The sequence below is a fragment of the Miniopterus schreibersii genome (genome assembly GCF_964146895.1).
Source record: "Miniopterus schreibersii genome assembly, chromosome: 10".
NCBI lineage: Eukaryota > Metazoa > Chordata > Mammalia > Chiroptera > Miniopteridae > Miniopterus > Miniopterus schreibersii.
This window is the reverse complement of record NC_138110.1, coordinates 27923787-27995875: the sequence shown is the minus strand read 5'-3', so window position 1 is coordinate 27995875 and position 72089 is coordinate 27923787.

The following is a 72089-nucleotide window of genomic DNA, read 5'->3' as shown; positions in this document are numbered from 1 at the left end:
CTTTATCACTGATTTTATGCAATTTAATTGATATTTTTTGGCCTCACTTTTAAGGTTTGATGATGGAACAAAGGCTACATTTTTTCTAGGTCTTATTTTTCTTCAGTATTGTGTCAAATCCTTTGTCATGATGCCACTATTTTCTCATGCATTATGAAGTTTTCTACCCTGGCTGGTTGTGATAAGAACTATTTCCAGACTTATGAAAGTTCTGAGAATGTTTGCTCAGATACTTTTGAGTATTTCTCTCTTCAGCCTCCATTAGTTCCCTCATATGTATGAAGCATTCAGTACTCAGCTGTAAACATAATAAAGAATACTCTGCAGAACTACAAAATTTTCTCTGTGCACTTTCTCCTCTCTAGTGCACTGTCCTGTAAAATCTACCTGTCTTGGCCTCCCTACACTTCCAGCTTTGTATCATCCACTTGGAAAGATTTCAGAGCTCCAACTTACTTCACTTTTCTATGCCCAAGCCTAGAAAATGCACTCAGGTCATGAACCAGGACAATTGTAGGCTTCACTTCTTTTGTTTCCTGTTTCTCATGGATCACTGTACTTTGACTGATATGCCATATCTAAAATTCATAATTTAATTCCTTTGACTGAATTTTCAGTTGTCAGGTAAGGGTTTAAATCTGTTCACTGTTACTCCATTTTAACCAGAGCTAAATTTTCTATAATTAGATTTTTACATTAAAGATACATTTTGAATGCTATTTCTAAAAAAAAAAAAAAAAACACATAAATTTATTTTTAAAAATTATTTTCTAATTTTAATGTATTCTATTATATAGACTTGGCAAACATTATTTAGTAGTCTTAATTTGAGATTAATTTTTGATATTTTTAACAATAATTTGGTGGAAATTTTTTTCTGTACATAATTGTTAACTTGCCCATTTTTTTCTTTTGGGATTTCTCTGAAAGTGTAACTGCTCGGACAAAATTTAAGGCTTTTAACATATGATACTAAATTACCCAAACTAGTCAAGTTTCAGGTGATTTGTGAAGGATTAAGAAAGTCATTATATTTGTATTTGAGAAAGAAGAAACTCATGGTTGTGTAAAGAGCTGTTGGTGGTTGAGGGGTGGAGAGGCTAGAGACAAGAATTCTGTACAAAACCAACCAGCATGAGAGATGATAAGAATCTGAACTAAAAGTTTGCTATGAGGATCAAGATAGGACGGAGGGATGTTTGAAACATTTCTGAGGTAGAATCCACAGATTCTGAAGTTAATTGAATATTGGAAATTTTTATATAATATGGCCTTAGACAAAAACGGGAAATTCCTAAGGCAAGGAAGTTTTTTACACGGTCAAAATTTTATTCAATTAATTAATTTTTATTGGAGTTAAATTGCATAGGAACTGCGTATGGGACATTTAAGTAGTGATGGCTAATATAACGTCAGTTTAGTTAAGACATATCAGCTTCAGACATTGACTTGAGTATCTACATGATATGAGCAAATACATCATAGTGGAAATCAATCATGATGTGGAATATATAAATATTACTTCCTAAGTAAAAGGGCCAAGGAGAGAATTAAAGTCTTGCACACATTTTGAGTATGAGTAGAATAAAATAATGCATTCATGGAAGGATGATTTGAAATGCAGAAGGAGCAAATGGTATTCAAAATCCAAAAGGGGGGCGATGAGAAAGGGAGAAATTGTCCACGGTGTCAAATACTGCACCACAGCAATAAATACTAAGAAATATTTTGGGATTGAGCAATTATTTTAGCAAAAATAATAGATCATCTAAGAGGTTATCTGGTTATAGGAGTAGATGACCAGAATTGTAAGGTGAAGAATTTATTAGATGATGTGGGAACAGTTCAAAAGAGATGGAGTAGTTTTGTGCCTCTCGGGTCCTAATGTCCATCATGCGTCTCTTGGTCATGAGGAACTATGATAAGCTTGGTCCTGGTCAGACAGGCTGGGAGCATAAGGGTTCATTCTGAGGGTTAGATTTAGGGTAGAATGTTCAACATAAAATTTAATTTGATTGCAACCCACAGTGCTGACATGTTTTTGTTGATTGTAGTTGTGATGGAGTGACAGTGAACATAGATGTAAATGGCTTATCTTAAAACTGCAGAGTCTGGAATACCTACCACTGAATTCAATTCAGATATTATTTCTGATGTTAAATTAAAAAATAAAGATGGGGAAAAAATGTTAGCGATGGGAAGACAGGGAGTGAAGAAAGGAAAAACCTTGTCTCAGTAATTTGGAACTTTTATTTCCTATAATCCATATAATGAAAGTTTTTATGAATACTGAATTCATATGAACATTTCCTTTCCCTTTTTTGGCATAACAGAAATTGCGTATCAAAAAAAGAATGCATGGGCAGGAGGTAAACAAATCTGAGAGGTTTTCATTAATTAGGCTTTCAGGAGGGAGCAGTCAATTGTCTGATTCTTATTATCAGTCCTTCAGATAATTCTAAATTGTATAGTTAATTTTTAGTCACTATTTTAGACATATCACTGTTAAATGTGGACTACAGTGCAATTACATGCCATACCCTAGTCACCTTTTTACTCTGGGAGTTCTTTTGTGATTAATATTATTCCCATGATTGCCAAAGGAATTACTAATAATTAGCTACCTATAGCCAGAAACACAGATAAACCACTGTTTTCCCCTTCACAATTCATTTCTTTCTTTCTTTTTTTTAAAATAATACAATGAAACAATTACTTCCCATTGTGACAAAACAATCACTCCCATAGCAACAGGCATCTTCTTCTATCACTTCAGTATGGGAATAATCAGAGAGCAGATACAAATTTTTGAAGGAGAAAGAACATATTTATATATAAATTCACTAACAACCAGCAATTTCTAGGTGACAGAAATAGAGAGGAATAGAAATATTCTCATAGATAAGGGTTTCTTTTTAAATGTTAATTTTTGTCTGACTGTAAACTTCATCTTTTAAACCCTTTCTCCCATTATTATCATCATGCCTTGAGTGCTTATAGCCGAACACCAGTTCGCTGTGACCTTTCTGAAATCACAAGCCATCCTTTCTCTTTGTCACTGTGATAATGGAATGGATCAGATTCTTCCTGCAGACATTATAATGGAGTTCAACTGTCTATGGCATACACTAATGAAAAATGTTAAACCTTTCTCATATCCTCCGTGTGCCGCCACAGCACACAGCAGATGCCCTGCCTGGAGATGCCCATATGGCAGGCTGGTATCGGTGATATTTCCTCTAATGTCAAGAGAGCCTGCTGTATGGAAAGGATGTTGTGGGTGCCATTTGGAGGCTTAGGTACAAGTGCATTGAGTGAGAGCCACTTTATCTGTCTCTGCCTGTCCCACCTCCACAGTGCCAGCTAGGCACTGGAAGTGTCAGGGACACTGGGCACTCTTTCATTACCTACACACACAATACCTATCCATCCCCTTACAGATGTCTAATGTTCCTTTAACAGTTTATAATTTTTTTTTTCCACTGAAACTGAAAAATTATGTATAAAATGCAAACATTGGAGGCAAGGACACATGCTGACTTAAACCCTCATTATACAGATATCAGTATCAATCTTGGGCATTACTTCTGTATCTCAAAGAAAATTGCAATGTGGGCTACGTGCCATTAAGGTAATGGGGAAGCCAGGGTAGAGTTGGGGGATATAGAAAAAATATTTTAAAATTCATACTTACAACCACTAAGAATTTTGTGGGTTCATTATTACTATTGCTCATGGTCATTATTTAGCTAGGCATTTAAGGCTTGTGAGGTGATGTACCCATTAATGAAGAGGCTAAAAGGAATAAACAGACTCCTCTGGGCATGGCGATTAGTGAGTGGACATTCAAGCCCCATGGATATGAAATAAGTTATACTTTACTTACTTGTGCCAAGGGGAATACATATTTAACAAAAGATAATAAATTATATATAGCAGGGTGATGGTAGTGGTGATGATGATGATTTAGTGAGCACTCTTTTTCTAGTCTCTTCTAATTCCTCATGGAAGACCCCACATTCAGAAATAACGACAATAAGCTGACCCAGGCTTTTGATGCCATAGCTCTATTACTCAGGAATTATAACAGAATGACCCTATATAGATTCTCTAAACTTTTCTGGAGGAGGGATATCTCCTGGATCATTCTGATTCTGGGTTAATTTTATTCTTGCTGTTAGTCTAGTTCCATATTGTTGCTGTTTCATGGCTTTTATAGTAATGGCTCACATTTAGTAAGATGCCATCATAACTATGTGCTGGTGATGAGCATGTAGGCACATGCTGCCTTTCCTTCCAAACTGTGAAAACCCAAGAAGCATTGACCAGGAATGCCTGATCATGGCTGATCAACTACCCTGCAGTTTGGCTTCTTCAGAGACAGACTCCAACTATATGTCTGCTTGCCAAGTCAAAGGCCAAGTCAAAGGCCAATTCAGGGAGCTGTGAGAATAATTCCACCTAAGGTCTCATTATTGGCAAAATATTATGGATAGTTAAAAAGTTTGCATCTGTTTTACTTGTTTATGGAAATACACATAAAATTAAATTACTCAACTGTTTAGTCTCCTTTTCTCTGATCATGTTATTCAATTAATACATAGAGACACTACTGCTTTAAGATTATATCCCCAAAGTGCTCAACCAAATATATAGTACAGTTTATATTTGCAGTTGGCAAAGAGGTTAGAGGCTAACCCTGCATCCTTAACATAGGTTTTACAATAACACAGCATGTGTTCAATCCCTATTTAAGACAAGTTCTGTAACCTGTCTATGCTTCAGTTTCCTAATCTTCTAAAATAAGATAGTAATAGAAAGCCATAGCATTGGGTTTGTTGTGGAGGTTAAGTAATATACATGAAATACCTACAACAGTGGCATGGGGCACAGTAAGTCCTTTGTAAATTTATTAGTCAACTTCAGGTTACAGGGGGAAGTTGAGGCTCTTGAATGCTAAACTTTAAAAGCTTTTGAAGACAAAGACTTTAAAGTTCCCTCTACACACACACACCAGAACAAAGTGGGACTTATGAGAGTTTAATGGTGTCTGTGCTCTGGAATCTCTAATCTGTGCATGATTTATGTATCTCATGGCAGATGGCTGAATCTTTTGTTTGGACAAGCTCCTGTTGAACAACCTTTCTAGGACAATAGGCAGATGAAGTATCACGCTCCTAAAGTTGATAACAACTAAGACATTTTATAACTATATAAAAATTGGCTTTGGTTTCCTGCCAGTGGTTTTTCTGGTACATTGGATGAAGCTTTGATTGCTGGCTAGCAATTGCACTGACTTGATGCATGGTCCCTGAGATTTCAGTCATTTTGATCACATTCTTGTCTCACTGAAAAGTGCAGTTGTTGGCATTCATTTTTTCCCTCATTACTGCCAACTGGCCCTGGCCTGCTGTGTTTCTTTCTTTTATTACTTCCTCACTCTAAGTTTTCATAATACAGCCTAAAAACAGTCCAAGCAGCACCTTGACTATATACCAACCTAGGCCATCAGGAAGATCCTCACTGGACTAATGCATTTCATTGAAGTTTGCAAAGAAAAGAAACTCAATAATTAATTACCTTTGTATATTATTATCATTCATATTGAGTCAACTCTTTACCAATTTTCTGCTGCGGACAAAAAGACAGGATATTTATATTCAGCTGGGCTACCTTGTACCTCTTGATTCATTAATTGAGACATGTGCCCATCCAACAAGTCTTCATTGAATGCTTAATATGTGCCCAGTACAGTCCAAGTTACTGGGAATGAAATAATGAACAAAAGCAAATGCAGCCTTTGATCTCATAGAAAAGTTATTCTAATAAAAGAGACAAACGTCAGTCACACAAATCAGTGTAAAACTGTGACAATGATACTGTTCTAAAGTTGAAGTGCACTGTTCTATAAGTGGTAGGAGTGTTTGACACAGTAAGAGAGCTTAGGCATCTCTTCCTGAGGAAATAACTATTGAGCAATGAGGTTACTGATGACAGGGAAAACCTTTTCATGTTGGAGGCAGAGTAAGTGCCACGGTACAGACATTCAAGGGGAGTTTGATCATGGAGTCTGAAAGGAACAAAGAGAAGACTGGAGTGTGACTGAAACCGGAAGAGTGAGGTAGATAAAGCTGAAGGGGTAGGTAGGGATCATATGATATCAGATCTTGAAGGCCAAGTTAAGAAATATCAAGTAGAGTTTAAGAACAGAGATATGAATGATTTTAAACTGAAAAAAGATATGACTGAAATTTGCATTTTGAAAATAACACTGGCTAGAATATGGAGAAGTGATACTATAAATGGAGAAGAGATAAAGATAGACCAGTAAAGTGGCTAATATAAAGATCCTTGTGGGGGAAAAGAGATGGTAACTGGACAAAAATAGTAGACATGCATAGGAAAAGAAAAAATGGTATAAAAGGGTATTTAGACAGTGATATGAATAAAACTTGGAATCAAACATACATCATTAGTGTCAGGGTAATTCCTAGTTTCCAGATTGTATGCTAGATGTATGGTGGGGCCATTTGCAAAGATAAGAAACATGTAAGATGATTATGCCAAGTTTAGTTTTAACCATATGAACATTAAAGTTTCTTGGGAATATTTAGGAGAAGATGTCAGGTGAGTAGATGGCTAAACACATCTGAAGGTCAGAGATATCTCACCTGAATGTGGCATTTGTGAGTTATCTTCCTATACTTGGAATTCTAAGAGTAGGAATGGATGAACTTGTTGAGGCAAGAAGTATTAGTGATGAGAGATATGTATAGAGGACTCAGCTTTTATAGTTTGAAAGACTTTGTGCACCAAGAGTGCCAAGCTTCCCCATTAAATTGATAATTTGGTATTTAGGATGGCCGACTAGTAGCAGAACCTGGACAACTGGTTAAAAGATATATGAGAATTGGAAGGATTATAATAGATTTATCTAGTAGCTACAATCATGTACTCTTATTATAGATTTGTTTGTATAGGTTGACACTTTATCAATTACCTCATTTTTAATACTTACTTGAAGATGTGTTTATTGATTTTAAAGAGAGGAAGAGAGAGAGAGAAACATTGATTGGTTGCCTCCTATGTGTGCCCCAACTAGGGATCGAACCCCCAACCTAGGTATGTGCCCTGACCTAGAATCTAACCTACAACCTTTTTGGTGTACAGAACAATGCTCCAAACAACTGAGACACTCAGCCAGGGCAAAAATTGCCTCTTGATTTTATGCAAAGATCAAGATAGTCGCTGATCATATATGTTAATTTTTCACCCTCTTTTGCTGTCAATTGAGATAGGAAAGGTATCATTCATAATGTTAGTCAATGTCCGTTTATGAAGACTTGAGGAACAAAATTTTCTCATAGCTTTTATTTGCATGTAACTCAAAATACTTCTGACAAAGTATCTCTCCCTGCTCTCCAGTAATCAGGTCATTTATCCCCTCCAGCTAAACCCCTAGCATCTTTTTAAAATGTAAACGTCTTTTCTTTCTCTTCAAGTCTCCCTTCTGCTTTGCTCCTGTGTGTATTAGTTTCCCTTAGATGTCTACGCTTCCCACCACTACACTGTTTTTGCTGCCTTCAAATTAACTTCATTATGTAGGTCATTATTTTCTCTTTTTCTAACTTCTATAACTTTCTTGCATCCTCTCATATCTTCTCCATTGGGCATTTCTACAACTCAGATCTCTCTATTTTTATTACTTTTTAGAAGGTGGGCTCTTCCTCCAGAATTTGAGAGATACAGCCAACTCTCTGAAGATAGACTCATGAGCCATATGGGAACTAAACTGTGATTAGTCAGTTTAATGCACTGTGGGAATATATAAAAATAGAAAAACAAATATTCCTGCTCTCTGGTTTTCTTATAATTTACTTTGATCATAGGGTATCTTTCAGCCCCTTTCAAAATTTGAAAACTACTAAGGATTTTATGGAAGGTAGTATAATTAAGACATTTAAGGAGAAATAGGAAATGAAATTGCTGTCTGATGGAAGCCCATCCTCTCCTTCGCACCCTGCTTCTACATGCTCTAGTTAATCACTTCTAATCTTCCCGTACCTTTTCTAAAAAGCAAGACTATAATAATGCCAATACACTTTTAACCGATTTTTATGTCAATGGTCATAATGTCAATAGATTCTTACTGTACTAATTGGTTGCTTTGAACATTTGCAAGTATATGAACTCAGCATGTCACTTATGTGGCTCTCCCCTCCCCTTCAAAGATTTTGGTAATGTCTTCTTTGAAATCTCCCTTGACAATCAGCACTAGAGAAAGCTGATATGTAAGTCTTCCAAACCATTCTTAATTAATCATATTTGCGTAAAAATGACCTTTAATATTTCAATATGAGAGAAATACATATATGTCTGTAGTTAGGATATGATGTGGTTTGATGACTATCAATTCAAACAAAATAAAACGTTAAGCCAACACTCATGCATCTCATAATAGAAAGGAAAGGGAGGCATGGATATAGCTAGCTAGCTATAATATAGGCTAGAATAGAGTTTGCCTTGAGGAATTGCTATGAAGTTTCATCGAAGAGAGTGATACCTTTCACTGGAAGACTTGAAAAATTTCCTGAAGGGACTGGAAACATTGTAGAGGTAAGCAAATACATAGGCACAGAAAGTGGAAAGAATGCACTACGTCCAAAATTCTATGAGTAGAAGGAGAGTGGAAATGTGGTGCTGAGTACAGGGAAATGAGGTTGTGAAGCTGAGTTAGGACTCAGCATGGAGAGTATAATGCCACATAAGTAGAGTGACCCTTATCCTGGGATATCTAGAACAGTTAACACTTATTATTATTAATAGCAACCTTTTGGCTCTCAAAAGTATCTTGTTTAAATAGCAGGTTAAATTATTATCCGGTACATAAGGAGCAGTGACAGGGTTATAAAATGATGCTTTCCATAGCGCATCCAACAGAAGTGCAAAACATGTTGATGGAAACCCTGAATAAAAGGATTCTGTAGACTGTTGTGAGAATATTGTATACAACTATGCCCTTCTTAAAGACTTGCAATGCGTGTTTACAAATCCTGTGGTGTGGAAACTTATTTAAATGTTTTAACAGTTTTTTACTATAAAATCCTTTTTATCACAGACACAACATAACATATCAAAAAGTGGGAATGGTTGTCTATTGATTGGAAGAGTATTATAGCATAAGTGCTTTGCTAAAGGGATATTAGTCTTTAGCATGTTAGGTTAATAGGTGTCAAATACTAGAGGTGGCAAGATAAATTATGTTTTTAACATTTTTGCTTCTATCTTAATCCAGTATGACTGACTGAATACAATAACAATGGATACAATGACATCTTACATTGCATGTGCTCCCATCAAGAGGTGGAGCCTAGGAAGAAATAAGCTGCGGTGTTGTGAGAGGGCCTATGGAGGAGTCATGTGGTAAGGCCCTGAGGGTGGCCTCAAGGATCTGAGAGTGGTCCTTGGTTAACAGGTAGCAAGAAAAAATGGAAACTCAGTTCCACAACTTCAAGGAACTAAATTCTGCCAACAACTTGAACAAACTTGAAAGAAGATTGTTAAGTCCAGGTGAGACCATGGACCTGGCTGACATCTTCTTTTTTTCTTTTTGCTGGCTGACATCTTGGTTTTCTATCCTTTGAGACCCTGAGTAGAGAACCAGCTATGCCATGCCTGGACTTCTGACCTACAGAAACTGGGAAATAATAAATGGGTATTGATTTAAGCTGCTTAGTTTGTGGTAAGTTGTTATGCAGCAATAGAAAGTAAAAAATAAAGAAAAAAATTCTGGAGCCGGGCTGGCATGGCTCAGTGGTTAAGCATTGACCTATGAAACAGGAGATCACAGATTGATTCCCCATTAGGGCACATACTCAGGTTGTGGGCTCAATCCCCAGTAGGGGGCATGCAGGAGACAACCGATCAATGAGTCTCTTATCACTGATGTTTCTATCTCTCTCTCTCTCTCCCTCTCCCTTCCTTTCTCTGAAATCAATAATTTAAACCATATTTATTTTTTTTAAAAAAGAAAAGAGGTGGAGCCTTGGCTGGTGTTCCCAGTGGTTAGAGCATTGGCCTGCTCACTGAAGGGTCTCGGGTTTGATTCCAGTCAAGGGCATGTATCTAGGTTTCGGATTTGTTCCCTGCCCCTGGTTGGGGTGCATGTGGGAGGCAACCAATGGATGTGTCTCTCTCACATAGATGTTTTTCTCTCTGTCTCTCCCTTCCTTCCTCCCTTCCACTTTCTCTCTGAAAAACAATGGAAAATATATGCTCATGTGAGGATTAACAACAACAACAAAAAGAGGTGGAGTCTACATCTCTTCCCTTAGAACCTGAGTCAGCTTTTGCGACTGCCTCAATTAATATATGGTATTCAAGTTATGCTATTTGACTTACTAGTTTAGGTTATAAAAGGTGATACAAATTCTATCCAACTCTCTCAAGACAGGTACTTTTTGCCCAGCCAGGCGTGGCTCAGCAGTTGAGCATCGACCTAGGATCCAGGAGATCGGGGTTCAATTCCCAGTCAGGGCAAGTGCCCGGGTTGCAGGCTGCAGCTGATCAATGACTCTCTCATCACTGATGTTTCTATCTCTATCTCTCTCTCTTCCTCTCCCTTCCTGTCTCTGAAATCAATAAAGATATATTAAAAAAAAAAAAGATAGGTAATTTTGGACGTCAGAGCCACGCTTTAAGAGGTCCAGCTCCTCTACATCTGCCATGCTAGAGAGACCACTAGAGATAAAGATGGATGCCTGAGGATCTCCAAATGTTCCTCTGCCAGTCCTCTGTGTCTTCCCAGCTCAGATGCCAAATATATGAGTAAGGAAGACTTGGAGATAACTTCAGCCTCAGCCAGTGTCTGATTATAACTGCATGAGAAACCCTGAGTAAGAACTGCCTGATTCCAGTTAGACATCCCCCACAATTGTTAGAGATAATAATAAGTGACTGTTTTGTTTTTTAAATGCCACAATGTTTGGCATGGTCTGTTGCAAGGCATTAGGTGACTGAAGCAACTGGATTTATAATAACCTTCAAAGAGTCACAAAACATAATTAAATGAAATTTAAAAGTAAAAGAGGAGAGGAGACTATTTAAACAAGAAAGTAAAATAGGAAAGATAAAATGGATCTAAATATGAGGTTAATCCACAATTCATGATGTATTTTTTCTTGAATTGGTTAGAGGTGTTCCCAAATTTGGCTCTAAATGTTTTAACAGCCATATCCACCTTAATCTCTTGCATCATCAGCACTGACCAAGTGGGTGGAGTCTCACTTTAGAGAATTAGCCCTTCAAGGGTAAATGGGTGAAACAGACATTGAGCACAACTCAGGGAAGATCAAAGTCGACAGCAGACAAGAGATACGGAGAGTTTGAAATAGGGGCACAGCGAGGGAATAATTTTGGATATGAACAAAAAACATTATAAAGGAAGACGACTTTTCAATGGCATTGATTTAACTTGACAAAAGAGATGAAAGAATCAAATATGATTCTGAGATTATAAGCTCATGTAACTAAGAGAATGGTGCTTTTGTAGAAGAAAAGGTAGAAAACACAAAGAAAAATGCTTGCAAGAACAATTTTATTTGAAGTTTTATAGATGGTCAGAGATCCTGACAGTAATATTCAACTCAGAAGGCAGATTGAAAGGGAGAATGGATGCAGAAAATTAGTCAAATTGTAGCAAGTTGTACCTAAGATTTGCTAGTTGTCTTCTTGGAGGTGAAAGTGGAAGCTGTGAGAGTCAAAAAGATTGCCTAAGGAATGTGTTTGGGGTGAGGGGAAAAATTAAACACACAACGTCTCAAGAAAGCATGAGTGAGGAAAGGATCTAGGACAATGCTGTACAAGGGAAAACAAAACCAAAGACGGAATTAAAAGTCGCACTGTTAGCTAATAATTCTTCCAGAGTTCCATTCTCTTTATGATGAAGGAGGGAGAGGAAGGGAAGGACAAGAAGGGAGGGGTAAGAAGGGAAAGGGGAAGACGGAGGAGGGAGAGAGGCTGCAGAAGGAGAGCTTTGCCTTAATCAGACGGCAAAACACTGACCTCTCTAAACTCTCCAGCTAGGTCAGAAGTGGAAAAATTTGATTAGGGTTTTGGAGAGTAGGGGTGAGGGGCCCCCCTTCCAATGCTCACTGGAGCCAAGCAAGGGTAGTCCCACTGTGTAGCCCTGGGCTGAGTTAATCAGGCTGGCTCTGTAACCAAGATGCCGACTGTGCCACTCTGGTCCCTTAATGTACAGCACAAACCCATTTACTTGTTTGATTTTGCTCCTTTTTGGTAAATAATTTACATAGTTTTGCATTAGCCCAATTTGCAAAAATTGAGCAAACAGTGCAATTTTCTGTAATTATGCCAGTGCAAGACAGAAGTCAAGTCTGGCTGAGAGAGGCTTTATCTGAACTGAAAAGACATTCGGTGGAAATGGAGCATGAGAAGAAAATGAAGATCTGCTTAAATTGGCTCTGGCCAAAGTGAGAAAGAATAGAACACAATTCAGCTAACACTCTAACCAAACAAAAACTCTTTTTGTTTTCCCTCTTCTCTAAAAGTTGTCAGGTGGGCATATGTACGCTATACATACGGTGTTACGTCTGCCCTCCCAGAGAACAAAGATGCCGCTGGAAGGGCTGCCAGTGTGATTTTCACACTCATAAGCACACGTACTGCTTCCTTGACTGAACTTCACTGTTGTTGGCTCTGACCTTCTATTTTGCACATTTTTCATTCATCTACTATTCCAAAATATCCTGGAGGAATAAAGTCAGGAAATTAAAGATTGAAATTAATTTTGTCAAGTGTAAGGCTTTGCTAGTCAACCCAGTGCATGGCTTTGGCTACATATTTGTGATGAAATTTTCAGAGCCTGAGAGATATGTAATTATTTACAACTCTGGGAATGGGTCATCGGATTATGCACTTCAACATCATTGCCAATCTCTGAATTGTGGAAAATTGGTATGATTAGATCTTTCAGTCTTCTGTAATTGGAATGTGGTCTAGAAGGGGATGGTTTGCTTCTATAAATTAAGGAATGAAGAGGAGACTCCCCATCCCTCTGTTAATTTCATGTATTTAGGCAATGGGTCTGTTTGAATCTAATCCAAAATTAGTCTTTTTGCTTGTTTATTTTAACTTACATAGTCTAATATGGCTGAGTCCTGTTAATATATAGCTATGGCTTTGCCAAAATGACTTATCTTGATGCCACCATTTCTTAATTTTGAAATGAGTGTGCTATATTTTATGATCTCTAAGCTCCCTGGCAACTCAATAATTTTTATCAGAATATCATTATAAGTATTTAAATTAAATATAGATATTACTTTTGTAAACATCTAAAAGAAAACAATCACTTTTTATGTGTCTTAAAGGAAATGATACCTTTGCAAACTAAAATTCAGGGAATGGTCTTCCTTTCTGAAAACTCAGTTACAGGCTTAATCCAATAAATTCCATCCTATGTCTATTTATTTTTGTGGAATCATATAATTATTATTGTATACAGTACATATGCATATTGATTATATAGTATTACTGCAATGAACTTCTTTATTTTAGTCTACTCATCATTAATAACTTCTTTTGCCTAAAACAACCACCCAGTTTGCTTTTGTAATACCATCTTGCCTCAAGTTCACATGATTTTACTGAGACTATCAAATCTCCTATCCCACTTTCTCAACATATGGGTTAGTCTAGGTTTATCAAACACACACAGTATTCTCCTAATCTTAATGGTTGGTAGGGACTAGACATATTAAACTAGTCAGTTACATTAATCAGAATATTCTTTGAAGTTTTATGTATGGATTCTAGAAGAGGAAACAGCATTTTTCCATTTGGGTAATCACACACAAGAATATAATAAGCCTCAAGCTACCAGACACTGAATTTTTAGCCATGTTGGGAAACCTACCTGAGAATTAAATGAGCATGTTGAGAGATCAGGGGTGGAAGGTAGAGTAAAGTCAAGAAAAAAAAATAAAGGCCATGATCTTGTCTGGACTTGGCTATATACACACTCTAATTCACTGCCCTTGCACTGCCCAGATACATAAACTAAGATACCACCTGTTGTAGAAGATTAGTTCATTGTTCAAAAGTACTCCTTACCTTTCTACCACCTCAAGAGGGGTATGTCTCCCCTCTAGTTTGATGAGCTCTTCTCCATGACTTACTTTGCCAATAGGATATTAACAAATGAGATGTAAACAGAGGATTAAAATGTGCTTGTACTATTGGGCTTGTCCTCTGGTGCCTCTTTTATCACCATGAAAAGTGCTACTTGTCTTTTCAGGCTCAGCTTCATAATTTATATACAAAGAACAGACACAAACCTGACACATGGTAAGAAACCAAGACCAGGCTGACCCACGGATTCTTGAAGAAAGTAAATGATTGTCACTTTAAGCCACAGAGTTTTGTAGGTGGTTTGTTACAGAGCAATATTTACGTTTTTTAAAAAATATAACTTATTTCGCCCAATCGGACATGGCTCAGAGGTTGAGCATTGACCTAGGATCCAGGGGATTGTGGTTCAATTCCCAGTCAGGCACACGCCTGGGTTGAGGGCTCGACCCCCAGTCAGGGGCCTGCAGGAAGCAGTCTATCAATGACGACTCTCTCGTCATTGATGTTTCTACCTCTCTCTCTCCCTCTCCCTTCCTCTCTCTGAAATCAATAAAGATATATTTAAATTTATATGTATAACCTAGTTTGAGTCAGGAAGCAGTTGCTTGCTACTGAAAGAATTTTGACTAATATGAAAACTTTTATTTGAAATAAACTTGTGAAATAATAGTTAATATCAGTTTTTATAATTGAGAATATTCTAAGATCTGTTTCACTTTAATATTTTAGATGCACTAGATAGGACAGGGGTAAAAAGAACTGACAAACCAACCATGAGACCTTAAGAAGTGTTTGGAAATGAGGGAGAAGTGGAATGATATCAAAAGGTAGGGAGCACTAGCAATCAGTAACTCTAGCTACTTCAATTTTTAAAAACTCATACCATTAATTTAAATAAGGCTAGTAATGATTTAATTAATTTTCCATCTACTTTATCTATGCAAAGGACAAAAATAAAATGTTAAAACTATTGAAAAAGAAAACAACCATCCCCCCAAAAAGACTATTGAGAAGAAATTCTGGAGTAATATGCAGCTGTTGTCTGTAAAGCCCTTTTGGACAAAATAGAGTGTTTTTGCCTTTATTTTATTTAATGCTTCTTCTCAGTGGTCATAATAGCTAATTGCCACATAACCAAGTCTACTGTAGATTGGCCCATGGAATTCGATTGTTAGTTAAGATCAGTGAAATAGCCACTTGACAACAGAATTGTTTTAACAAGAGAAAGTGACAACCTCATTGATTTTTTTTTTTTTTTTTTCCGGTCAGCCTCTGAATAGTCAATATGATACTCATATAAAGTGACTTGTTTTTATATGTGTAGATGTATGGGTCAAGAGTAGCTATACTCATACTAATATAGAGACTATGAACCTTTAAGAGATACTAGACTTTGAGCTGATCCTAGACTTTAAGACGATCATGCAGAAAAAAAGCTATCAAAGAACATTTAATACTGAGAGAAAGATTGAGAAGTTAACTAATATTAACCCTTTACATATAGTAACAGTAACCTTTCCTTTTTCTTCTTCTCTTCTAAAATACATTTTTAAAAATTTATCTTTATTATTGAAAGTATTACAGATGTCTCCCCTTTTTAAAAATATAGTTTTATTGATTTCAGAGAGAGGAAGGAAGAGGAGGAAAGAGAGAAACATCAATGATGAGGGAGTCATTGATCGGCTGCCCTTTGCACGCCCCCCGAGTGGGGATCGAGCCCACAACCTTGCCAGGTACCCTGACTGGGAATCGAACTGCAATCTCCTGGATCATAGGTCGTTGCTCAACCACTGAGTCATGCCAGCTGGGCACAGATGTTCCCTTTGTAACCTTGAAATACTTTCTTTGTGTGTGTGTGTGGATGAGAAGAGGCGACAGAAGATGAGCTCTTATTAATTTTAGTTATCCCTGTTGCTTTCCCCTTATTACTAGTGTTTCTACTTTCCCTCCTCCTTGGACAGTAGAGAAAGAACACTACAAAAAGCAATCTTTCACACTTAAAATAAAGCCAATGCCCTGTCCTGGGTGTGTTGTCAAGAAAAAAATAAGCTGTGTCTTTCCAATAACTGTGAAATTCCTTTGTCCTGAGAGAGGGCTGCTTTCTGTATCTTGGCCAAGTCATGACTTTTTTTTTTTTTTTTTTTTTTAATAAATGCAGTCAGTGTGATCTCCAAAGAGATAAATGATGAATAAGGTGGAGGCTATTTATAGTCTGGCTAGGAAAAACAATTTCACTTAACAAGAATGTCGGTTAAAATAATTAATGTAGATCAAGTGGACATGTGAATAGAGGAGCCTGTTGGAAAGTGATTAAATAGACAACCTGATCCAGGAAGAAATATACCACTCAGATACTGGAGAATCATTTCTCTCAGTGACCAGGGTGGTTATTGGTTAGATGCTGGCCCAAGGCTCTGAAAGACGAGGGTGAAGCCTTTCTAGATCTCATTAAATGTAACATAAACACATGGGACAAAACAAGTGGATTTGTGTTTAGAACCTCTAAATGGGTCTCCTTGTTTTAGAGCTTTCTTTGGTTTTCATTCTTTGATAACAGATATGTAAGTAAAATGTGTGGCTTTTTTTTGGCAGTAATTTATTGGGTATCTTGTTTGTGTTTACCTTGGTAATAGGTACTCACACCACATATATGTGTTCCTCAAATATATGTTAAAAGAAAAAACACAAAGCATAGAACTAAAACAATGAAATTAAAGATTTATGTAAGTCTAAATAAGATTTTAAAAGTAAGATATACTAGTCTGTGTAGGTGTGATCAGAAAGGAATATATAGACAAATTAGGCCTTGAAGAATCAGCAAGAGTGACAGGCAGAAGGAAAAGGTGCGTATCCCGGGCTTATCGACTAGCCTGAAAAATAGTAAGCATCATTGTGAGCACACTAAGATGTGCCTCAATTCTCCAGTGAAGTGAGGGTGGGAGGTTCTCATCAGATTCCTAAAGTGACTATCCAAACCTAGGTGCAACTTAGTGTGAAGAGTCTGGAACTTACCAAAAGTGCAGTGAGTTTGGGTCTCATATCTCCACCTCAGTTTAAGTGAATGCTAATGAAGTTATAATATCATGGCTACCTGTTTATAGGGCAGTGAAAATCAGAACAAACCTTTTTCCTCCAATTTGATCCTACTCATATCCACATATCCTTGTAGTGAAATGGAAACTCTAGCCTCAGAACAATTTCTTCTTTAGCACTTGTTATTTCTATCTCTAATGAACTTCTATTTTTAGAAAGAAAAAAAAATATATATATCGAAAACCTTTTGCAGAAGGTTTAATCTCAATTTCAGGGAGAATGGTAGTAGCATGCTCTTTATTTCATGTTGGTCGGGTTGCCTGATGAGCAGGAAATCTTGTATTAATAAGGAAGCAATGACTCTAGAATGTGTGCAGATCTTGTAAGGAAGCTGAATTAAATGGCATGGAAATGGCTTTACAACCCCAGACTGGTATGGATCTCTAATGGATGACTGACGCTGTCTAATGAGCATCAACACAAACAAGTGCAGGATTCCTTTTAGATCCCATCTCTTCAGAGGGAGGGAAATTCCAAGAGTTGGCATGGCATACCTGAATAAGGAGGGGGATCCGGCTCACAGGCTGGGATTCAAACACTCTGTCTACTGTTCTGTAGTCCCAGAGACAGATTGCTTAAAATCTCTGCTTCTACTTCACCGTCTACCAATAACGTATATTGTAGAAGAATATGGCGAGGTGAAGTGAAATAGCATAGACAAATAACCTAACAATAGATGTTTCATAACTATTAGCTAGCTTCCTACTTAGCCTGGAAATCTGTCAAAGAAGGAATTGACTGAGTGTCTTAAAAGTCAAGAACATCAAAAACATCAAGTTTCTGAGTGATCATAAACATTTTCATCTGTCTTGGGTATGGCCCCCAATTTCCTGGGTCAAGTATTTTTATCAAATAACCTCTAGTAATTCCAAAATTTGAAGTCTCTAATTCTGGTATAATTTCTTCATTTAAAAGGATTGACTGATTATCCAAAGACACAAGAAATAAGTAAAATTTGGGGGTTAGAAAGGACATCTCTTGACTTTTAATCCAAAACACTTCTTCCAAATATAATAATCACAGGAGAGTTAAAGGCAATTCGATGTCTGAATCTAGTCCTCCATCCCCCCCCTAGGATGCATTCCTCCACTCCACAGGAGGCTGTCAGAAGTGGCTAGTCAATAGCATTGCCCATGTGGCTGGTGTTGAGGACAGGTTTCTACAGTGAGAGGAGAATCAGAGGAGTCAATCAATCCAGCCTCAACAGGTAGAAATCCAAGATTCAAAGCCAAGATCATGGAACCTCAAGTTTAAACTTCCTGGAACAAAATTGCAATGCAGATAGTGCACAAGGGTTTGAAAGTTTGGTGGAGATTAGGTTAGAAATAGAGAAGATTTGGAACAAATAAGGAGGCAGTGAAGAAACTACAATAACAGCCCCAAAGATCATGGTTGGGGTGTTGGACTAGATTCAAGGACCACAGAATAGGCCCACAACCATAATGATTCTCATTTTCATGGAAAGTATTTTATGCAGACTGTTTTCTCTTAAACTAAGGTAGATTGTTTATTAATAAGAAAATGGAGCTTTTAAAATAGGGAAGGTACATGAATAAACAAGTTGCTTAGGGGCATGAGGTGCTGTGGGGGACACGGCAGTGTAGATTATACTGAGAGATGTCATAGTGGAAAACTGATGATGATGAAAAGATTTCATAATTATTATGGGGATGGGGAATAAAAGGGAACAGGAAGGGAGCTAAGGGAGATCTTTGTTCAAAACAGAATCATTTCAAATAATTTCCCAGGTCTTCATACATGTGTCCACATTGAACACTTTATGATCTCTGTTCCTTAGCATTTTACAGATTATTTTCATGGGTTGCAAGATAGTATCCTCTTTTTAAAATCAAAAACTAAAGATATATTGTTTTTAAAAAATTCTGTAAACTGACATGGATAAGTTTTTTTTCAATGACTGATTTAAATTAGAGTCTTCTTGCTAAAGCAAAAAATAAAAATCATGGTATTAAGGGTTTCGATTTCACAACTTGCAACCCACGCTCTGCCTCACCACCCTGGTTTCCTCCAGAGAATTTGTTTGGGACAGATGGTAGGAAGTTAACAAGTCTAGACTGTGGGAGTATATATCTGCATTTGCATCTATATGATCATATAGAAGAATTTTTCACTGAAATGGCATGCATCATTGGGATGAGCTCCAGGACTTCACGACTTCTCTGTACTCAATTGAGAATGGCATGTGTACAATTCACTCTGGCCACTACAAAAACTCCACCACAGCTGGAATGGAGAGCAACAGCTGCTTACCAGCACACAACAACATGGCACAACAGTTTAGAATCATAAATGAAGAAGACAGCCTTTGGTAGACACTGCAGGGGGAATTTAAAGTGAGAGGAAGCAATTAGCTGAACTGGAACAGAGCCAGGAAAGCAAGTCAGGATTCTTCCCAACTTTGGGAAGGGGGATACAGTGTGTGATACATGAACATGTTCCCACTCTAGGATCACAGGTGCTAAGAGAAGTTGAATTAGTCATAAGGTGATCCCATTTGGACTGGGAAAGTGGAATGGCTTCCTGAGTTCAACCCAGAATACCCTAAATTTTCCCTAATAGGCCTCTTATCCAAGTCTGCACCCAGCCCCAACCTTGTTTGGTTTATGAGATCTGACAAGATCGCAGTTTGAGGGAGGAGGTCTGTAACACTCTCTGACAGTGCTTGACTTGGCTTTTAATAGAAATGGGCAGAAATGTAGAGACCTTGTGCATTTGAACACACAAGATTGGCCAGCTTTCATCGCAGGCGCTTCAGAGCCTCTCTGTGGCAGCTGGAGTGGAGACCTATGAGCTGATCTGGAAAATGCGTCCTTTCTTTCTAATGGGAGCCACCACATTGCGTTCCTTTAATTACATCATGTCATGTCATGTTCCCATGTGAAATGACACAGAGGAACACGTGGCGACCTGGGATAACAGTGATGAATAGCGTCCTGAACAGAGGCTGGCTTTGAAAGGCATCTGATGTGGCAAAGCAGGTAGTTTCTATGTCTGTGGGAGTTGTGGATGATTTTCTCATCGCAAATCACAAACATGTAATGGTAGGATTATGTGCGAACCAGCAGAGGCTTTTGCCAAATTTTATTCTTACTAATGAATTGTATTAATCATTTCACACTGAAAATAATAAAAGTTATAATTATTAAGGAAATAGAAGCAGCTACTTTCAAAGGGATTAATTTCCCATAATCGGATTAGATGATGGAACTAACATCAGAAAGGGGCTCATTCTAACAGTTGCTTGTTTCCTGAATTTGAAATTAAAGGAGAGCAGGAGAGAAAGTAAAAATTGTCTAATCAGCCATTAGGTAGAATTATTTACAATAAGTTTTTCTGAAGTTCTAATAAAGACTGAAAATGAACATCTAGATTTGCCCTGTACAATATGGTTGCCACTAGTCACATCAGGCAATTTAAATGTAAATCAACTAATAAAATTAAAGGTTCCATTCCTCAAATGCAGTAGCCCCATTTTAAGTGCTCTATAGTTACATGGGGCAATTGGCTATTGTATTATACAGCATAGATGCAGAACATTTCCATCATACACACGCACATGCATACACACACACACATCTCCACACTTCTGTTTTCCTCATATATGTTGGCATGTAGACTAAATACAAATATATGGGTGGTTAAATGCATTTTTTCCACTTTATTCAGGTCTGTCCATGACACAGAAAATGTTCATCTTGCTCTTGCAGAATTACATGTTTATTTTCTTTTAGCCTGCTATTATTTGTGAATGGTGTGTTTTTCCCACTAATATGTCAAGAATGCAGGCTCCCTGGAATACAAATGAACATTATTATTAGGTAAAATCATGTCTGGGATTTAGTTTCTGATGTTCTCAACAGAATGGATACCTACTTACAGAAAACCCCTTTACGTGTCCCCCACAGAGGGGTGACGTCCTGACTTTTTAGCTAGGAAAGACCTACTTTTATAATTTCTGAGTCATGTCATTCACAAATCTTAACCATCAAAGTAGGTCTTATCAAAAATGTAAAATTGTCTGTCAACTTTTCTTACCCAGACACAGAAATAGGAAAAATGTTTATTTATTTATTTTTTTGTAAAATATCCCTCCATGCAGTAAAAATAACTTGGAAATCATGTCCAAGAGAAAGGAAAATTATTAAATCCTACATTCCTTTGAAAGTATTCATATTTGCTTCCTATAAAACCTTTGTGATATGGTTTAAAAAATATTTTTTCCCATGTCACAGACCTTCCCTGAAGTTAAGATCACAGCAACAATACTATTTGTTTAGTGGTAGATCCAGATATTCTGACATGGAAACCAGGGTTCTTTTTAAGTAGACTGCATTTCTGGCCTTGAATCCCAGCTTTGGGAATCTCAGGAACACAGAACTGTATACAGAAAAAAATGCAGTTTAATGAATTGAGCAGTGAGTAACTGCCAGCTGTTGTCTTCACCAAGCTTCTTCTCTGTGGAAAAGCATTAAATGGTTTAAGCAAGCAAGAGTGCTGCTTCTTTCCTGAAACTCATTATTGTCAATAATGTTATTTTATTATGAAGCTGGGGCTAGCTTCTTAATATACTAAACAAGTATGGGAAACTACTGTGTATGAGTTACTGTGCCTTTAACATTTTATAATTACAAGCTAGAAACTGTTGGAATGTAGTGGGTAAGGGTGAAGCATTGTACTGTAGCTGGAAAAAAATCAATACCTGCTCCTGAGATAGGGTACTTGACCAGAAAGGATATTGCAAGATACAAAAGAGCAGATATGAAATACTATTTCTCTGAAGTTTATTTTTTTTAATCTTATTGCATCAGCAGCACAGAACACAGATCAGGTAGACCTGCAAAGGAACCATAATTCATCGTTGATTTCTTGAGATTATGTTAAATGTATGAATTGGAAATTGTATATTAGTTCCTGAGAAACCTTCTTCTTCCTGGGAATTAGCACTCTTTTTAAAATTGAAATAGGTTGTGAAAGTGAACTGATCAACCCTTACATGGTAGCTTATTTAATATCCCAATCTTAGCCTAGTTAATTTCGACAAGTTATTTAACCTGTTTGGGCTTCAGTTAACTCATCAAGATAAATAATCTGGACATCATACCTTAAGTCCCAGCTCTACAGTTCTGTGAGTTTATGATTTCCTGTAATGACCATCCCTTCTCTGTCCTCTCTTGCTTTTTAGGAAATGTGAGAACTCAATTAGGAATCTTCCATTCAGACTCTTTAGCTTAGACTTAAACCAGCATGTGCCTTACCACACATGTCATCCCACTCCTGCTCCCTGGCAACATCTGCAGCCTGAGTCTGGCCTGTTCTAGAGAGAAAGTCTAATACCAAGCCCTGACCTCTCCCTCACTGCTCTGCAACCCTGATATTTGCTCTCTGCAATCAAAATAAATTCTGGTCTGTGGCCTAATTTGCACGGAATAGACAGTTGTTAAATATAGATGATGACAAAGACTTTCTCCTTGACTAAATTTTTGTCAGGCTCCTTTGAGCTCTATTTTCAACTGGGCTGGGGGGTCTCCCTACCTCCATTTTAGCATGAATCCTCTTAAATCAATTAGCAAGAATCCCCCACCCTTGATGTTTCCTCAGTAATTCTCCATCCACTGACCCCGCCCCCCCCACCACCACCTCTTTATTCTGCTCATTGGCTATATATTCCCACTTGTTTAGCAGTATTGGAAACTAAACCCAGATCTATTCTGAGGTCTCTCTTCTTTTATTGCAGTAGTTCCTGAATCAAATTTAGTTTTACTGCTTTAACTACTGTCCTACTAGGGTTATGTCTGACAAAGATCTTAATTATCTGACACAGTCAAATTATTTTACAGATAAAGAAACAAAAACCACAAAACCTTAGTGATTGTCCATTTTCAAACCAATTAAAGATACATTCAAGATGAAATAGTGTCTCCTGATTACTATCCAACATTTCTTCTCTTAGATTACATATCTTACCCATTCCTTAACTTCTATCCTGGATATATTCTTAATGATCTTTATGTCTCTAATAGGTAAAAATTTCTCAGTACATACTTTCTCAGAATATACTTAATGTCTGGATAATGCATAAGCTCTTTCCATAGAACATAGTGGAGAAAATTGGTGTTTGGGAGCTCTGTCACACTTCTTCTATAATAGTGATAATCCCTGCCAGTCAGGTGCCCTTTATTTCTCTAATTTTATTTATTTATGTATTTATTTATTTATTTATTTGTAATGCTGAGAGCAGTAAGATTATTTATGTAATTCTGTCACACATTTCTCAGTATATATGTAGAGAGACTATTAATCTGTGTATGTCTTAGTAAGAGCTTTGGTCATTGGACCACAATTAATCATGTTACTGTTAAGAATGCCTCTCTATGATATTATTCATGTGTTGAAGCTAAAATGGACTTTGGTGAACATGACTTCAGGCTACCTCATTTTATGTAGGTAAATGCTGTATCTCAAGTAACTCCCTTGATTCTCTATAAAGATTCTTATGTACAGAGCTCTGTTTTCCATGTGAAGGGACTATGCTAAGCAAATGATCTGGAAAGATTGGATGAGTGGATGAATCAGTGAGGCATATGCATTGAATGTTTTATTTTTCCTATAGTAGAAATTTCAATTTATGCTCTCTATTTCTTTAATGAAAAACCAATATATTATGAAGTGTCTGTCTAGTTAGCTTTAGAGAATCAGTCTATGTAGAGTAAGCAGAAGTGATTTTTCAACTCCCCTGGCTGAAATGATTGGGGGGGAAATGGTGTGCTCAGTGTAGAGATAAGAGCAAAGGCATACGAATAGCATGACAGGGATAGTTAACAACTTGGATGTAGTAAGAGGAAGTGAAAGTCAGAAATAAAAATCAAAAATAAAATATTAAAGTAGGACATAATTAAATGAAAGATAAAAAAAGAATTTATCATGATTTAGAATTGGATTATGTTGTAAAGAAAGAGCAGTTTCTTTTCAGTCAAGGTATTCATGTCAATCTTGATTGGTTGTTAGAATGGATTATTGCCCTGAACCAAATTACTTCCAAAGTACCTCCAAATTCATACTTTTAGGTTCAGAACCAGATATTAACCCAGTGCCTGCTAACTGCATTCCCATGGTCTGAAGCTCCTGGGGCTATACTTTCATTACTCCACACCTGGGAATGGAGGACATTTTTCTCATTTCGTAAGCAGTATTGGTCAACAGCTTCTCTGTTTCCCACTGCACTCTGTGCAAATTTCTAAATTTATACTGTATTATATAATTTTCCTATAGGCTCATATACTTCTTTTTTTAAAATCCTCACCCAAAGATATGTTTATTGATTCGAGAGAGAAAAAAAGAGGGAAGGAAAGAGAGGAAAGAGAGAAACAGAAACATCATGTGAGAGAGAAACATAGATCGGTTGCCTCCCATGCACACCCTGACCGAAGGATCAAACCCACAACCTAGGTATGTGCCCTGGCCGGGAATTGACCTGCAACCTTTTTGGTGTATGGGATAAGGCTCCAACCAGCTGAGCCACCTGGCCGGGCACTTATATACTTCTTATATATTATATTACTGTAACTTTACTACATATTTTTCTCTCCTACCACACTATTATATATTCATAGGTAGAGACTAGATTTAGTTGCTTGTTTTTTATCCACATGACCTCAAGGAATAGTTTTTGTTACTTGGCTTTCCATCATCTGTAGAATCTTCACTACATTCTCCACACAGGACCTCCAACAAGCCAAAAGACTATAGAAAGAGAGGATGGGAGAGGGAGAGAGATATAGAAATATTAATGAGAGAGAAACATCAACATCAATCTGCGGACTCTTGTATGCCCCTTACTGGGGATGGAGCCCACAACCCAGCATGTGCCCTGACTGGGAATCAAACCCCAGGTGGCCTCTTGGTGCATTGGTCAACGCTCAACCACAGAGCTACAATGGCTGGGCAAGCCAATAAATCTTAATGGTGGCTCACCTGAAAGAGATCATAAGCCAGAGAGAGGATAGTCATATTGAAATAATAAAACGTACAAGTTCAAGTCCAGTGAAATAGATCTGATAAAGAAAATAGAAAAGTATCAGTTATATATATTAAAAAAATAAAACTACAGAATAGATATATTGAAGTTCCTCCGGGTGGAAAATGCCTAGGGGCTGGATGAATAATAAAAAACATCCTTTTGGATTTATTAATTATATTAAGAGACAATTAATGAAATCCCTTAGGTTGAAATAAAGAGTTTTGCTATTGTACCGAAACCAGAGTGGTAAGTGATCAGGGAGGCTGGAATATTATTGGGACAAATGTTGATTCCTGATACCTGGAAATTCGGGGATAAATAATACTTTGAGAAAAGTAAATTAGATCTTATGTCCATATAAAGTGGGAAAGTGGACCCTGAGATACACCCCCTACATGCCATAAATCCAGAAATTTGAAGGAGCTACACTTTCAGTTATATTATAAGCTAGAAAGAAATCTACCTGTTAGGAAAACATGTCAAAAATAAAGTTTACCACTGATACCATTATAATTAGCTAGTAATTAATAATAGGAAAGGAGCAAAGGGGGAAGCTAGACATTATAGGCATTTATGGTAAAAGATTTATAAATCATGTACTTCAGAAAAAAAGAAAAATGACATAAAAGAAATTTTATGGTGCAAGAACAAATGGTAACCAACAATCTTGGTTATAGATGGAAATTTTTTTTTAATGTTGATAATACAAAACAATAAAAGTAATGTGTAATATTAGGGTTAAAAGCAATAATGTATTACTCTATTTTACCACATTAAGAAAAGAAAAAAATAACGAAACTCTCTCAACAGACATTTTTTTTTTAAACACTTGACAATACATCTTACCCAGTTGTGATTCACCTAGAAAGGAGCTTTTTTAACCTGATAAATAATGTATACTAGAAATTTACCACCAATATCATACTTTCTAGTGAGTCACTGGAAGAATTATCTTTAAATTCCAGAAATGGATACTGTTACCACTACATCTATTCAATGTTGTATTGGTGATGCCAACTTAGAGAGAGAGAAAGGAGCGGGAGGAAGAGGAGGGGGAGGAAGGGGTGCAAGAGAGAAAATAATTATCAGCCAGAGAGTATTACTGTCTACATAAAAACTAAAATAAAATATAAAACTTTAATAAAGGTAATAAGAACATTTAGGAAATGACTGGGTATAACATTTTAAAGAATTCACACATTTGAAAAATAGCATTTAGAAACACCCCAGAATGGTCTATATATAAATTAAACAAAAGATGTTCAAAAGGTTTATGGAGAAATTTAAAAATGTTATTAAAAGACATCAAAGAAGATCTAAACCTATAGTTTGTAATAGATACAGTGCCACCCCCTGGGACACTTAGGATTTTTGTGAGGGTGTTATTGATTGACACAATGATTGGGGGCACTACTGAATTTGAGGGTCAGGGTTAGGAGAAGACAGTTATTTTGTAATAAGAGTATTTCTCCCACATTTTTTATGGCAGAATATCAGAAAATCATGACTAAATGTTATAAGCCACAAGAGTTCTGTGTATGCTATTTGTAAAAGTATAGTTTTGTAGTTGAAAATTGAAACAAAACAGAAAGATCAAAAAACCTACATATAATGAGACAGAACAAAACTTAGAAAATGTGTCATTTGAGAATGGATCTACCTTTCTTTGAACAATAGAAAGCTGAATAGGAAGCTTAAACCAGAAAAGGTTTCTATTACCCGTGGAACAAGACATGGAGCCTTAGCCAGTCTAGGGCTTGTGCAGGCACTCAAGTGTCTCGCCAAGGAAACTTCCTCCTCTATTTCTCTGTTCCACCACCGTTAGTGAGGCCTTATATCTACACTCACAAGATACCCATTTCCCCTCTAATTATTGTTGCGACATTCTGAGAATTCAAAAAGAATGATAAAAATCCCTCTCTTTCCCTAGGCTTTATTTTTATTCAAATTTCTTACAAAGGTTTTCTCATTCTTAGTCACTAAAGAGTAGATTCAAAATATTACATTTTCTAACTCCTATAATGGGGAAAAGTAAAAAAGAATGCCTTTAGAATTGTTGGATGATTCAAATAAAACTTTCAGATAGACAGATAGATACCAAAGATAGATTGAAAACTAAAACTCAAATGCTGTAATAAAAAAAGGAAAGAAATTTGTTTGTTTCAGCTCTGATATGCAAAGAGCTCAGAAGTTGTCAGTCTTCTCCATACAGCAGGAAGATGGTGTACAAAGTGAAAGCAATTACTTTTGCTTGGATCCATCGGAAAACAGAAATTACACGTAAATTGGCACCATAAAATCTAGAGAGACAGGCAAATCTATAGAGGTACAGCCAAAGTCTCCTTACCTGAAGAAAATGCTTAACCTGCTGGGGTTTTATCAGAGCCCAACGGAGCTGGGGAATGGGAAGTGCCCTACTTAAGCCAGGTCTAGCCATCCTGTCTCATCTAAGAGGGGAGAAAAAATCTGAGAAGCACTTGTGAAGTTCACAGTCCTGAGAAATAGATTCACTAAAAAACTGAGTCTAATCATAGGACTTCTATATCTCACCACCACATTACTAAATATCTGTTTACAGTAGTCCATTTTACCTGGAATATCATGTCTGGCTATCAATAAAACTGTACAAAACACACCGAAAACCAAACATCAGAATCAGACATGGCACGGATATTGGAATTATCAGGCCAGCAATTTGAAACTACTATAATCATTATGCTAAAGGCTCTACTGGATAGAGAGACAATATGCAAGGACACATGAACAATGTAAGCTGAGAGATGGAAATCCTAAGAAACAACCAAACATAAATGCTATAGATAGTGATGAAGAATTTCACTGATGGGCTTGGTAGTAGATGGGACACAGCTGACAAAGGAATCCGTAACCTAGAGGATATATTAATAGAATCCCAAAAAACTGAAAAGCAGAGAAAAAAGATAGTAAAAGAACATTACATCCAAGGACTATGGGGCAAATACAAAAGGTGTAACATACATGTAATGGGAATACCAGGATAATAAAGAGAAAGCAACAGAAGGAATATTTGAAACAATAATGACTGAGGGCCTGGCCATTGTGGCTCAGTGGTTGAGCGTCAACCCAGGAACCAAGAAGTCACCGGTTCAAATACTGGTCAGGGCACATGCCCAGGTTGTGGCTCAGTCCCCAGTAGAGGGGTCCAAAAAGCACTGTCCTGATTGGTCAGAATAGAACCATTCTGATTAGCTGGAGCTGTGCAGCTCCAATTAGATGGGGAAAGCCTCAGTCCTATTGGTTGAAATAGGATTCCAGGAGCTCCTTTTCAAAGGCTGGCTCCTGTGGCAGAAACAGAGTGCAGACAGGCAGGTCAGTGCAGGTTTCTCTGCCTGTGCCCTTTGTGTGAGAGGCCCCTGTGCAAAAATGGCTGCTAGGTTCTGTTTTTGTTTTGTTTTTTTAAATCAAGCTCAGTTAGCCATCAGGAGCCTTTCCTAGTGTGCACCTCCTGCCCAAACCTCAGGGCTCACAACCTTTAAATTTAAATAGCCACGTGTGGCTAGTAATTACAGTATCAGACAGAGCAGTGCTAGTAGATGATTTTAGTCCACACACAACTTAATTGTCTCATCTTGGAGGTTCACAGTATCTATCCCCAAAAATTAAAACTAATATTAAATTTAATGCTGAAAAGCTAAAATAATCTTATCCTTAATTTCAAAAGCAAAAAGAATGTTCACTATCACTACTTCAGTTCAGTGTTGTACTGAAGGCTTGGCTTTTGCAGTCATATAAGAAAAATAAGTAGAGCCAAAAAGGATCAGAAAGGTAAGTAGAAAGGTATCATTATTGCTGTTTATACAGAAAGTGCAAGACAATCAATAAACATGCTCTTAGAATTAATGAGAGTTCATCAAGACTGCTTGTTTCTGACTCAGTATATAAAAATCAATTTCACTCATATAATTTTATTATAATATTAAAATTACACCTTTTAAAGTGAAAAAAATAAATATCTAAATTAACTATGATTAATCTTATCTGAAAATATGCCAGAACTTTATTGAGAAAATTATAAAGCTTTATTGAAGGAAGCATATACTGTAAGATTGAATTTCTCCCACAATTGTGTATTGATGGGCTTCCAAAAAAAATTCAAATGGTCTGTAAATTTATAATAAAATTAATATGGTAAGACTCAGGTCCTTGAATACACAGGACAATTTTGAATAAGGGTAATAGTAGATATCAACATTTAAAATAACATACTCTATTTCATCAAATATAAGACATATAATTTTATATTTGACAATTAAACTATATACTTAAGCATTTTCTAATCTCAAACATGCACACAAACTTACATTTTTTTTAATGGAAATCTGTGTATATGTATATCTGTGCATATTTATAAAGAAAAATATAAGTTAAATAAACTGGCTAAGATATTACTGAAATGTTTTTTCACTCAGAGCTGAATTTTCTGAATTACTTTTCCATTTAGAGTCATCATTGTCCATGTTTTTCTTACAAGATTGTTCTCTTTGCCATCAAGTGTGCTTGTCTTTCTCATTTGTTTAAAAGTGCTTCACTCTTATCTCTGGAATTTTCATCCAAGCTGCAGACACCTGCTCTGTAAGGTTTAATGCTGGCACTCTGTTGGCCTTACCAAATGGTATCAATGGAAAATTTTCAGAAAAACTACTGGGAACCATCGTCTTTCCTTAAAGGGTCCTACTGATTTGTTGACTGCAAAGTTGAGGAATTGTGATTATCTTGTCATGTCACCAGGAATAACAACAAAATTAATGCAAAAGTAGGCACATAGTGTGTTTTCCACCATGCCCTCTTGGCTTAGAGAAATTGTAAGATGCCATCAATTTTAAGATGTGCCCCAATTGCAGAGATGTTAAAATATGAAAAATATACACATGATAATTACTTAAATATGGCAATTTAGACAAAGTTTTATTCTCATTATTAATCAGCAAAGAATGGATACGGACTATTCAATAAATGAGGAAATGTGTTCATGTGTGGTTATTGCACAATGATTTGTAATAATAAAAATTAAATTTAAAAAATCTAGAAACAACAAAAGTACCATCATCTGTATGATGAATAAGTAAATTGTTGGGCATTTCTAAATGGAGTAATTTATAGGGGTGGAAATAAATGAATGCTGGTTATGTTTCTCAACATAGATGAATCAGGGAAACAGAAGCAGAACAGATAAATAAATTATGTAAATTAAAACAACAGAATCCAGAGTTAAAATGAATTGAATAGAGCTATATAGAAAGCATGGGTAAATCTCGTAAACATAACACTGAGAGAAAAAGTATGTAAAATATTTGATTAAATTATGGTATCATAATTATAAAAGTTTTAAAAAGACAATACCATAAATTGCACAAAATAATATAAATAATGGTATAGAAAATTAGAGCCATAATTGGAAAAGAAAGGAGAAAAGTAGACATGGGGCAAAGGGAATAGAGAGAGAGGCAACTTGTATTAGGAAAAGAACGTGTGGTGATCCTTCGAAGGATATAGATTGATTTTATATAAGTAGGGAGATAAGAAGAAATATTGTCCAAACTCATGTAACTAAATATTTCAACTTTTAACACCAGTGTTTTGCATGATGTCCTTTCCGGAGGGCGTACTGATTCTGAGGAACGTATGACCAATATTTGGATAGAAAACACCATGTCAGTGCATCTGTTATGCCATTTTATTTTCTCATAAAAGTTGAATCATTTTATTTCAAGCCCCACATTGAAGACATAATTGTTCTGGGTGTTGTGATTTAATCGTGGTGTAACAGAATCTTGTTCAGCCATTTATCTCAATAACACCCCAAATTCGGCCTTGTCTTAAGTTGAGTAGTCCCTTTCATCCTCATTATTGTGTTTATATGCCCATCTAACAAAGAAGTAGATCCTAAAGATTTTGGTCATTCATCCTTGAAGGTCGAATTAATATTGGTTCCTTTAAAGAACAGAGAGCAGGGAGAATCTCAGCAATAGCAGCCTGTTCGGCTCTTCACAGACTTTCTTCAGTGGGAGTGGAACTTCCAAGGACTAAGTGAAACACCTGCCTTAAAGCAAAATAGTATGCTTCTCCCTTTCGCTTTTCCCTCACTTACAAAATACATGTGAAGCACATATGACTTAATTAAATTCTAAGGCAGAAGCATATTAGAAGCAATTTTCCCTTCACACCATAGTAGATACTAAAATTTGTAAACTGCTTTATAGTTTATAATACACTTTTGGTTATACTGGTCTGTTGGCCCCACACAACAATCCAGTGGCAGGAGTGAGACTGATAGTATGTTTCTGGTGCTAAATATATGGTAAGTGAGCTCTTGAAGATTGCTCTTTTTGAGTTAGCAGGAGGGAGTATTTCCACAAATTATATAAAACTGGGAGATCTTGCAAATACGTGAGCATATTAGAGAAAACAGTTTGTTTTACATTTTGTTTTGTCTCTGTTTTTGTACACCACGCTATTCAGGGTTCCGCATGCAATCTAGTGGCTAAATCCAAGGAAATATCAAACAGCATTACCTGTTGGTTTGCAAACTGGTGCCTGAGCACAGAAGGCAAGGAGGGGCTGAAGAAAGAGGCAGGCTACTCCAGATGTTTACTGAACACACATTTTGAGCAAGGCATTATACTAAGTACATCTTCTAACAGTTTCTAAGTTAATAAGGAAATAGGCCAGTCAGGAAATCCTTTGAAATTTCATTTAGTGTTTACATTTATAATTCTGTTTTACATCCATAATAATTAAAATGAAATTAAAACATAAAGACAATTCTTAAATAACACTTAAAATTTCATAGATATTCACATCTGAATATAATTTATTTAACTATTAAGGCCCAAGATAAAGATGCCTTCATAAGTTGCCAGTAAGTCACATTTTGCTCTATTTAATACAGTGTTTCTGTGTTTTAGGTTTTTACAAGAGCTTACGTGAGACATGAGTCTGACCACCAAGGGGCATAGAATTGTGTTGAGCAAGACATGCATTAATATTATTATAATCACCAAGTAACTTGTTCAAACAATAAATATCAAAAGTATTCAAGAAAGAGAGCTTTTATTGACTGGTATTATCAAAGAAGGCTTCATTGAAAGGGGAGGAATGGGGACGGATCTAAAAGAATTTGAACCTGGAGAGAAATTATGTATTTCTGGAGAGCATTGATTAGACATTGCGGAGGGATTGTCAGGACACTATATGGTTTGTAGAGGAAATTATGGAAAATCGGACTGGAAATATACAGTGGATCCATAGTGTGGAAGAGATTTTTCATACTCCTAGGGAAATTCAATTTATCATTGTAGCTGACTTCAGTAGCTTGACAATACGTGACTATCTATTAAGGGCTTTCTATGTTTTCTGCAATTTCTCCCTCGTTTATTGGTTTTCCCATTCTTATCCCTAGATAGTACCTTTGCTACAAAGGGTTATATAGCTTCAACAAGCACTCAGAGTTTATGAGTTTATTTGTGCATTGTGTGTTGTGTTTATTTGTGCACTGGCATCATTCCCTCTGTTTTACAAGCAGAACTTGTGGGGAAACATTTGGCAGCCATGAGTTCAGTGCCTGTGTCTCCAAATCACATTTAGATCGCCTTGCCCTGAAACATCTCTTACCCTTAGCTTGGCTGAGTGCAAGTTCCCTTGGCCTTTGATTTCACTTTTCTTTATGTGAGACTCGTGGCTGTGGATTTGGCTGACTGTTTAGCACTTTGCCCTTATCTATTAATCTTGCCCTGGAAAGCAAGGCTTGCTCTCCGACCTCAGATACAAGTCTTTCAGGGTGAGCTCGACTCTTCTCTACACAGGGGATATCTTTTTGTTTGACATGCTCATAAAGAAATCAATGTGACCTGCAGGACTGCTGAGGCTGGGAGATGGAAAGTGTCTTCATTAGGCCAATCCAGTCTTTAATCAGATCTTTTCCAGTTTGCAGGAGGTGACGTGGAATTATTACTGGTCTGCTGATCCAGGAGGCTGAAGGAACCCTGGGGAAAATGAATGCTTCTCTCTCTCCTTCTATTACCAGGACAAGCCTCCGACCTAGTGCCAAGCCCTCTGCTCTCTGTTCAGCTCGGCCACCTTCTCCTGAAAGTGCCATTCCTCCTGGGAAAACCTTGCTTTGAAATCCTCCAAAACTGTTTGGTTCTTTGTAAAAGTCCTTTTAAAATTTCTTTAGGAACCTATCCTTCAAGAAATGAGAATATTACAAGCAAGCTTTAAATTGTTCTTTAATGTGTGGTTATATAGAAGTAAAGCGATTCCTTTCATGATTGTGTACCTGCAAAGGGCATATGAAATCCAGTGCCTGCAGAATGCTCTTTTGAATATCCTACAGCATCCTGAGGATGACATTCACTTCCAGAAACATCAAGGAGTTATATACGGTCAAGCCTGTATACATGCAGTCTTAAAAGATGTAAATTAACTCAAATCTATGACAAACAGGGAAGTTCCTGGTAGGAATATGCTTGTTTGTGGCAACCAGTCAGGACAACTGAAATGCCAGATTCTTTCATTGTCACCAATGTACAGTGTCCCAGATGCAGTCATTGTTTATCCTGACAAATTTAATAGTTCACCTTTTGTTTTAAGGACAAGCTTTGAGAACCTTTACTTTTGGTTTTCAGCAACACACATGATACAGACTATGGAAGTTTATCCTTCAAGCATTACAAAAGGCCAATGAAATAAGAAGTCTTATATTAAAAAAAAAAAAATTATATGGTGTAAAACAATTTAAGGCAGCTCATGCAGAGTGCCTGAGAGTGTTAAAACAGTATGAAGTATAAGTAAATGAAAGAAGACCCCAGCCTGGGGTAGAATTCCATAAAGGAAGCCAGTGGAATTTGGAAAAGGGAGACTTCTAGGTAAAGAAACAGAATGATTAAAGTGTTTAGGATTTTGTTTTGGGGAGTGTGATGAGACTAGTGTAACTGGTACGAAGAATATGGTTTAGAAGATAAGTTCAGATTCCCTGTGAAACAGTATGCAAATATGACAAGGTCATACATGGGGGCAACGATGGCATTCAAAAAAGCTAAGCTGTCAAACCATTTCTCTGTCCTTGCAAAAGAGCATGTCTGTCAGGGAGTTGTAAATGAGTTGAATTTGTGTTAAGTCTGGGCAGACAGGAGACTTGGAAACAATCCAGCGCATGCGATTGAAGCTCGCCATTTGCAGCTTCCCTGATGCCCTTCCTTTCTCAAGAATACTTTCCAACCTCTGCTCTGATTATTTCCATCCTCTCTGCTCACACTTGAAGGCCCATCTTCTCAGCATCACCTTCCATGATCTCTCTATTTTCTGAATGTCACTAGTTCTGATGTTGATTAGAAAAGATTTAAGATTAATTTAGCAGTGTGGCATTGCGTGAAGTGAAGAGGGCGATGCAGAGTGACAGAGAGGCCATTTAGAAGGTCACTTTTATATCCACATTTGAGGTAATGAAAAGATGAATGTGGACAGAGAGACTGGAAATGGGAACAAAATATGTTCAAGAATCAACACGATTTAGCTGTTGGATAAGGAGAGGACAAGAAAGGTAGAAATCCAAAATTTGTTGTATATGTTTTCAGGTTGGAGAATTACATTGTCACTATTGAGAGATTCCACAGGAATGGGTCTGAAGGAGTTGGAGGCAAAGACCTGGAATACTAAAAGCAGATGCCCTAGGGGAGAAGTGTTGAAGCTGTGGGGGTAAGTGGAGGTGAGCAGCTGGGACTGTGGTCCTATGGTGCTCATAGAGATAAGGGCTAGACTTTAAGATGTGAATGTCATCAGACCATCAACCAGTCGCTTAGTTCATACATATTAATCGATTGATAACTGTGGCTAATACTTTGCCTAATACTTCTTCCAGTGTAAGGGGAAGCTTTGAGTCCTGATGGTGACATTTTTAAATGTTGCAAAACTAAAATTACATGGCAAAAACTGCAACTGCAAAATTCACAATGAGACATTTTGGGCAACAGCATTTTATTTTTCTTCCTTTCATTTCAGTCTTTATTGGGGTTTTGATTCTAGACAACTTTTGTCCCCAACTCAGAAAGTTCAATACCTAATTTAATGTTTTTGAGAATTGAACCTATGCTCTTAAACAAACAACTTCTCTTCTCTGTTATTTTCCCCTGATATGAGGGCTTAGGGTTTAGGCCAAACAGGGAAGCTTGGACTGAAGATGTTGTTATCAGTTTTTTGTTCTGTTTTGTTTTTTTAAAGCCATTCCTTTCTATCTATGTACTTGCCTATCTTCTGCTCTAAAAATTAATATACTTTTCATGCACACAAAATACCTACATACAGATAATAAATAAGAAGTCCCAAACTCAAAGCTTTTTGGGATTTCAATTTGATTATTTTAAAAATAAAACCGCTGTCAGCTTTGTTTGTGGAGAGGGTTTAGCAGCTCTGTTTACTCTAAAAGTAATCACTTCTTGATTCAAACTGCTTCACCAGTAAATAGAATATCTTAGGACATTAATTATATGGGAGAGAAGTCAGCAAGAAGTAGCTGTTACAATTCATTACTGTACAAGAAATAGCAAGAGATGGGAGAAAATGTAAAGACAGAGATAATTGTTATTGCTTGGCTGAGAATAGGATTGGGGTAGATGGATTGGAATTGGTTTATCTTTCTCCTTCATAATAAACTGGAACCATAGACCAGGGAAAGGAGTGAAGTAAAAGGCAGCCAGTCACTCACAGGTTTAATGCTCTGAAACTGTAGACAAAAGAGGCACCTGGCAGCAGCTTTAGCAGGGAGGAGGGGATGTATCCATTAATATTTTTATATAAAACAATTTATTGCAGTCCATGTAGTTGGGCAAGACCCCATGAACTATTTTGCCTTATGTTTACAAATATATTTTTTTAGTAGCATTTCTTCTCAAAGAAGAACTTACTTGGGACCAGAATATGTAAAACCCACTCTGGGTGACACTGCAGTGCAACTTGGTCTTCAGCCATGTACCTGCGCCCTATCTCCCTCCCTTCACTCACCCCAGGCCCCCCGAGGCCCCCAAGCTCCCCTGCCTGGGGAACTCTGGCACTCTGCATAGCACAGTATAAAGCCCATTACCTAGCTATCTTTGTCCTTTCTTTTACAGATGCTAAAACCAAGATCTAGAAATAGGAAGGTGTTTTTTTTTAAGTTTATTTAATATTTTTATTGATTTTTTTAGGGAGAGGAGGGGAGAGGGAGAAAGAGTGAGAAACACCAATGTTAGAGTGAAACAGGGATCAGGGTCTCCTGCACACCCCCCACTGGGGATGTAGCCCACAACCCGGGCATATGCCCTGACCCAGAACTGAACAGGCAACGTTTTTTGGTGCACAGGACAACACCCAACCAAATGAGCAGACTCTGACCAGGGCAAAGCAGTTTTTTGCTGTAACTTATTTCATTAAATTGTAAGGAAGCTGACTAAAGAAGTCTCCTGGTTCAGGTGTTCTGTTCTTGACCATATACCTCCTACTTCTCTGAGGACAGAGGAGTATCTTTTAACCCCATCTTTAAGTTATATCACCTTCATATGGGCCCAGGTTTATATGATACTTCACCCAATGAGATATAGATGTTGAAATAATTAGCTTAGAGCAGGTAACCTTTCAGAGAGAGACACATGATCATTTAACTTGGGATCCTGGGAGCATCAGGTTGAAAATGATTTCAACATAAGACATGATATAGACAGTACACGTGTGGGTTATTTTACTTGTTTTTCTTGGTGCCCTGACCACATGGAGACAGCCATATTTGCTGGTGGATAATTCCAGTGGAAGTGCAACTATATTGGTGTATGAAGGTGAAAAATGATCATTGTAAGATGTTGCATGACCAACTGGAGGGAAAGCTGCTAAGTGCAGTGTAGGCAAGATAGGGTGGCTTCGTAACTGAGGGAAGGGAGCTCTAGATGGTTTGGTAATGAGACAAAAGCTTTCTTATTATAGGAAAGTACAGAGTTATACAGAGGAAGGAAAGGGAAAAAAATAAAACACAGAGGGGGGAGATTGCTGCTGAGGCCGTATGCTTGTAAGAGAGAAGATTAGGGACAGTAAAAACAAAAAGAGAAAAGAGTCAAAGACTAGTGACATTGAAGAGAAGACAGTCTTGCCCTGGCCAATCATTTGGGCAACATGGAATCCTACCAGGTATGACGCAAAGGACTCAGGAGGCTGGCTTTGGGATGTGAAGGTGGACAACTGGGTTCTGAAAGTTTTGTATTTTAATCACGGCCTCTGCCTGTTGCCTTAGTAAATGAGTACATGGTGAAGATGTGGCTCCTGAACCTGCATCTTGGAATTCAAGACCTCCTACTTAGCTTTTAGTGATTTGACAGATTGCCTTACCTTAAACCCAAAACCTGAAAGCATTTTACATAGACCTCCTTTGATTTCCTCAATGGGGGTTACATTCTCACCACCCTTTCTTTTTATTGCCCTCTCCCTAGATATGCCACAGATCTCATAGAAGAGAATTAGACTGCTCAGGGAACACCAATTAATACCTCATTTTTCACTGTAATTGATGCTAGCTGCAGAGAGAAGCATGCTGTGTGTGTGCTCCACACGTGCTGAGTGCCATGGTATCCCGTGATTGTTCTTTCCTGATGGCTGCACGTGCCAGTCATATGGCCGTGTCTCCAGGAGAGGGTATTGTGCACAGTGCTATCTTCCCTCTCACAGCCACGCTCTCACCATAAACACTCTGCCACCTCTGTTAAAGGTAGACACTCTCAGCAAGTTATCTCAATGTCAACTATAGGAGTTCTTGCCCTACCTCTGACATTAATTCACTGGATGAATTTCATAAATCACTAAATGTATCTGGACTTTAGGTCACTCATTTGGATGGATGTAATAATTCATAATCTACTAATCCAGTGGAGTTATTTGTGGGCTGAATTAAATTAATATGTAAATGATTCTTGAAGAAAGGAATAAAAATATACTAGTATAGGTATTATTATTAGTATTATCAGATTAAGAATCTTTATATATCAGTATTTCCTTCGATCTATTGTAGAATAGACATATTATATAATATTACAAATTACTAGAGTACAATTTAACTTGCAAATGTTAGGTAAAAAACTTTATAAAACACAAGGTTTTATAGCGGTGGATAGCAGCAATCCATATAGTTCTACCCAATTCCTTTATAGAGAAATATCATAATCATTGCATACATTCATTTATTTAACAATTGGACAGTCACTGATTTACATTTATCAAATTCAAAACTCCTAGAACCAGCCACTTTGTAAGTTCCTTATAATCAAGGAGTATCTAGTCTGTGAAATAAAGTGGAAACGTATTACAATTAAATCTAATAATTTTACGTAAATGTATACATAAAACAATGAAAGCAGAGTGAAAGGAAGAGACTTATTTCTATTGTCACCACAACTTAAAATGAAGAGACAGCCCTGGCCGGTGTGATTCAGTTGGTTGAGCATCTTCCAGTGCACCAAAAGGTTGCTGGTTTGCTTCCCTGTCAGGGCGCATGCCAGGGCTGCAAGCTCGAGCCTCAGTAGGGGGTGTTCAAGTGGCAGCAGTTGATGTTTCACTCTCTCACATGGTTGTTTCTCTCTCTCTCCCTCTCCTTTCCTCTCTACATAGAAATCAATAAAAAATCTTTAAAAAAAAAAAGAAGAGACTAATTTAGAAGCATTCAAGGTTAATCTTCAAATCTAAGCCTAGGCAGGCTTTGGATGCTATAATGTTTTGCTTATCTCTTATTTTTTAAGTTGTGGTAAAATATATATAACAAAATGTTTATTTTACCTATTTTAAGAGTATAATTCAGTGTCATTGATTATATCAAGAATGTTATGTAGCATTACCAATACCTATTTCCATAACTTTTATATCACCCTAAACAAAGACTCTACCCACTAAGCAATACTTCCCTCCCATCCCCTGGTAACCTCTAATCTAATTTCTGTATCTGTGAATATGCCTATTCCAGATATTTCATATATGTGTAATCATATATTATTTGTCCTTTGTGTTGGGTTTCTTTCACAGAGCAAAATAATATTTCCAAGGTTCATCTATTTTGCAGCATGTACCAAAACTTTATTTCTTTTTATGGCTGAATAATATTTAACTGTATTTATATACCACATTCTGTTTGTCTACTCATCTGTTTATGGACTCTCATCTCTTTCTACCTTTTGGCTATTATGAATATTGCTGAAATGAACATCGGTGTACAAGTATCTGTTTGGGTCTCTGTTAACAATTTTTCAGGGTATATACCTAGAGTGAAATTGTTGGATCATATGAAAATTCTATGACTCCCTTTTTCAGGAACTACCGAACTTTTATACAGTGGTGACACTATTTTACATTTTGCAGTGCACAAGAGTTTCAATATCTCCATATCCTTGCCAACACTTATTTTCCTTTTTTTATTATAACCATCCTAGTAAGTGTAAAGTAATACCTCATTGTACTTTTAATATGTATTTTCCTGGGGATTACTGGGCATGTGTGTCTATAAGCAATTTGTATATCTTATATGGATAAATATTTGTTCAATTCATTTGCCTATTTTTGAATTGGGTTGTTAGTTTTTTGTTGTGGTTGTCACATTATAAGAGTTCTTTATATATTATGAACATTAAGTCCTTATCAGATATGTGATTTGCAACTATATTATCTCATTATGTAAGTTGCCTTTTCCTTTTCTTGATAATATCCTTTGATGAACAAAAGTTTTTGACTTTGATGAAGTTCAATTGATGAAGTCCAATTTATCTATTTTCCTTTTGTTGCTAATGCTTTTGGTGTCACATCTGACAATCCATTGCCAGAATTAAGGTCATGAAGATTATTGCTTTAAAACACCAAGTCATAGAATACAAAAGAGCAGGTAGTAATGTGATGGGCAAGAAGCACAGAGATGTGCTAGAGGTATATTGTACTCCGGAAGATGTTGTCTCTATAGATAGTTTAGCGGGATAAAAACAGAGAGATTCCTGGTGACAGATTATTCTAAGTACCATAATATCTCATGTACTCTATCAGTCCTAAAAGACAGAGAGCCAGGTAATAGAAGAATGGAGATCATTGCAATTTAGTGCCATAAAACCACATTACATATATGCCTGCTAGACAGTTAGGAATTGGGTAAATTCTCCAAAAGATACGAGAAGGGGATTTTACCAGCACACAAATGGAAAGACTATAACTAAGGCAAATTAATACAGCACATCAGTTGATAACCATTGAATGTGTTTATACTTTATTTTGTTCAAAAGTGACTTAGAGCCCTAGCCAGTTTTCTCAGTGGTTAGAGCATTAGCCCTTGGACTGAAAGGTCCCCGGTTCAATTCCTGACAAGGGCAAGTAACTCGGTTGCAGGCTGGATCCCTGGACCCGGTAGGGGCATTTGGAGAAGGCAACCACTCGATGTCTCTCTCTCCCTTCCACTCTCTCTGAAAAGCAATGTAAAAATATCCTCGGGTGAAGGTTGAAAAAAATAAAAGTGACTTAGAAAATGGGGGGTGGGTAATCAAAGATAGACTTTACTATAAGGAAAGGGGAACCACATACAAACATTTAAAAAACAGACCCTTGGTAGATTGTATTATTGACCCTAATTTTTCACCTCTATTTGTATACATGCCCATTGCAGTATGACTTTAGAATTCCTTCCCGAAAAACAGAATATATTTTCCCATGTTTTGATTTTGGCCTAGGACAAAGTTTATTTCCCTATCCCTTGATTTAGACAGTAGAATGAGATAAACTTGGCAGTGTGCCATTTCTGAGCTGAGCCTAAGAGGGCTGAATGCTTTGGCTTACTCCCTGGCATATCTATTATAACCCTTAGAAAAGCGTCAGAGCTTGCCAATTGGTCAGATATAAGATAAAGGATAAGTAGAGCTGAACCTCCCTGTTCAGCCTACTCCAGTTGAACCCGGTCTAGACCCGCCAATGTCCCCAGATGCCTGAATGATGATGAACAATTTTCGTTTGGTTCATTCAGGTGTGGGTTATTTTGAATATACAGTTGTTAACTAAAGCAGACCCCTACAATGATCTATTACAGGAATCAGAGAAAAAAAAGAGAACATTCTGAAAATTTCAAAAGTTGTAAGATTATTTGAGCTCCATGAAATATAGGCAAAATGTATAAGGAAATAACTTTTGGGATGAACAATATAGGATAAAATAAAATAAGATAAAGAGGTGATTTAAGAATGTATTTTAAGTAAACTAGTCATACATGAAAAAATAAAAATATTAACAGAGGAAAAAGATTTAATTCATGGATAAGATGAACTTGAATACCTCAGAATGTACAATAAATTAAAGAAGTAAATTGTCCAGCCCATGTGGCTCAGTGGCTGAGTGTCGACCCATGAACCTGGAAGCCACGGTTACACTGGTTGGTTGGATTGGTTCGATTTCCGGTCAGGGCACATGCCCAGGTTGTAGGCTCGATCCCCAGAAGGGGTCGTGCAGGAGGCAGGCAGTCAGTGATTCTCATCATTGATGTTTCTCTCTCTCTCCCTCTCCCTTCTTCTCTCTGAAATCAATTTTTAAAAAAACATATTTAGAAAAGAAGTAAACAGATATAGATAGAAAGAAGAAAGATACTTTTTAAAAGGAACATTTGAGAAACTATATAAAGAGGGGAAAAAACTAGTGTGTTGTGTTTTTTTTAATGAAAGAAAATTTTCTTAATCAAAGGGTGGAGGTTGGGTATGTAGATCCTGATCAAAGAGTTCTAACCATAGTCCCAAGAAATCAGTTTCAAAACATTACTCCTTCATAGATTCTGACAATGGTTTTAGTTGCAAAAATATAAAACCATTTGTACCAAAAGCCATACAGAAGAAAAGAAAGAATATCCCCAAAATTGTTTTCCCCCAGGCTTCTCCTCTCCAACTCTAAATTTTGGAAGACAAGAGAATAAAGGTTACAGTTCATCAATTCATGACAAGTGTGCATTTCAAAATTATAAGATAATAGCAAAGGCTAAGAACAGAAAGGGTTTTAAAACTTTATGCAATAATTACTAAGCTGACAGAAAAATCAAACAAGATTAAGGGCTCACAATCAGAGTTGTCCAAGTATAAAATTCTATACTTCTATTTGTAATTTCTGTGATTCTCAATTTAAAAATTTACTTTTAGTTATACTGTAGATTATAAGGTGGTTTCTATAGCTCCAGGGAGAAGCTTAGAACTTCAGGTTCATCTTCTTTTTGATACTGTCCCAGAATCAGAAATGTGGTTATTTGAGCTGGAAAATTTCAAAGAAACAAAAAATACTTTTTTCTCCCCAAAATGATTATGATGATTATTCAGCTAATAATCATAGATATTACCTCTCATCTGAATTCCTCTTTATAAGTTGCTCATATATTATCAAATGAAATATGCAGTGTACTCTCAAATGTAAACAATAAAGCACAACATTTTTTTAATGCAATGTGCACATTTTTTAGCATTTGTTACTTCTGAGTTTTTTCTTTCTGAATTTGCAAATTTTCCCAGGTTAAGAAGAAACATGGAATATTTTTTATAATGGAAAATCTTTATTGAAAAAGAGGAATGTGACATCTGTATACTTCCACCTTGGAAGTTTTTTGCATGATCTAGCGTTGACGGTAGTATTTGTATTTTAGTGGTAAAGTTTACATAACAATCTTGGAGAAATGATGTGAGAAGAAACAGGTGTTTCTTAAATTCTGCTGCAAGTTCTATATTTCAATATACAAGTGACAGCTGTGCCACTGATTTTAAATCACATAATGTTTAGTATTTATTGTCTAAGATAAGACATACAAATCAACAATATGATGAAATTGTATCATATAGTAATAATGTCCCATTGTATTATGATTATTTGTAATTGCTCATCATGTTTCTATTAGTTTTCCATGAATAACATACAGATTTAGATAGATAGATATAGATAGATGATATAGATGATATATAGATATAGATATATAGATGATATAGATATAGATATAGATATATAGATAGATAATGATATAGATAGAGCTAGAGCTAGAGATAGAGAGATAATGATGATATAGATATAGATATAGATGATATAGATATAGATGGTATAGGTAGATATAGATTATTATATAGATGATATATAAATGATAGATGTAGACATAGATGATATAGATATAGATGATATAGATAGATGATACAGATATAGATATATAGATGATATAGATATAGATATATAGATGATATAGATAGATGATATAGATATAGATATAGATGATATAGATATAGATATAGATGATATAGATAGATATAGATAGATGATATATACATGCATGTGTGTATATATACGCATATATATGTATATATAAATATATAGCTACTATTCCCAGTGTCATTATAATATAATTTCTAAAGCCTTTTATCCCATTGTCTAGAAATGAAAAGTTAACAGAATTTGAACCTCCAGAAATAATTATGAATTATTTAGAAACTACAGAGCAGCATCTGACTTACAGTTATTGACTTGGATGAAACTCACGTGCACATTCATTCCCTATCTGTGATATTCATGAGCCTGTGGGTGAAAGACACTGCCTGTGTCAATTACTTTTAAATAATTTGATACATCAAGTGTAGTCTAAGATTAAGCTTCTGGAACACTTGAGAATTCAACTCCAGTCTTTACCTTTTTGTTAATTTCCAAGCAGGTTGTTAGAATAATGCTATGCTAATGGTGGCTATAAAGTTGGGAAATTATTGGTGGTATATTTGAATTGTGGTCACCTTGGAGAGCAACTTCAGGAATAATACCTAAAAACACTTGAAAATAATTTTAAAATAAAACAAAACACTGTTTTCAACTTTCTCACACACTTCTAATGAGATTAGAAATCTTATTTTCATGTAATATTAAACATTAGGATGACACTTCTATGTGTGTGTTTTTTCCTCACTGATTCAGTTTTCTAGTTGTTTGTGTCTCCCTACTAAATGTGTTATAGGATTTTAATGGGATTCTATAACTGAATCTGAACACTAGTGTTCTGGAAAGTTTATGGTCTAAAGTGGCAAGGAGTGGTCAGTTAGAGTGGGGCTAAAACAGCTATTTAAAACTGCAGCAACTTTTTAGTTCCTCTATATAAAGGCTTAGGGTCATCTATGAATTTGCTATTCTACTGTTTAGGAAGATGATAGATGACAAGCAACTTAAATGAGTCTTTTATTTATACAAGAAAGAAGAAATGTCTCTTTCTAGAAGAGAAATAATTCTAACAATGTAAGTATTTGCTTTTCCTGTGAGAGACTGAGACTGGGATTGAGAGAAAAATAGGAGAATGTGTATTTTTTCCTTTTAACTGATGCCAAAGAAGCGGGACAGGGGAGCTCATACTCTGAGTATGGGAGCATAGTCAGAGGCACACACATTAGGAGAAAGCGAACCCCCTGACCAGACATGGAAAAACTAGGCAAAACAGAGGGGTGACTTGGAAGGGACATCTTTAGAAGGAATATGGCTGTGATTCTGTAATACTGTATCTAGGTTTGATTTCCTGCCTTCTAATTCCCTTCAGTTATCCTCAGATCTTAGTGAAACTGTCTTGAAGTTTCTTGCCTTTGACAACCTGATCTTAATTCTGCTTTGGGATAGTCACAGAGTCCAGGGTCAGATTGAGAAGTGAGACATAAACAGAATAGAAAAATCAAGTAAGAGAGGATTATAAATATAATCATTAGGGAGTAGAACAGTGACATGCAGGAAAATACCCATCCGTCTTGATCCATCTGACAGGCAGATCAGATTTGTAGGATGTGTAGGTGCTCCTTAGTGATCCCCAGAAATACCTGGGGAATAGTGCTTGGGGAAATCTAATAAAGATTAAATTTCCTACAAACTTGTGAGATGTGGGTCACAGGATTTTTATGTTAACACTGAAGACACAGGACTGAAAATTAAAGAAATTAGAGTCTGAGCAACAGATATGACTGTAAGAAAAATTTTAGCAAAATCTATTTAAGGTGCTAACTATAAGAAATGATTTTGATATTTTTTCCTTTTTCATGTTTCATAGCTGAATCTACATACGTTTGCATATTTTTAGAATTGTGTGTGTGTGTGTGTGTACAAGTAAAGAGAGAATCTTCTCAGCCACTTAATTGTACACATTTACTTAAACTTGAAAGCAATTGTTTTCTAGCCATATTTTCTTTTCCTGTGTCATCAGAAATGGAAAGTTGTATAACCTTTGAACACCTACCCTACATATGTCACTCATCTTTGTCATATAATACAGAAAGTAAGGTCCACAGTTTCTAATACCTTTGGGGATAGATCTACAAATATTTTTGCTATTAAATTAGTGATTATGTTTGTGGCAGATGGAAAGCTGCATGAGAATTAATTCTTAAGAGGACAGCCCAGGAATGAAAAATTTTCTGCTTGCAGGAGTAACCATAATCTTCCCTTTCTGTTCCCAAAGCCCACTTTGGTCCTGCCCACCCATTCATTAAATGTCTGTTGGAGCACAATGGTTTCCCAGAGAGTGTGGCAGACAACAAGATTCCAAAAAGAATGAGGTGTTCTCCTTGTCCTTAAAGAACTCAGAATCTGAGAGAAAATAATAATATAAAGTGAGATTTATTGCTGATCTAGTATTGCCTGGCTTTGTTCTAAATGATAGCCCAAAGGCAGAGAAGGGCTACCTCTCCCTGGAGGGTGAAGAAGAGATAAAATTTGAAGTGAGCCTTTAAAGACAAGTAGGGCAAGGGAAGGCGCACATTCCAGATGGGAGGATCAGTATGTAAAAACTCATGCACGTATGAACAAGAAGTTGTGTGATAGCAACAGGGAAATTCAATAAAGCTGAATAGATGTTGTGATGAGGTGTTATAGTGCCAAACAGTGTAGGTTGATGCAGATGATAAATAAGAGAAAGTAAACAGATAGGGAGTTAAGAACTGAACTCTTTCTGTGGCAGTTACAGTGGTAGAAGTACTACTTTCTATTATTTAAAAAGATCTTTAAAATAATAACACAAGGCATCTGTTATTATCACTATGTCATACACAAAATGAATAATAATAAATACTACTATTACTACTACTAATAATAATAGATACAAAGCATTAAATATCTTATACAAGTTCACACAGCTAGTCAGAGTCAGGGATTCCAAGAAGTTTCTCTTCTTGTTGGTGTGTTACACATGAAGGACATTGTGGGACATTTTAAGGAGTTCAGCTCAACTGACAGGTAGTGGTAGACTCATTACTTAGAACCAAAATTTTCATTTTTAAAATTCATTCATTCATACAAGACTGATTGCATTCCACTTATGTACCAGGCCTTGCTCTTGGTGTTTGTGCAGTTCCTTAGAGGAGGGTAGGTATGTAAAACTATGCATTCAATATAAACTCTGGGGCTGTGATAGAAGCATTTTAATTAATGCATTATTGGTGACCAAAAGAGGAAGTGACAAAGCCTGCCATGGAGGCAAAAGAGAAATGTGCTAGGAAATCTCAAAAAAAAAAAAAAAAAAAATGCTTGTGCAAATTCTCTTTTAAAAAATGTAATAAGTTAGTAGATGTTATGAGAATCCAACAGACAAAGAAAAGAAAATATATACATGTAATTCAGTATGACCAAGAGTATAAATAGGTGAGAGTATTAGCAATATGGATGAAAGGTAGTCAGAGGCCAAATCATGAATAGTCTTGTATTCCAAGAGGAGATCTTTGCAAACCACAGATGGTGGCCCAAATTCAGATAACAGATGTACTTTAAAAAAAAAAAAATCTTGCTCACACAGTATTTTTTAAACTAAAATTAGTTAGAAAGAAAAAAACAGTGAGAAGATCCAAATTTCTGCCTCTCTTGAAATATCAGAAGTGCCGATAGTGTGTGTGGATTGATGGATGGCAGCAATTGATTGAAGATGAAGAACAGTTCCCTTCTCTCTCTTTTTTTTTTTTTTAATCCTCACCATAAGATATTTTTTCCACTGCTTTTCAGAGAGAGTGGAAGGGAGAGAGAGAAACATGGGTTGATTGCCTCCTGCACGATCCCTGACCTGGGCCGGGGATCGAGCCTAAAACCGAGGTACCCATGGCCTGGACCAGAGTCAAACCTAAGACCCTTCAGTCCTTGGGACGATGCTCTAACCACTGAGCAAAACTGGCTGGGGCCAGTTCCCTTCTTAAGTTGGACCTGGTCACTCCCAAAACTGCTTTTTTCTTATATGGTAACTGACTGGTCTCTGTTGGCTTTATATTTTCAAAACTTGATGAGGCCCTGGGTTCTTTCAAAATCGTTCATCCCACCCCCAGTCCCAATTTGGCTCCAAAACCCTCCTACACCTACTTAGAACTCATTGACTTTTTTTTAAAACTTTATTTTTATTGTTGACACTATTACAGATGTCCCCATCCAATCCCCACCCTTGCCCACTTCCACCTAGCCCCCACCCCACTTTCCCTCTGACTATCTCCACACTATTGTCTGTGTCTATGGGTTATGAATATATGTTCTTTGGATTACCCTTCACCTTCTTTCATCCATTCTCCCATTCTCCCCTCCCTTCTGACAGCTGTCAGTCTATTCCAAGTATCCATGCTTCTGTTTCTCTTTTGTTCCTTAGTTTATTTTGTTCATTAGATTCTACATATTAGTGAGATCATACCATATTTTTCTTTCTCTGACTGGTTTATTCCACTTATCATAATAATATCCAGGTCCATCCATGCTGTCACATAAAGTAAGATTTCCTTGCCTTTTGCTTTTTCCAAGCAAAGTGTTTACTCAACACTTGAAGTGTCTAATCCAGTGATAAACTTTATCTTCTGGCTTCCCTTCCTCCAGAGATTTCCTAGACTGACCCCTCCTTTCGTTTCCTTTCCTTAGTGCACTTACCTAAGGTCTCTAACCCTTTGCACCTTGAATCTATTTCAAAATCCCAGGTTGCTTGAGGACTGAGACTCTTTCTTCACCTTGAAGGCTATGCAGACATCATATAAATAACAGGTTGTCAGTAAAATGTGGGCTTATTATTGATCTTTCACTTCCCTATTGTGACACTTTAGCATTGTATGCTATTTGCTTTTCTATCATAGCTTTGATGGTCTCTTGTGTGGAATGAAAGAGCAAAGCTAGAAGCTTATACTGCTCTGCAGGGCTGTGTTTGGAGTATGGAGGAAGTTATGACAAAGCAGAGGAAGCACCAAGATGGCTGGTTGAACCACACCACATGGATGTACTATGTTCAGATGTGTTATATATGTCTTCCACCTCACTGATGGGGGTTACTTTTCTTTGGGTAAAAACTGCTCTAATGTTGAGAGAGCCTGACACTACCTCTAAGAACACAATAATGGCATGGATCTCATCACCTGTTGGATTTTATCTGGGCTGAAGCTCCTCCCTACTTGAGCAAGGTTGGCAAGGCCCAGTATGGTCTAGACACTGTGCCAGAAGCTTTTGATTGTTATGTAATTTAAGCCTCACAACAGCTTCATGGGTTATTTATAACAAATTATCTATGTTTTATGGGTAATAAAACAAGTTTATTTAGAAGTAACCTAGTCAAAGCCAGCCAAAAAACATTAAAACTGACACTCAAACTCAGGTGTATGTGACTTGCAACCTTGTGTTTATTTCATTTATTTTGAATTGTGTCTCCCCAGATACAGCATGATGGGGTCCCTTTAATTGTACTCATTTAGAACTAATGGTCCATATTCTTAGCCACTGCATTTGGTTTTTCTAAACCTGGCTTAGCCTGTGGCCTCCTCGATTTTCTTTGATAAATAGATTGGTTCATCAAAGGAACAAAGCAGCCCATGTATACGGAGAACATTTTTAAACAAAGACCCAAACACTCAGGAAGGCTGGTTCCATGAAATTTCATTATAATTCACCAAAGTACTTATTTTTGTCTGTAATACTTAGAAGTCTTCTAACTTTTTAACTTATGCTTTGAGCAAAAATGTTCTCATTTTGTTCTCTTTAGACATACTAAAATGCAATAGAATTAAGTTGAAAGGCAGTGTATTCTGTGAGGCAAACTAAATTACAAGTAAGTCTTACAGATAGATGCTAGGTAAATGTATAAAATGTCCTTTCTCTGATTTGTTGATAAAATTCTAACGTTATACATGTTAGAACTGTTAAACACATCCTCCAAGCATGGGGTTTTTATTGGTGTTATGGTTTCTCCTGTCATCATTTGTTTTCTTAGGATTTTCACATTATGTTAGAAATTGGACAGATTGTGGTGATGCTAACTAGGACCAAGGGAACCTCACTGCATTATTTTTACTTGCTGCTCTGAGCATTAGGTCAGAGTATGGGAAATTTCCGACTGTTCTAGGTATACTTTAAAAATGATGAACAAAACTCAGGAACTATTACAACTTGGATTTGATATCAAGGCATAATGTTTCTGTGAATCTGGAGGCTTAACAAAAAAAAAAAAAAAAAAAAGAATTGCAGAAGAGGCTGCTTCAGCAGATGGGCTAAACTTATATTAAAATCTAAGTGGTGGTCAAGTGAGGCCCTACAGTCAATAGTAACATCTATGGTTCACGACTGAGCAGAAAATGCATGACAGGGTTAAAGGTAGGTCCTAAAGTAAAGCAACATTCACCAAGCATGTTGTTCAGAGCTGTTAGTCGTCTATTTAGGTTTATTTCCTGCTGTTCTTTTAAGCAGGTGGAACGCCAGGTTATTCACGCTTGTTGCACCACACTCTGAACTCAAATGTAGGCTTGCTGGCATCTGGGCCTTTGATGCTCCCATTTCACAGGTCAGAAATGCTCTGCTCTCTACTTTCCAGCTTCTCTTTATCTAAATCCTGGTCACTTTGACCATCTAGATTAATATCTACCACAGTCAGCCAATGTGTATCAAATGAGCATCTCTCTCATTTGCTGGGCACTGCTATGGGGACATATTAAAAAGCTAAGAAGAATGCTAGAGGTTAAAGAAACCAACTGAGGGTCCCTGTTATTAAAGGAGGCCTCCAGGACAGGTGATTAGAATTGCAGGGGATATGGGTTGGTGTGAGATTTTCCAAATTTAAGCTGCCATTTACACGACAATTTATTTTCTATTAAAAAACAAAACAAAACACCAATATCATTAACTTAAATTATTTTGATCAGGAAACTTCACATCCTTAAAACACATTGAATATATATATTTCCCCTTGAATTTAAGCTGTTAAAATAACAAGAACAAAGATAAAGACAACAAAAGTGAAACACTATTTCAAAACTGTAGCCCTTACCTATTCCTGCCTAAGGCGCTGAATCTAAAGTTTACTCTAATTTTGTTAAAAAGAGATATTAGCTCAGGTATAGTGACCTCCTAACCCCCAAATGAGACTTTTGTCTTCACATAATCAGCAGTATTGAAAGAGAATTGAAACGGGAATAAATCTCTCATTATGTGATTCAATGACATTTAAAGCTTTATGCACATACCGCTGGAATGACTAAGAATCTAGCACTGGAAGTTATATTGTGCAGTGTTAGTGTTACACATTCTATTCTTGAAAAAAGTGAATTATTGGAAAGTTGAAAAAAGAAAGTAAAATTTTAAAAAAAGGTATAAGTAAGGATAGTGGGGGTTCACAACTAAGGTGTATCTGGAAGACCAATAAGCCCTTCTAAGCAGGATTTTGTTTTCCTCCTTAAGCCTCCATTGCACAATAGTTTGTTTAATTTATATATGATTCATTACCCTCGAGACAATTTATCTCATTTTGTGCAGAAACAATGTCCAACACTTCTTTGTTACCCCTTCAGCAACTGGAAGGAAACACATGATAGAACATAGGAATATCACTTACTTGAAGCATATGTTGAGTAAGTAGCTGCACTCAAACATAGAAAAACTTTGGAAGTACAGTGGTACCTCGGGTTTCAAACGTTTCTGTTGACAAACACTTCAGTTTACAACGCAGTAAATCTGGAAGCAAATGCTTTGTTTTTCGAAAATGCCTCGGAAGTCGAACATGCCACAAGGCTTCTGCTGAGGGCAAGATCCTGAGGCCCAGCTGTTGGCTGTGTATCCCTCCGTTTTGAACGTTTCAGAACTCGGATGGTCTCTGGAATGGAATACATTCGAAAACCGAGGTACCATTGTAATCATTTAATCATCACTCCATTGATGAGTGTCTGAATAAAGTACACATGGGTAAGACTGAAACCACAAATGCAGTCGCTTCCCAGTCCCAGACATGAAAGGCCTTCATCTTTACTAGGAAAGAGCGTTAGCACAAGGACTAATCTGAGTCCAGTTCACAGGACTCCTCAACCTAATGTACTTGGAATAAGTTGTGTCTTTTCAACTGTCTTTTCTGCCATTGAATAAATAGTAATATTATTCAGAATTTCTAAAATACTATGAAATTCATTGACATGGAATCTTATGGAAAATAACTAGAGTAATTCAACATTTGTCATGTACTAAATAAACCAAGGATACTTGTGTACTTTCAAATGAGATTAGAACTACCTTGGGAGGTGTCAACATAAGAATGTTGAAACCTGTGGAGAATTCTTGTAAGAGTTTATTTGAGCCAGACTGAGGATATATGCTGGGGAGCAAGATCTTCAAATTAACAGTATTGCAGCTTCTTTTATTCTCTTGAAATTAAGGAGAGAAAGTAAGGAAGATTACATGGAGGTGGGAAAAGGCAAGGTAGGGGTTGGTTTATAGGATAGTTAAAATTATGTGCTCTCTTGAGAGTGGGTTTGCACATTTCAAAGACGGGGTAACCAAGATTCACAGAAAACAAAAGGGAAGGATTGCTTAAATCAAAGATAAACCTTTCACTAAAAAGTTACATGCCTGGGGTGTAACTACCCACCATGACCTGCCCAGTTAGGAATTTATGATCAGATCACCCTGTGAGGTTACCTTCCACAGTGGTTATTTCCATAGGGAATCAACCTCACTGGTAAGGAATCTCATATAGAGAGAGAGTTAAATATATAAATGTATATTTAACTATATATATAATTTTTCAAATGGAAATAATTATGTTTCAAAAGACAACATAGGGGCAATAAACCATGGAATGAAAATGAAAATAACAGCCTAAAACCAGCCAAACTCAGACTGCTGTTCTCTGCCTTCTGTACACTCTTGTGTGGGACACTGTATGCACATCTGGTTTGCATGACTTTGCAGAAAATATAATACCAAATGCTCCTAAATATGAGAGAATAAGCTCACAAACGTGCACAAGAGTGCACACACACACACATACACACACACGCACACACACCCCTCACATGAATGCTTTGGCATGAAAAAGCTTTCATGGAGAACCTAACAATGAAAAACCTTAGGCAGTTTTTGCCCCACCCTGCCCCCGCAGTCTCCACAGCCCATCCCTAATGCTTTCTAATGGAAAAGGGAGGGCAGCCTGCTCCCATTGTTCCTCTGTTTAAGCGAGATAAGATCCTCACTTTGGTACATATTTTCCCTTTATCTCCACAGTCCTTATGACTCAGCTTATTCTTTGAGTTTAATGCCTTTATTTCATGCTTTGTTTTGCTTCTTCATATATCTTTGGGCTTTGAGATCTTTACTGATTTCAGGAGTTGGTACTTTTTTTCTTCTTTGATTCCTTTCTTTGTTCATTGTTAACTTTAACTTGTTGGCTTAAAAACATGTCCAAAGCATATGGAAATTTTATTTTTCCTCCTTTGTCAGTTCAACTTTCCTTTAGAAACTAACAATTGAAATTTACTCTCAAGATGGTTTTGGTCATTTAGTGATATACTTAACATCCATTTCCCTTCACACCAAAACAAAGGTTTTTTCAACAAAGACCTAAATTGACAGGTGTCTTTTGTGTAAGATAATTTTTAATTAATGTAGCAGCATATGATGTGCCTGTAAAGTATCTGACATCTTATTTCTTCACTCATAAGATATGCATCCCTTATCCTTGTCTATATATTGTGTTACTATTTCATATAAAGAAATGATTTTTTTTGGAATAAAGCTGACTCATCTGTTTCAGAATGAGCACAGTTTTTTTTTTTTTTCATATCATAACTTGGTGTCAGTGAATTAGCTACATCTCTAAGTCCAGTCCTAACAATATCACTGTCAACACAATACAGAGGATAACAATAAAAGGACCTAAGTACAAGAACGGCTTATAATTCCAAGGTTAGAAGATAACCTAAGGGGGAGGTTGCCATTGCATAAATTATTAAAATCTAAGGCCTTGCCTGGATAAGAACTTAAATGAAGAATCAACACTTACGCATGAGGATATTAAACTGAATCTAAATGCAAAAACATAGACAATATATACTATATGCACAGAGATGTGGTAAATGGTTTAAGGGATGAAACATAATCAACATTTATTATCCTTGGCCCTATCCTTGATCTAGCTGGAGAACCAAGATTTAAAAACATGAAGCAAGAAAATAATTAATCTAATAGGAAAGTAATTAAGTGGGAAAAGAGCCATTCAGGTTATTTATGTTTTGGGAGTCAGGAAGGACAGAGGTCATCACTTGCAGCAGCACTCATTGGTATGGGACTAAAGGGGTCCATTTGCCTGGATGCATCACAGCCCAATCAAATGAGAACAGAGTTTGCAGCCAAGAAAGTAAGAGTTTATTTGTTGAGGAAATGGTGCCAAGCCTGGCATCACAGGTAATCTAGTGCTCAAAGACCTGGCTCCCCAATGGCTTCCAGAGTGGGTCATATAGGGGGAAAGATCATTAATCATGGTGACTAAAGAGGATGGGGTCTTGTGCTCTACTGATTGGTTGGGGCCGGGGTAGGGAGTCGTTGATCATTGTATCAAGTCCTGATGTCAGCCATGGCAGGGTTTTGTCTGGTTTCCTGAGGGTGTGGTCTGTAGGGTTCTGCTTTCACTGCCTGGGACTGAAATACAACTAAAGTAAAGATGTTATCTTTAGCTTGACCAAAACTCTGTTTCTATGGTCAACAGACCTGAGGCTTTGTTCTCAAAACAGTTTGATACTGACCAGAATCAGCTATCTTAAGGGCTTAATGATTAAGGAAGGGAGTGGATGGATAGAAAGGGGGGAGGGTTGTGTTAAAGAAATGGAGTTTCTGTGTGAGTTACACCTTCAGAAAAGGCATTGTGGAAAAAGTGAAGGAGGTATGTAGAACATGGTCACAGGGACAGGGTACTCTATTGATACCTCTAACCCTGAAAGTTCTTTTCACACATAATTGGAGAGGAACAATAATAATTACCACTAAGATATAACACTGATTTAAATCTCCCTGTAGGCCAAGATCAAGAAATTTAACCCTCATAAACGATCTTATAACTAAACACATTAAAATGACAATTAAGGTGGCTGTTTTTGAAAAGGCTAAGTGAATATAATCAAACAAATATAAGTCATATTTCATCTGTGCTGATATAAATACAATCTATTTCTACCTAATACAGGTCACTTGTCCCAGAGGAAGAGATGCAGTCAGTTTTGTAGGCACATGGAGTGTATATTATCTATGTATGACAAAGGCTTCATATGCACTCTGTTTTGCTGGAATGTGATGTTTTAAATATGTATATTTCTAATATTCCCCCACTCTAACAAAGTAATTTAATAATCTCAGTTTAAAAATAATACAAATAAATAGGTTTAGTACATAATGCTGGATCAAGTGTTCTATACATTTGTCTATGTGAATTCGGATGATAAAGTAAAGGTTTTTATTTTTTAACTAACGCTAGAAAGCATGGTCATGCCATGGAGAAAGTACTTCTATATCAAGGATGATAAAAGAATGTAATAATGTCAAGAAAGCTTTGAACAAATGTGAATTGTGAGTGAGCCCCTGCGCTGGAGTTTTGTGACTCTCTGTTCTCCGTGTTCAATCATTCTGTTGATAATTGGCAGTACTCTTTATGCTCAAGTGACCCGAGCCTGGCAGGGATATTGACCATCACAGTAGCCTAGAATGATAAATGAAAAGTGAGAAGGTGAAATTTGCTAAGAGTAAGGGTAAAAGCATTAGCAGGTTCTTAACAGACCTAAAATAGATAACTCAAAATAATCACCAAGTTTCAAAAAATCTACAATGTCAGAAATTAACATCAGCAGTTTTGTTAATTGATGATCTCCGCAATTCTGTGATAAGGATGATACCTAAGGAATTTTGTGCTAAGAATCTAGAATTTGGTGGGAAATCATCCTTTCTGGGTTATCAGACTACCCAATCCTGGGGCTGAAAGAGTTGGAAGACTTTGATTATGCAAACTGGGATTAAGAAAAAACAAAACAAAAACTTAATAAGGCAGTTACTTCTCTGAACTTCCAATGCCCTTCCCCTAGCCTATTTCCAGGGATGTGCTTTACTGATGTTGTGGCTGGGAACTTCAGTAGTAAATTTCTTATTTATCACCAGGTTTGCACAAAAATAACCACATCCAAACCACCTACCCAACCAATATTAGCAATGTCCTTTGACTTCCTGATTAAAGTGCAAAGTGCTTTAAACATTCAGCGTAAACACATCTGTTTATTTCTTTCTTAATTTGAGAGGCCACTCTGCTGGCAGAGACCAGAATAGAGGAATCCAAGATGTATTGATTTCTTTCTTCATGACTATTTAATCGGTTAAAGTGTGCGCCACTTGCAAGTGCCAAGATGCTGGTTACATTTTAATAAATGTCCTCTTTGGTCGATCAATACTTCTCAGACCCCAAATAAATAAATAAATAAAAGTGCTGTTCTCTCATAAGTTAATGGGAAGAAAAATCTTTTTACTATCGTCAGTCATCATGACAAACAAGAATATGAAAAGTGTTAATGAAATGACCAACTGTCTATAAAATAAAAGACTTGCAAGACAGTCTCCTTTCTTCCCTTAATTTGATGAAACAAAATGGAAAATTACACTAGTGCCCATCCAGCGTGAAATGATGTTAACAAGCAGAAAACAAATGCTATAATGAAGGACTTCTAGGATGTACTATGTATAGTCTTACTTATAAAGAGGGAATTACTGGGCAGAGCTCTAGCCCTGAGCAACATCCCACCCCCTACTGAGAATCACAGCTATCATCATGTCCCTGGGGAAGCAGCGCCATTCAGCACAATAGTACAAATTGATGTTCACAGCATAATAATTATCCATGTGCTGCAAACAATAGGCCACACAATTACCAACCAGGGCAATGCCCTACACAGGCAGAGTGAAGTTGCAAAATGAAGCAATTGTACAGATAATTGAGGCAATAGCCCCACAAAAAAAGGGATGTGCACAACTTGTTATTTATTGAGCATTGTTTGGGAAGGAAGAGTTACAAATAAAATGAATTTTCCAGAACACGAAACTTACCATTTAAGCACAAAATGCTTCATTTTTAAAATGGGTTCATTGTGAATGGCTATCTTAAAATATATTACTAATTTATTTTCCATTTTAAACAGGCTATATAAATGTGATTATATTTTGATAGTTCTCTTGATTAAACAAACAAACAAACAAGCAGACAAATCTTTTGCTAAGCAAAGGTGACCCAGAAACTACTAACTGGGCTCCCAGTCGCATTCAGGAAGTGTAGAACACTGCCCTGTCTTCTGCCTAAGGACCACGCTGGGCACAGATACGCTGTAAGCCATCAACTGAAGGAGTTAACAGGTTCCTACACAAACTCCTCAGTTGCAAAGCAACATAAATCAAAAGGCATTCCTAAAATTAAATGGGATACAGTTGTAGATGGTTTAAATAGTTTGATGTCGGTTTTTATAAACTTCTGTTTTTTTCTTCCTAGAGAGTGGAATATAGTGGGAAGATTGTAGGATTGAAGAAGCAGCCTAACGTCTTTGTCATGTCTTTGTCATGAAGCTCAAGTTGCCTGAGCTCAAACTTCACCCAGCATTAAATAGCCATGTGTTGTCAGAAATCTTATTCAAATCTTTCTAAATGCCTGGATTTTGTTAAAAAATTAGGAATAATTAAGATCCCTATACTGTTGTGATTTTTATACAAGGTCATCCATGCAAAAATACTTAGCCCTTTCACTGGCACTTATTAAGGGTTCTATAAATATTAGCAATTTAAGTAAGAAAAAGAAGGAGGAAGAAAATTGATTAAATAAAAATGCAGATGCACATGTAAATGATAAACATGAAAAAGACTATAAAAGGACAATGAACAACTTCAAAGACTACAGGAATAAAGAAAGGAATAAAGAAAGAGAATTGAGGGTGCACCATGCTCTCAACCATTCATGGAAAAACTACTATTTCAGTATTAATAAAGATTTATTGATCACCATCACAGACTAGGCATAATACCAGATACTATCAAATTACAAAAGATAGCTTATTTTGCGCCAACATCTTTGAGATGGACTTTGTCATTGTCGTTGAGTAGATGAGAAAACCAAAACTTAGAATAATGAAATACTGTAGGTAATATGGTAAAATTAAAAGATATTGTTTAAATATATTATTTTTGGGCTCTAAATCCAATGTGCTTCTCGCCCTATCACAGAGCCCACATATAAATGTTTTTTTTCTTCTTCTTTATGTCTCCTCTTTCTGGTTCACTTTCCTCTTTTCCTCCTATGTTTTTTTAGAGCACTCCCTATGTGTGAAGCACTGAACTGAGAGGAAAATTAAAATTACGTCTTCGCCCTTAGGAATTTTACAGTCTACTGAAGGACAGAAGCACATGAAACATGCACAGAATATAACAGGTGACCCCTCCCACACGCATATGAATGAAATGCTCTTGTTTCTTACATCTACTGCTCTGCCTGGGATGCTTTCTCTTCCTCTTCACCCTCTTCAGGCTCCCAGATTCTGACCTGCATCTTTCAAACCTCAGGTAGATTCCCCCTCCTCTTTCATAACTCTACACACACGGTGATCTTCCTCTTATTTAAATCTTTCTATGATTTACCATCTACACTTGAAGAGCCTGTTAAGATACACAGTACTAGGACCCAGGCATAGAGTATGAGTTAGTATCTGGAATGCGCCTCAGGAATTTGCACTTTACATGTTCCTAGGGGATCCTGACACTGCCATTCCAGAGACGGTTCTCTAGACACCACCAGCTACCCTGCAGCCCTCCTTCAGGACTTGGCAAACATTTCCCCCTGCTGATAGCTAACGCTTCCATTGCATATGCCCAGTTTCCTAGTCATTTTGTCCCTTTAAAGGAAGAGCTTTTTTTTTTTGTAATTTGTTGTATCCCCCTACAGCTAGTAGCATAGTAGGGCTGTCCATAGTAGGTGTCTAGGGAAATGTTTTTTACTTGACTGGCTGGTTGGTGCAGCTATTGTGTGTGAGCTCAGATTACTGTGTGGAAATGGAGGTGAGCATATGTAAATATTTATATCATCACATCTGTCAAACATGATCTCTCAAATAATGTTACTTAAAAACTTTTTTCTCACCCTTATTTGCAGGGTAATACATAGACAGTTGCCTTGGAAACACTCGCTCTGAATATTCTAAATTTTCTATAATAAAAAATCTTGCCTTTGCCTTATCATTTACACAGTCTCCTTCATTTTTGTGTTTTGTTGAGAATACATCATGAGATCTGAATGTTGATAAATGTCATTTTTGAGGACATAATTTTTGCATTGCTGTATTACTTTTATTATAAACCCATTTTTGTCAGTCAAACTTCCGAAGAGCAATTATCTAATAAAAATAAATGTTTAACTAATGTTATTTAAAAATGCGTTTTAACTAATCTCTTTATAGTGTCCATTTCTTTTGTATTAGTGCATTTAAAAATCATATTTTATTATCCTTTCCCTCTATAAATTGGAATTAAAGTTGACATCTCCAAGTTTGATTTTGAGAAACAGAAGAATCAGGCAACTTTTTCAGGATATGTCATTGACTATAGTCTAGCCTTAACAATTCTGAATATATGATTCCAAAACCCCAGTTTCTGGGCAAAGCCATTACAAGTTGCACTTCCTACTAGACTCAGCATACTCTTCATTACTTATTGTTACTGTTTACTCAGTTTTGAGCTAGACTCTCCCTGAGTACCAATTATGCCCGGAGAGTTAGTCCATAGACCACAAGGTGAAGAACAAGTTTGACAATTACCCTATTAATTTGATCTATATTTACATGTAGATGGTCAAACCAGAAAATTCAGTACAAATAACTCACCCAAAGGACTTATTATTTGGATTGGTTATCTCCATAGATCAAATTAGACTCTAATAACTCCCAAATCTCCACTTTACTTTATGTCCTGTAAACATAACCGAAGGCGATTCTACCTGTTACAGCCCATGCATGCCAACCTAGACATTTGTAGAAAAGTAGATTCAACTCTCAAAGTTATTGCATATTTACCGAAAAGTTCTTAAAGTCTGGATGTGTCAAGAGTAGTTACTAATAGGTATTATTATATTTATTTTCCCTACATCAACCAGAAGAACATTTCATGTGTATTACCATAATCTCTCTTTTGCATAGCATGAACTCTAAGATTGGTTTAAATACCCATGTCAGTCAGGGGCCATCTGACCAGTTATATACAGATGCTTCTACCTGTCAATGAAAAGTTTTACACTCAGTCTTGTCTTAGCTATGGGAATCTGTTGGCAAGAATGTTAAATCAGCCTAAGCATATACTGTTAAAAGTCATTATTCTGGCATCCCTTCTATTAGAACACATAATTCCTAGTTATTACACTCTTCAGAGATAAAAAAGATAATATTTACATGTATGTCACCAAAGCCTTTCTGAAACATGGTAGATATTTGATAAATGACTGAACAAACATGAAAATTACAGATATGAACCATGAATATTGTAGGAAAAAAAGAAAATAACAATAAGGAAGAAGAAATATAATAAGTAAGGTCACTAATTTCACCACACGAGATAACAACTATTGATATTTTGGTGCATTCTTCTAGAAAGTGTTCTATGCATACTTAATGTATTTTTAATGTTGCATCCTATTATGGAAACTGCTTTGTAAACCTTTTCACTAACCAACCACATAAATAAGTATAATTTTGTGACTGTTAGGATCCTGGTTTGCATTATCATTAATATATCTTTTTGCCACTGCCATGCTCCTCACCTCCATGTACATGCCCACCTCATCCCATTAAAGCTCTGGCGCCTTATGTGAAGCTACTTCCACAGCTCATTTTGCTTGGACTTTAACACCTCTGTCAAACTGTTTCACCTTGACTCTTGCTTGGATTCGCATGCTGTGGACTTTCTCATACCACGCTTGGGCTCTGACACTTATTCTGGGATATTCCTCTGTGCAGATGCCCTTCTCATCCTGAAACCAGGTCACCACCACATGCAGACACCCTCCTCTCTTCACTGGGGTGCTGACTCCCCACACAGGGCTTCCCTTCTTCCTGGTTATACAACCCACCCTATCTGAGTCCTGATATCCCCTCTAGCCCTCAAAGGGTCTTCTCCACTCTTGCATGAATTCCTTCCTCCTTCTGTCCCACCTAATGACTTTAGAACTAGGTTGTTTGGGAAGAATAGAGAAGGGGAGGGGAAAAGAAGAGAAAAGGAAGGAAAGGGGTGAGAAAAGAGAAAATATACTTCTTATTTGAAAAAAAATTAGTTATTTACTAAGTATCCAGCGTTGTGCTGTTTGCCATGTTCTCTCTTTCACATCGAGAAATGCTCCTCTAGAACACGTACCACAATTACTGCTGCATTATCAATTAAGTAATTGATTCTGTGATCTTAGAGTCATTGCAAGGAACTGTCTGATTATCGGAGTGTAAGTCATGAAGGTAGAATTAGTACACTAACTTTTCTAATATCAAACCATGTTGTTAACTATAAGCTATCATACCTCTCTGCCTATAGTTTTTAACCCTTATTTTTATATTACTAGTATAAAAGGAAAATAATATCAGTTTTTCAATTTTAAATGTATGATTTTGACAAATTAATACAAGTTAAAAATTCTGCTTTATTTTTTATTGTGTGATGAAAATTTCATTTTAATTGTTTTGCTTTTTGTTTTTATTGTCTCTCCTTGCCTCTTAATGCATCTTGTTTATTTTTAATTTATATTTTGCTACTTAATTATATTTATTTTATACCCCTTTTTCTATCTCACTATTTTATATTTTTATTATGCTTCCTAAACCACTGTTACCTGTTCTTTATACATTTTTGCCATATTTCTATAAATGGAAAACAAAACAAACACAAGTGCAAGAGTGACAATGAGAGTATACTAGGTATACTAGGAACTAAACAAGAACATCTCTTGACCAATTCTTTCTGCTGTCAGCCCCTTTCTCTCCATATGTAAGATTAAAAATTCAATATGAAAAGAAAGCAGACCATATATCATTAAATCTATCTACAAAATTAAGTCAGTTGTTTTTTTTTAGCATAGGAGCTCACTTTCAAAGCAAATCCTATGTAGAGACTGAGCGTGTAGTATAGACAACCACCTAAGGTCATTAGGTCAAGTTGTAACTACGGGGGTGGATGGAAAGTCTGGAGACCTACCACTGTAAACCTCTGTCCTTTTCTGCCTCCCTAGTAGACTCTGAGGCAGTTCTTTTTAAATCCTAAAATCTTTTATCTATACTATTAGAAACACATATTAGAATCCAGTGGTTCTGAAATGAGTATAACATAAATCAGAACAAGTTGGATGGCTTGTTAAAACACAAATTTATGGACCTCACCTCCAGATATTCAGTTGAAGTAGATCTGGGATGGAGCCAGAACTGTATGCTTTTAAAAAGCTCCCAGATGCTTCTGATACTGTGGTCCGAGGACCACTCTTTGAGCAACACTGAATTAGATGATTATTTGCAACACTCAGAGCCACAAAATGCTGTCATGTGTCTCCAGTTTCTCTCTCCTCTCTAAATTCAGTCACAAAAAATTTTCAACTTGTCTTCCATGTCCTGGTCTTTAAAGTATTTCTGCCTGGATTTTTTTTGTTATGCAGCTGGAAGAATAAAACCGCCTAATTTCCATACCAAGAGATTAAAGGGAAAATGGTACCTTGGTTCAAAATTTGATTTGACTGTCATTTCACAAATATGTTCTAAACCTTGTATAACTAAGAGAGGAGTCAAAATGCACATGAGCCACTAAGAGTTCTATTTCTTACTCCTGATGGGCCCACCAAGGTAACACTTGAAAATGTATGCAATTTATGGTATTAAAAAAAATAATGGATTGTATATATGTATTCCATATTCTCTCTCCGTATAGTTATAAAATAGCCTCTTTAATACAAAGATAATCAAAGATACACACCGCTATAGCTTCATCTGAACCCCTGAAGCACCTGCTGTACAATGCCCAGTATTCCACTGGAAAGAAGTACACTAAGAAATTCTTGTCCATTTCCAAATCTTGGGTATGTTTGTCCATCAGTGGACATTTTCAAATAATCTTTATCACATATTTTAATTTCCTTTAGTTACAATGTCCCTATGCTTCATTAAAGACGGCAACACCTATACAACTTTGTGTGGTGTCTATAAAGAAAGATGGAGGGGGAATATCACATAGGGAAATGAGGCTTGCCTCCCTTCTCTGCCATATCAGGGGACCGCCTGTATATCAGGAACAGCGGAGAGAGAAACTGAAACCAGACTTCCCGAGTTCCAGTCCATAGCCAGCAACTACCTCATGGGTGATTAGAGTTACTCAGCCTATGCTCCCTGACAAAGGGGTTAATACTTTCACCAAAAGGAGTGAATGACTAATGGTCGGACTTCAGGTGGATATATAAATTGGTGCTGGAGATGCTTTGGAGCAAGGGCCCTCAATCAGCAGGAAAATGATTGAGGATATGAAGGCAAAGCCAACTGCTAAGAATTTGATCTTGTTTGGCTCACATGTCAGCATACTTAACTGAAGAACCTGAGGGATTATGGGAGCCCAGTGTCACACTGGTGGATTCCAATCCCCACTGAATAGGAGCTGTTATGAACACCTGCTTTGATTTCACACCTACCTGCTAAAAGATGTTATCACCCTGCCAGCTCTCTGAAGGAGATAGGCCTTTCTGGGAGAAGGAGAGCAGGCTGACAGCCTCAAAATGTGCCCTGGGTTTTGCAGCTGGAAAAGACATAGATTAGAGTAGTGATTCAAGAAAATCCTGTCCCACATGAATTCTGATAAATATGCAAGCACTAAAACATTAAGCTACCTTTGTCAGCAATCTCAGATCCTATTTTTCCCCCCTTTCCTGCTAAGTTATCTTATTAGCCACAATGATAATGATGCTAATAATAATCTACTTATTCCAGCTCCTGGAATGATTCTTAATAATTTATGATATCCATTTTTGTCAAAAATTCAGCACAATTCAACCTAAAAAAATGAAGTTACACACAGAAAATGAATTATGCACCAAATTGTAAATATTCCATTTCTTTTGCTGATCTAAAACTCCCCAAAGAAATATGAACACTTGATTTAAAATTCAGCTGCAATGACATTTCCTAGCTGGAAAGAATACTTGCACAAATTCACAAGTATTTGCAAAAAGATAACTTTTTTTTGGTGGATACTAGTACATTCTAATGTGTTTTTAAAAACTATCCTGTGCTTATATTCCCCAAAATGAATAAAACATTTTTTTAGGGAAAGCTTGTTCTGTGAATAGATTTTTGCAACATTTCAGCCAGAAGGGACTTTGCTTTTCTAGGGATAACTCCATGATAGGTAAGAGGCATGTGGCAGCAACTTCTTGCCTGAAGAGCGGCAGAAGTCATAGATGCCCATTATTGCACTGCAGACTTAACTATTAGTTATATTGGTCAACTGATATGTAACAACTGAAAACTACGAGCCCACTAAAGTCTAAAAAGAGACAGAAAGCCTGCCTGTTGTATTTTCACTACGGTTTTACAAAATAAAGCGTCAAATCAATTAAGCTCAGAGAAATGTATTTTCTTCTATTGACTTTTTGTTTCTTTATTTTTGTTTTTTTAATTTTTGTTTATTTCTTTAAAATGTGCTCAACTGTGACAGGATTAGCTTCCATTCTTGGCTTGATATTTTAAATGATTTTTGATGAGTCAAATATACCAACTGTCTAAGTTCTTAAGGCATGTGGGAGAATAAGTGGAAACTGTAATTTAGCCAACATCTTTTTTTTAAATGTTGATTATTTTCAGAACATACAGACACATAAAACACATTATTTCACCCCAAATATCTTAACTCTGCAGTGAATAGTTGATATAAACAAATAGCAATAACAGGTACATCAGTAGTAATAGCTTCCGTTGATATTAATTTACTTAACATTCACTCAACACATATGCGCTGACTATATATTTCAAAGCTTTTTCATGCAATTTAACCACACAACCCTGGAAAACATCATGGCAGGGATAGTTTACCCTGCTTTTCTATGGATAATTTGAGGATTATAAAATTCATAAATTAGAATTCTAAATCTCTGTCTCCTACCATTAATCATAATTAACTGTCACACAAGAAAAGGTCTACAGATTTTTGGTGTCAGAATCACCAAGGGCTTCTTAAAAACACATGGTCTAAATCAGAAAGAATATATGTGCACCTATGTTCATAGCAGCACTATTTACAGTAACTAAGATCTGGAAACAGTCCAAATGCCCATCAGTGGATGAGTGGTTTTCTTACCCTTCGTGACAGCATGGGTGGACCTGGAGAATATTATGCTGAGTGAAATAAGCCAGTCAGAGAAAGATAAATATCACATGATCTCAGGAACATAATAAACTGACAAACAAAATAGGCCCAGAGGCATGGATGCATAGAACAGACCTACATATCTCAAAGGCAGGGCAGAGAGAGAAGGGAAGAGATTAACCAAAGAACTTATATGCATATATGCATAACTCAGGGACACAGACAATAGCGAGGTGAAGATGTGGGTTGGGGCAGGGATTGGGAGGAGAGGGGCTAAAGCGGGGGGGGGGGGGAGGAATAGGGTGACATCTGTAATACTGTCAAAAATAAAATAAAAAAAAAAGAAACATATTTGCAGTATAAAAAAATTATGCTGTAAAGCTCTAACACAGGAATGCACCACAGAATCAGAATATGTGGGGTCAAGACCTAACAATTACATTTAACAAGTACCTCAAATATCCTGCTTCCGGGAACTTTTTCTCTAAATATCTCTGGGATTTATTGGGTTGTTTGTGTCATCAGTATTACCTGATACATCCATAAATATTCTTTTAATCTGGAATAGTGGCAACAGAGCAGAGACCTGGTCAGACATCCCCGATTAAAGGAAAAGATGATGCTAGGCAGTGGGCTTCACTTCACAGGAAGGCCTCTGTTTGAAAGAAATAAAAACTCAGAAAGAAAGTAAAGACTACAATGGAGAATCCATTGCAAGGGAGACCAGATGTGCACAGTCCACGAAGCCTCATTCTTCTCTAACCTTCATAAAACGCTAGTACCTCATCAAAGAATTTCAAATTGGGCAAAAGCTAGCAGACTGGAATTAGGTAGATTTTATTTAATTTTTGGTAACTGGACCCCACAAGGCAGGTAGGTACATATTAAAATGTGAGTGATAAAATGTTTTTGATATTTTTTCACATCTCCTTCAAAACCCTTCTTCTTTCCACACCTGTATATTCCAGTCATACGTACTTTACTAGCCCTCTGACAGCCCTTAGGACCCAATGATAGTCCCTCTAATGGTGTAGTGTGAACTCGGTGATTGCCTTGAGGGATTACGGGCCACTTTCAGATGGAGGTATCGCTCACTCCCTCCCACACTGCCCAATACAGATGTTGCCTCCACATCTACTGGAAAGGCACATCCAGATCCTTAGATTTGTGGCCAAAACACTCCAGCTCATATTCCAGTTTACTCCAACTCAGATAGCCCTGGGGTTCGCTACAGCTCATCTCTAAGACCAGGCTGGACAGGATTGGAAAAATCTCATCTCTGGTCTTTTCTTGCTGTACATTGAGTTGTGCACCTCGGGAGCAAGTCAAAAGTTTTAGTTTTTAGTTTCACCCACAGTGAGACAAGTTGCATGGAACCTAAAGAAATAATCAATTCTGGCAGGAGAAAATATAATCAATCACATCTTTTTTTTTGCTTTTGTGATTGTTTATTAAAAAACAACACACACTAACAATTGACCTTTTACATTTTTTCTATAATTTTGTTGTTCTTAAAGGAATGACATCACTGAAAAGCAAGAAATAAAATTCACGTGCAGGTTCGTATTCTCTCTTCCTACCAATATTTTACATAATACATCTTTGCTAACGAACACAGCGCTTATCACATGCTAAAATGACATGCAGCACACATGCGCACAATTTCCAATGAAATGCTGGCATTATCGCAATTGACAAAATAACCAAATACTCTCTCTCTTCCTTTCACTTTCTTCCTCTCTCTCTCCCTCTTCTTCACCAGTCATCCTCCCTTCCTGGTCTTTCAGCTTATCAATATATCAAAGAGCAAATATGATGACTTCTCTATATATCTGCTTTTCAGATTTTATTCACCTCTGACCTGTAATGTTCCAATTTAGCTCAAGTACTTTTATTTATGCTATTCCGTAGACCTATACATTTTGATCAAAGAAACGACACTCACTGTTCAGTGCCTTCAGAGAGCACTTTGCCGGTACCATCCGTTCAGAAAAAGCAGTCACCCAATACATGAGATTGTGACAAGGTATAATGTAATGGTAGTTATGCGAACCTCCAATAAACCAGTGCTACTTCACAGATTACTTGGAGAGAAAGTCTCTTAGCGTGCTTGAAGAAGTATGAAATGAATTTCATTTCCTTCTCATTTGCCTTGCTTCTGAAAGGTTTCATGCAAGATATGTGACCAACTATTATAGTAATAATCCATCCATGACAGAGCTCAATTTTCTCTGAGAATTTACTTCTGAATGGGCTTCCGAAATACTTGAAAGCTCAAAATTAAAGTACACTGAACAGAGCAGCCACTGAGCTGTGGACAACTGTCAGTCAAGAAAACCAGTCGGAACAAAACGTAAATTAGATTTTATTTTATTTTATTTTATTTTTAAAGTGATCTATAATGATGAGGTGGTAAAGTTTTATAGCCCATTTCCAAACAAGAACAATAAGGAGGGAAATGGCAAGAACTGTTGTTGTGAGCTTTTCTCATTACTGCAGATGGAAATGGGAGCTCGTGTTATGGAAACCAGGAGCCATGTGCAAACACGGTGGCTTGCTGCCTGCACTTTTTGTTCTGGTGGGTGAGAAAGTGGGATGAGGGGAATTGTCTGCCAGTCACTTGAGATAATGTCTATAAAATAAATGACATCGCATGTTGCATTCCAGTTCTCAGTGAGGAGTGGTGGTTGGGGATGTCACTGCCGATGTCACCCATGTCAAGGACAGTTTTGATCCGTTGAAAGGCAAGATTTTAAAAATCCAACCATGCAACACCCAAAATTTAGAAAGCTAGGGATCCACTGGATTAACACGGAAAACATGATTGGCAGAATTTCCAATTATTCTAGTTCACGGAGGTAACATTCCTGAGGTATTGGGACCGAAAACTCGCATTTGGTGCCTAGCATGTACCCAGGCCTGCTCTCTGGGCAGTGGACACAGAAGAACAAATGAAGCCTGTTTATTGGGCTGAACACCTAATCTTTCTAATAACAGCATAGAGGGGAGGATAAGTGGAGGAAGAGCGACGTTTCCAGAAAGTTTCCAATTAACAATGTAAGCAACAAATTCAGTGTCAGATAGTTGCTTAAGATGGAATGTAATTTTTTGCTTAAATAACAGAGATTCAATGAACAGACCCATTTAATCAACAAAAAATAAATGCATGCTATTCAAGTTGAATTAAATACTTTCAGGATATTTTTATTTCTTACTGAGAGGAGTGGATACAACATTTTAAGGGCCACTCACAAATAGTGGGCAATCATTCATGTGAGTGCCTGACAATGCCTTACGTGAGATATCACTCTCCATTCTTAAAAGAAGAGGTAATTCATAGGGGAGTTGCATCAATAAGATACAAATAGAGTATACCGGGGTGTGCTGATGCTAAACAGGGGGATGATATGAGGGTAGGATGTAAAATATGAAGGTAAGGACAGCCAACAAATCTCATTCTGTTTATTCTGCCAGGACTCCAGACTTCCTATTTTCTGTTTTCTGTTTTGTTTTCAGTATGTATTTTTTTGTTTGTTTGGTTGGTTGGTTTTTTCTTTTATAAATGGAGGAGTTTAGTTTTCCCAGGCAGGAAGTCAACTTTAAAACTCTAATCAAATTAAATCAACCAGATAAAGGATAGAAAATGACTCTACAGCTTTCCACCAAACTCCAGTTACCTTTATCTTCCAGGGTGTGTGTAATAGATGAACATTTATAACAGGTTAGTACACTTCAAAGCCCTTTTTTCCCCTCCCATCTGGGTGACAATGGAGTAAGCCAAGGTGTCACAGAACCAGATGTTCTAGTCTCTCTCGGTGATGACATTCAGGACACTTGATTTAAAACGCCAGTTTGATCTGAGGCCTGGAATAATGGAAAACTGGCTGATTGTCCTTTTGTCTTGTTATTTTTTTAAGGCCAAATTTAACTGATTTAAAACATCTTTCCAATTTTAGCTACTGAAAATAAGCTTGGGCTTAATATTATATTTGAGTACAATAATTTAAAAAGGTTATTTAAACCTGTTTTAATAAATTAAAAGCTTAGAAAGGTCATTGCAGTAAAAGAATCATTTAGGAACTTATATAAGTGTAAGGTGTAAAATATAGCCTGGCATAAAAGGCCTTATTTCCAAAATTAAAATTTAAAATCCAATGTGTTTCTTCAGCAAAATATTTGAAACAAGAGTTGGTTAGAGAGGGCTAGAAGGAGAGAGAATGAAGAACGATGCCTCCAGAAAGTTCTCAGACTATAAGAGAAACCACAAATTCAGTGTCAGATAGTTTCTGAAAAGGAACTCATTCTGAAGCTGATGAGAGAGAGATTAAATGAACAGATCTGTGGAAACAAGATTATCAACTCATGATAGTCCAGTCAAACCACTTTTAGAGACTTTGATTTTTCTTTTTCAATTTTTGGTGCAACTTTTTAAGAAGTATTGACAGCCAGGGGGCAACAGTATGGCAAAAACATGATCATGATCTTATTTGAAACATGGTTGAAAGACTTGGGTAGTTTGACTTGGAAGAGAGAAGACTGGGAGAAGAAGAGCTAGTATAGGGATTCAACAGGACTGTCACATAAAAGACTCAGTTTACTTGTACTCAGCATGGATTTTGGAACAATTTAAGGGAGCAATAAATAGAGAACGGGTTTTTTTCTGTCTATGACCTAAGAGTATAGCTAGAATAGCTGATGTTGCCTTGAGGCAGTATGTTGTGGAGGAATTAAGAGCATGGGTTCCCGTTCTAAGTTGCCCGATTCCCAGCTTGGCCTCTAAGTTCTTGGTAGTTCTGGACACATTAATACAGCTCTCTAGGCTCTATTTTCTGTAAGAGAGGTGTGAATGTAGTAGTGTCACCTGAGAGTTTTGTCCTGAGCATTTGATGGGCTAACATTTGTAAAGTACTTAGAGCAATGCTTGGCCTATAGAGGGGGTGCAGTAAATATGAAACCATCTTGATAGCCATAGTGAAAGACCTTCCAGTGATAAGAGTTGTTGCAAATGAGAAGACAAACCTCAATGCCCATCTGTCATGGTGGCTGTAGCGGGGTAGTTGGCATATGGTTCTTTCCAACTCTAGTAATTTAACTAAATATTTCTTTAGAATAAGAGTAATTTTGGGAGGTACTTGAAAATTGTTTTTCCTCCAGGAATAGCCCAGTCCTGCATGACCAGGTTCCAGAGAAAAAGCTAACATAAATCTCTTCAGAATTTATCTCTTTTCCTTTCTATTTTTACTGTGGTCCTAAGAACCCAGAGCCATAGGAGCTAATACGGAGGTGGGCTGAGTTGGTACCTTAGCCATATGGAGCAGTTGCTTTGTCTTCTGGGTTCTCTTTGTTCACAGTCTATACTATAAACTTCCCTAACAAAGCTATTTGTATATTTCCTTGTTCCCATCTACTTACAGAACTGAGAAGATGTGGAAGTCATGAAGAAAGGCAAAATCATAAAATAGAGGGATTTTTGTTCATGAATCATTCCTGCACTGAATTCTTATAGAAGCAAGAGATTAACTTGTGCTGTGTTAAACCCTGGAGTTTGATTGGAGCTTGTCACTTTTTTTTGGCCTTGTCTACCCTGACTAACTGATCAGGGAAGTAAATACTGTCCCCGGTTTGGTTACAGATGAGGATATTGAGACTAAGCTTCTTGACTCCAGTCCCATTCTCTTCTTGTTCCAATAGGGGTCTTCAAAAGCTGCAACCAAATAGTAATAGTAGAAAATTAGTTAGGCCTGCAATGTACAAAGCACTGTTCTTATTGCTGTGCATATATCGCATCCTTTACATCCTTAAGTGCCCCTAGCAGGTGAGCATTGAAGAAGTCCCATTTAACTGGTGAAAAAATTGAAACCCAGAGGTATGAAATAATTGTCCCAAGGCCATCACTCAAGTAGGTGGTGCTTCCAGGATTAGAATTCAAATAACCTGACCTTGACTGTGAATGCATTCCCAGCATACATATAACATAGGCTTTAAAATATAATAGGGGATTTCACTTCCTTAATGGGCTCATGCCTCATGGGAAGCTGATCAACATGGAGAAAGGGTTGCCCAGCAGGCATGGCTCAGAGGTTGAGCTTCGACCTATGATCCAGGAGATCCCAGTTCAATTCCCAGTCAGGGCACATGCCCGGGTTGCAGGCTCGATCCCCAGTAGGGGGCATGCAGGAAGCAGCTGATCAATGATGCTCTCACCATTGATGTTTTATTTCTCTCTGAAATCAATACAGCTATATTAAAAAAAAAGAAAAAAAAGAAAGGGCAGAAATGAGAATTATATCCCAGCTGTTCTATGTGCTTCCTGAGTTTGATTTTGTTTGATTTTCAGTGTAGAAATTGAAATCATCCAGGAATTTTACAGGGGACTCTGTAGTAAGTAGTAAGCAGAGGACCATTGTGCACATGACTGCAGAAATCTTAATGGCTGAAATACAGCAGTGGTTGACTTACTTCTTTCCAGTCTAAGGTCCTAGCCTCTGTTTCCCCTGTCATAATTAAATCAATGATGTTTAAATCAGTCTTATTTACTCTTCATGGAAATCATGGATAATTATAATTTTAAAAATATTGAATTTATATTTGCTTTAGTTTTAGTGAAAAACATAGTTTCAGCTGTAACTATTTTTGTCTTGTCAAGCTATTCACTGTACCAGACCACACTATCACCCTTTCCAATGCTTATCTCATATACATATTCTCCAATTCTCATAAGTCAACTATTCTCTTTTTTCTTTTCTCTTATTATTATTATTAGGTCTTCACAAGTCATTTAAAGGATACAACCATTTTACTTACCTTCAAACTCATAACACACTCTATTTTAGTTTATTTGGTAGTGTGTGACACATGTATTTTATTCTGAATTGCTATAAAATTTTGAAATGTATTTAAATTTCTGTGGGTATTAAATGTTATCTAAATTTTCTTGGTATAAGCTTCTTCAAAGTAGAGATATCTTTTTATATCCACAATAGTATTTTGCACAGAGCTTTGAACATAATGGCTATCCAAAAAATGTCTAGTTATTAACAGTGGCCAAGTCACCCAATATTGGCAATTCCATATCCCCAAAGGCTGAAGTTGGTTGAAGTTTATGACCTTTGTCAAGAGTTTTCTGTATTTTGTAGGA